Source organism: Centruroides sculpturatus, unplaced genomic scaffold (assembly GCF_000671375.1).
Source record: "Centruroides sculpturatus isolate CEXI.00-Female unplaced genomic scaffold, Cexi_2.0 scaffold1014, whole genome shotgun sequence".
In the NCBI taxonomy this organism is placed as follows: Eukaryota; Metazoa; Arthropoda; class Arachnida; order Scorpiones; family Buthidae; genus Centruroides; species Centruroides sculpturatus.
Genome location: NW_019385381.1, coordinates 1 through 70361, shown reverse-complemented (window position 1 = coordinate 70361; position 70361 = coordinate 1). Strand labels below are relative to the sequence as shown.

The window sequence follows — 70361 nt, the reverse complement described above, 5'->3', positions numbered from 1 at the left end:
GGTGTCGGTTTAAGGGGGGCTTGAGAGAGCTTTTTAAGAGATAATAAACACTATAGATATAATTAATGAAATAATAGTGTAGATATAACTACATTAATTTTTGTCTAGATAGCTGATAATCATTATCTTTATCTTTTCATTCGTTTATTTTATGAAATAGTTTGTTTTTCTGCTATAAATAATTGTATCTTTTAATAATGGATATTATCTAACACCCGTTTTATTCTTTACTAAAAAAAATATATTAAATTTTAAAGCTTTATATTGATTAAATATTTCTAAATATATTAAAAAGTTACATAACTAAAAATTTTTATATATATATATATAGTCTTTTTTATAACGTCTGGGAGTTATGCTGTATTTTATTGTACAGGTACATTAAAACGATGACTATAGAATAAATTACTATTATAATTTAAATATATTCTATACTAAATTTTATTTATTTATTACTATTCGCTTATTTAATTTTCGTATAAGATAGGCGAGTTTAGCTGTACGAACCCCTAAACCATTGGCACAGTTTAGGGTCTCGCACTACGTACGAGTCTTACTTTAGTCCTAATTATGAGATAGACATTTCAATATTACTAAGATCCATTTATACACAATAAATAAGCTTCGTATCAATACTAAACATAATTTATTTATATAAAAATATGCATAAAATTTGCCAATTTTGCGTGAGAGAAATTTAATCCATAGATTTAATTAGATATTTAAATCGAAAAAACTTTTATAAAATGTCAAAGTGTCAATGTTAAAAAATAGGAAGAAAGAATAGAAAAATTTATTAAAAATTTATTAAAAATTAAAATTAAAAATAAAAATTTTAAAAATATATATATTAAAAAATTCTAAATTTTATTACATATTAATCTATAAACTTTTATAGTATAAAAATGTCAACAGAAACAATAAAAAGTAACAATAAAAGTTTTAATTCTGTTAAAAGAATAAACTTAGCGTAATAATAATGATAATAACGACGATATAAAATTGAATTTATTATATAATAATATTTGCTTTCATCTTACTAATAAAGTTAAGTGGAAAAAAACAAAGTTATTTTATATCATTTTAGTGCATAAATTTTTTTTATTATATTGATTAATTAAATATAACAATTTTTTTTTTTACTAAAACAATATTTTATGCAATACCGAATTATAAATAAAATTGCCCATCCAATTTTATTGTTTAAAATAATATATTTATACGTTAGGAAGATTCAAAAAATTACCCTTAAAATCCATTTGAAAGGCTTTTTAACATCTATTCTTTATATTTTTAAATTGTTCTGGAGGACTCGGATTGGAATTTGGGCTTAGAATCCAGATTTAAACAATATAAACAGGATAAAGGTTTCGTTAATCAATCAATTAAATAACAATAGAAAAGATTATTTGTAAATCTTTTGCTTTTAATTACAATTGTATCAAATATCTTTTAATCTGTTCAGATATCAAATACATCACTTTATATCTCAGGATGGGATAAATATATAGAAAAGAAATTTGGTATGGTAGCTTATATATATAAGGGGGCATTGACACTATTAAATTTTTGTAATTAAATGTGAAGGGAGTAGAGAGATAAAGTAGCATCCGTGAGAGATTTTCATGGATAAAAGTTCTCTTAAATGGAGGAAAAAAAGTAGTAATTCTTAGCGAAGTAACAATTATAATTATATTTCAAAGTAACATTAAAAGTTGATGGAAACAATGTTAATGTTTTTACAATATTTACGAATCATTAGATTTTACGTCGGAAGCGATAAAGTAAATTACCGGTATTCGGATGAAGGGAGATCGATTAAATGATAACGACACCGCTTAGCAAATTTTAGGCAGTTGCACGTCGTTATTTCGATAACGTGTACTTAATAATTAAATTGCTTTACTAATTTACTACTTTCGAAATGGAAATAACTGAATGCGAAGTTAATTGTGTTTGGTGTTTTCGGTGGTGGATTGTTCTGTAGGAAGTGATAAAACAGATTCGTTTGCTAAAATACACTTTTATGGTCATTCGAAATAATTTTTTTTTTTGTAGATTTTGGTGAATCTTTTTTATAAGGTGCGATGAAACGGATTCAAATATCTAACACAAACGTATCTACGAATGCCTCTGTGGTCACAAACAAACAAAAATTCCCTTTTAAGAACGTTTATAAGTGTTTTACTAAATCTAGATAGTCTTTTGCATACAAAGTTATAAATATAATGAATAAGTGATTAAAAACATTTAAAATAGACTAATTCAATTAAATTGTATAGATAAAAATACCCCATATTTGTTTTTTCNGAGAGAATGGGGAGATGAAGGGGTGCAACGTGTCATATCTCGAGTAGCGAGCGTCTAATTTAACGAAGATTGTTTTAATAAAATCTCATAACAGATGGATACACAGAAAATTTTAATTTTGTATAAATATATCTTACAAATTTAGCGAACACGTAGCCCTAAACACAAAATAGTTCCTTGTCCAAATAATAAGATCCACTTCTCAAGCTTTCTGAAAAACTGACCTCTGAAAATTGAGTGTCAACATTGTTGGATTTTTTTTTCTTTTTAATTATTATGTTTATTGTTTTTAATAAATTAGAAACACCTTTTCGTGATGATGCCAACAAAGTGTTGGTGTACTCGAAAAATTTATATATAAACTTAATACAGATTTAAATTTCTAAGGAAATTGCATTTTATTATTTTCTACAAAATAAAAGAGAAATTCTAAGATAAATTAGTGGTTCTCAAATTCATTATATTTATTTTCTCTATTTAAACACATTTATTATCTCTTATAATCCGGCTGGATCGTAAAGAAGTAAAGTTTTATTAAACAGAAAATATGTAAAAGAATAATAAAAAAAAAAAATAACTTTTATCTTATAAATTTTAAGATTCTAATGAAAATTCATTATTAAATATTATGCATGATTGAATAACTATAAACTAACGTAACATATTAATCTTATAATTAGATTATAAGTATATAATATTAGGATAGAAACATTTTTAAATGAAATATTTTATTAAAGTATGAATTTTTTAAATGCTTTTTCCTACATAAATATAGAATAACCTAGTATACAAGTCGATCCCCCTATAACACTGTTGATAATTCCGTTTTATATGAATTCCATGTTGTACGAGTCACTTAGATTTTACAAATACGTGTGCCAGGCTGTGAACGGCTCACGTATTTGTAAAATCTAAGTGACTCGTACAACATGGAATTCATATAAAACGGAATTATCAACAGTGTTATAGGGGGATCGACTTGTATACTAGGTTATTCTATATTTATGTAGGAAAAAGCATTTAAAAAATTCATACTTTAATAAAATATTTCATTTAAAAATGTTTCTATCCTAATATTATATACTTATAATCTAATTATAAGATTAATATATTACGTTAGTTTATAGTTATTCAATCATGCATAATATTTAATAATGAATTTTCATTAGAATCTTAAAATTTATAAGATAAAAGTTATTTTTTTTTTTATTATTCTTTTACATATTTTCTGTTTAATAAAACTTTACTTCTTTACGATCCAGCCGGATTATAAGAGATAATAAATGTGTTTAAATAGAGAAAATAAATATAATGAATTTGAGAACCACTAATTTATCTTAGAATTTCTCTTTTATTTTGTAGAAAATAATAAAATGCAATTTCCTTAGAAATTTAAATCTGTATTAAGTTTATATATAAATTTTTCGAGTACACCAACACTTTGTTGGCATCATCACGAAAAGGTGTTTCTAATTTATTAAAAACAATAAACATAATAATTAAAAAGAAAAAAAAATCCAACAATGTTGACACTCAATTTTCAGAGGTCAGTTTTTCAGAAAGCTTGAGAAGTGGATCTTATTATTTGGACAAGGAACTATTTTGTGTTTAGGGCTACGTGTTCGCTAAATTTGTAAGATATATTTATACAAAATTAAAATTTTCTGTGTATCCATCTGTTATGAGATTTTATTAAAACAATCTTCGTTAAATTAGACGCTCGCTACTCGAGATATGACACGTTGCACCCCTTCATCTCCCCATTCTCTCGATCTTTAACCCCAAAAACTCAATAGCATCAATGGTCCTTATATATACCAGTAAGTTTTAATACAAAATTTCGTTTTTAATCTTTATCTTATCCTGTTATATTAAACGAAATAGATGCTATCTATACAAACAAACAAACAAACACACACAGATAAATACATACATGTCCACGGAATTTCCCTCTTTTTTTTACTTTTTTTGGGGGGTTTAGGGGATCTCGAACGTAAAGATTTGCAGAAACCCGGAAGGCCAAATTTGACACGATTCCAATACTTTCCCGTGTTATATGCATAACAAGCCGAGGAAGTAAAAGAAATTTTTTTTTTAGATGCACGTATATTAGAGTAACCTAAGGCTATTCGGAAAAATATAACAAAAATATTTATAATATTTAAATCGAAAGAATGAAAAAAAAAATAATAATTGGTAAAATATAGAAGGGGTTTTTGAATATTTACGTAAATTTTTTGTGATGAAATAATAACATGCAAACTAGAGACAATAACATACATATCAAACAAAACAAAGAAAAAGAAATTTGCTGTATTAAAACCTAGAAATTCCCAAAGCGTTACTTTTAAATTTGTGCTATCAAATTTCACGAGAGCGTGGGCAATTTTTAACAGTTGGTTGAAACTTTATAATAAATAAAAAAAAACATTTTACCGACATCAATAATTAAATTATATATATGTCCAATTATTTAAAAGGCGATACATAAGCAGTTTTATTTGAAATCTTTCTGATTCGCTACACTGTATAAATTTTACATTGAATTTGAAGCTTCAGTAAGTTTATTTATATAAAAATATCATTCTATATTAATTATTTATCATATTACTATAAATTTTCTATGACTCATTGTGCTTTACAACTTGCTATTTATCTTGTATACTACATAAACACTTGTTTTTATTTATAATTTATTCGTATCTTTTATTTATAACTTAAAATTTATATAATATATATATATATTGTTTTATACTTTTAACTCTNATTACATTTATTAAACAGTTCGTTGCGTGAATTCTTTTCTTATTACAAATTCAACGTATCGGTGTTTAATTACGTTTTTTTAATTACTCAATTGTTTTATTATAGTTACGTTTTTATAAATTGAAAACAAAGAAAACGGGTAATTGCGGTAGGATGAAAATTCCATTATATATATATATATATAAATGCTTATTTTTTTAAAAATATATCAGAAAGTTTGTAAAGAAACTAAGCTTATAGTTTGTACTGTACTGTAAACTTTTGCTAATCTGGCTATTCCTTGCACGGAGAAGTGCCTCATTAGCCAGATAACTAAGAGAGTATAGGCCTGAAACCTGCCTAAAGGCAATGAAAGATGTGACTTGTCATCCTTCGGTACTGATTCGTTTTGGAGACAGACATAATACAGTGCACTGAAATTCAATACGTACACAGAAATGAAACCTGAGTAAACAGGAAAAGAGGTTGTGTGACATGACTAACATTTTCTTGAAAACGGAAGTGTATAAGCATCACACTGGAAGATATACCGGATAATTGAGAGACAGGATGAGCGAGATTCTACCAATAACTGTAATCAAGGTCTTAAGAGAGGTCTGGGCTATTTAACTTATTTGATGCCACATTATATTTAAAAAAACATTTCAAATATTGTATTATACTTTTAAATAATTCTATTAAATATTACAAAATGTACAAAATGTCATTGTTCAGTGGAAGATAAATGAAAACAGTGTATAGTATTTTACATTAAGAAAATCCGAAAAGGAGAGATAAGAATTTAGGAAAATTAATAACAAAGATAACGAGAAAAATGTAGAAATATAAAATTAGGAGCTTACTTATATTTCAAGAACTCTCAATTAATAATCTAACTGTTAGATTATTAGTTTGATAAAATCAATTACAAGATCCAATTGAGTATTTGTACAAAGAAGGCGATGCTCTCATTCTTCTACTTCGTGATCGTAATTATTTTTCTTTTTTATAAATATAACCTTATCTAAATTGATAAATAAGTTACTTTATATAACGATCCTTAGAAATGTATTTTATACAAGTAGTGATTTATTCTTTTAATGTTTCCTGCATAACTCCAGCAAACTTTTTCAATAAATTGTTCACCATTTTAGAAGTAGCATGTAATTAAAGTAAAATAAACTTATTTACAATTAGAAATTATCTTTAAGGAACTTTTTCTGATTTACTATAAATAGAATATGTTTATTTCTGTTACTTATAAAACATTTAGTACCCATTTGAAAAGTTCTCACAAAAGCTAATAAGCATTTTCATATTGTTTGAAAGCTTTTCCAAGCTTTACTTTCAGGCATTCGTGACAATGCTAATGTACAGCACAGAGTATATTAGTTACCAATAGCAAGTAAATAATGACTAATGACAAACTGAAAGTGCATATCAGTCTGTAAGACAATTTTCTAAATAGACACTCAGAGATCATTAAGTATCAAATGGATAATACGTTACGTTATGGAATTGTAACTCTTTAATGACAGAGTTGTTAACGAAATTATTCATGTTTTCTTGTATAAAAAAATAGTAATGTTCTAATTAAAAATATACACTTGATTAAACAAGTTTAAAAGTAAATGCTATGTTGTTAAGTTTATCTTGTTTTTATTACATTCTGAATTTATACTTCTGCTTGCCAAAAAAAAAATTCTTAAGTCAAAAATTACACGAAAAATTAATTAAGTTATTCAAAAATATTAAGCTGGTCAAGCTGGTGCCATAGTTATCATTGACTGGTAGAGATTCATATGTAAAAGAAGTAATAGAATTTTGGTAGATATGTGTCGTTAAGTAACAATTCGCCACCCTCGATGTAACACCAGAAAGGTTTTGCTATCAAATTATTTTGAACTTAATGTAGTTTTTTTTAAATCACTGTTATTTGTTAGGAAGCATGTTTGTAGTCTTAAAGTATAAGTTAGTTTCCAGTGTACTGTACAGTACATTTCATGTATTAGATTTAATGAGAGAGAAGGGAGATTCCGGAAACTTCTGTGTTCTCAATATCTCTATAATAATATTAGACTATATATATATACGGATTATATTATATATTAGAAAATGCTCACACAATATCATTTCTTATTCAATATAACTTATGAAAACGTTTTAGTAGCTGTCTTGTTCCAGTTTTAGTTTATCAGAAACACTATATCACTATTGCCTATGCTGTTACGCAAGAGAGTGATTAATTTTGAAATAAACGTATGTATTTCAGATTTACGATAAAGCGTTAGAACGTAGCTAGATGCATACAAAGTAGTTTGACTGCTGCCTTTCGAGCTGTCAGAGGAGGCACGTCTGTTAACCAGCCGTTTAAAGTAGTTCACGATATTCAGATCAACACTGCCAGACAATCTCAAATAGCAGAAGAGTCACTAAAGAAAAGAAGTTTGGATCACCTGTCCTACTTATCAGATAATCGATGACCCAATTTTTTAAATAAGAACAACAAAAATAGGAGTTCTGCAGACATATCCATCCCAAAAGAGAAGAAGAATAGTTCTGAGTCAGCCATGAAAACTACAGAGAAAGTTTGACTTCCTTTCAAAAGCTTTCTACTTCATAAGTCTGAAAGACCTGAAATCTTATAAATTGTCATTTTAACTGAGATGAAATGATATTTTATTTGAGGCGAGCAATTATTTATTGTGACATTATACTCATTGTTAAATAAATAATTCATATTTCATTATTATACAATATGTTGATATAAAATTATATATTACGTACCGTGCATTCGAAGTGTGTAGGAGCGGATTTATTGGCAAGCGGCCATTCGGGGGGGGTCCTACTACTAAAATTACTTCATAAAGGTCATATAGGTTTGTTCTTTTTTTAAAAAATTCTAAGACATATTTACTGATTTGATTATTAAAAAAAATTAAAATAATGTAACTGATTATCTGTGAAGTAGAAGCTGAGAAGAAAACGTGTTTTATAGGTTATATTTCAGTTTACATCGACAAATAAGCTATGCAACGTATGCAAATTTTAATTCTTTACGGCTTTATAAGTTAGTTAAATTGGTGATCTATTCTTTCAGTGTGTACGATAACTTCAAACTAGCTAGAAGGGCTCGTTTACTGCCCCTAAATCTATAAATCCGCCCCTAAAAGTGAGTGTGCATGGGCATACAGTACATACATAGTAAGACTTGTTTATAAATATAATCTATCGCATATTAATTAATATAAGCATAACGTTAATTAAGTTATCCTTTTGTAAATAATGAAATATTAACAAGACGAAAACATGTTTAAACATTTATTAATTTTATAATAATAATTTCCTCTTTATTATTTATGAAAATAATTTTAATAATTATGTTTAAGTCGATTTTAGGATATACAAGAAGATATTTATACTTAAAAAAGTATTATTAACTAATCATAATAGATAACATGGTAACATTATTCGTAATATGTTTTGAAAAGGTTCATTCTCCATTTATTAATCAATTAACTTCAGTCTTATTATCAATAAGGTTCCACTCATTTACAAATAGAGTTTCATCCGATTACGCTGTCGTTTTATATTATTTAAATTGAATTAATGAAGAAAGACATACCCTTGAGGTTCTTTTAGTCACAGAGTTAATTAAAACATGCTTTATTACAAATCTTATACATCAAAATAGTTATAGATTATGTGTATACGCGAGTAACGTGAAAAAGAAAGATGAAAGTGTATGTTAAAAAATTAATATTCTTGTTTTGAGCCATTTAAAAAATTTAATAAAGGAAACGTTAAAGGATTTGAAGGTTAATAAAATAAATTTAAAATTCATTTAAAAAGTATATTATGAAAATAATAATAAAACTCGAACATTTGCGTGGGAAGTTGACTATGCGTGGGAACAATTTCAGTTTTTTTAATATTTTTTTTATATTAAAAGTTAGTTGAATTGGCCAAATTTAGAATATTGATTGTTTCTTTTCGATTGGATTGTCTTTACTCTGAATAGATTCTATCGAATTTCTCCTTTAACGTAATGTATTTTGTCTAACCCAATTTTAGATCTTGTGAAAGAGCATCAGTCTAAAGAATTTTGCCGACAAATTCTTTAGACTGATGAGTCTTTGTTTATTTGGAATGGTATGATAAGCCATTAAAGTATACTTTACTGGATTACATAAAATTCATACTACATAAGAGATTTACAGCATTAGGTTTGATTTAGTGTGAACGTAATATGTGTTATTTGCAATAATCGTGCTATTGGACTAAACTTTTTATCTAATAACCTGAGTAGCAAGCGCTACTTGCAACATTTGCAGAGGATTATTGATGAATGGCTTGATGACCTACCATTGTGTGAACTGCAGAAGTATGGTTTCAACATGATAGTACACAAATTTATTGAACAAGAGCCGTTAATAAGTGGCTTGACGAGCGATTTGGAGATCACTGAATAGGATTTCAAAAATCACTGGAATGACCTCCTCGTTTGCTCAATCTCATTCCTGTAGACTTTTTTGTGGGGTTATTTAAAGGAAATTGTGTACCAAACACTACTGCAGGATGATTCAGATTTGAAGGATCGAAATACTCAAGCATTAGTGATATTAATGTAGGTGCTGAATATCTTATAAGCAAATAATTATTCTAAATTGTTTTTCTTTTTTCAGAAATGCGCTGTGTTAAATGCCTCGTCAATATAAGAGGTTATTAGGACATCATCAATACAAGAATTATAATGTTAATGTTGTGGAAACAGTAAGAGATGCAATGAAAATTGGAACACTATCAGAGATAAAAACAATATTCTGAGATGCTTTTTCATCTATGATACGTAGCCCCTTGTACTGTACCTATCACTTTGCGTAATAAATTCATTAAAATACATTGAAGTTGTAGGAAGGAGAGTCGTTCCATCTATGACAAAACTGTGGTCGAATAGGAATTATGAATGGATTTTTCAACAATATCTTGTGCTATGCCATGAATCTAAAAAGGTTGTGACATCTTTTAAATATGATTTCATGAGGAAGAAGTGAAACAAAAATGTTACCAAATTGTTAAAGCCAAGGGAGTTCATGCAGTATTTCATATTATATTTACTATTAACTTTTGTAAACATATATTTCTATAAATCTTGTTGTTACTTGACATTTTCAGATCAATTTGCACGCTACTGTAGTAGAAGCGACATATAACCTGGTGTAATGTCTACATTCTGTGTATTGTCAAAATATACATTTTTATTATTGAGTAATCTCTAAAGGCAAAGAAACTGGTTAAGAAGTATAGAGTCTGATTTTTGAACGTAGTGGTTCCTAAAAATTTGTGTGAAAGTCGAACTACAGATTACATTTCGGCAAAAATTTCAAGTCATTTTCTTACAAATTCATCTTTAGCCGGAATCGTACGCTTAGAACAAATTTATCAAAAATTACCAATAATACCACTCGATGTTATACTGTACTTCTTATTCATAAAAATGCCTGTTTCTTGATTTAAAGAATTTGCCAAAGATTGTATAAAACAATTATAAAATATCGAATCCGAAGATGTAATATTATCATCCTTCAATTAATTCACTACGAAGATTAAACTAGTTGAAGAATTGTAGTCCAGCTTCACAATAAAATCGGCCAAAAGGAATGAGGAATAAAAAACGACATCCTGATCCAAAATACAATAAAAATTTATGAGAATTCAGATCAAATTCAAACCAGAATCTCTCATTCTGTTGTTAATAACTATCGTATTTTTAGAAGTAACTATCGATAAAGAGTCCTATTAAATATATTGAGAGTATAAAATAATATAATTAATTTTATAATCTTTTAATCAAGTTTAATTTTATATGATTTTGTTGAGAGATTGACAAATGAAAAAAAAAAAGAAAGCCTGTTAGAAATTTACTTATTCTAAAATGCTTGTATTTATCCTTTACAAGAGTTCTTCCATATGTTCTTTAATCGACTGACAACGATTGATCGAAGACGTTTCTAGATAGGATTTAGTTTAGAAAAATAATGGAATCAGAGATAGGAACAGATGGAACAGAAATATCTAAACATTGTATAACTAAAGAAATCTTGACAATAACGGGTTTAAAGGTATTAGATTACAGACTATTTTTTTCCGTTTGGTTTCGAAGCTTGTATCGAATGAATACGATAACGGATTGCCATCATCCGGATCAATGTCGTTTAATCAGCTTTAATAAAATATTTGTTCAGAGATTCTATTTTCTATAGTTCACGATCTTGAACTCTTTCTGTATCCTAAAGTAAAATACAATAAATAAATAAGTTATATAAAAGTATAAAATAAAATTATATATGTATAAATTTTTAAAAGCGTACGAAATGTTAACAAGAGCTCGGCTATTCTTCCATAACATCAGTCTTGAAAACTTGCTCATCTATAATAGCAATCACCCGGAGATATGACATGTTGCAGACAGCAGGATTGTGGAGAGTCAGTTACATTCGTATCGCTGTTTTTTTTTTTTTTTTATATTGCAGTTCCATTCATAGTTACATTCATAGACGTTGAGTATATTTATTTGTCTATTTTACTGAATTATAATGTCTTTCACGTCTTTTGCATTTGTTTTTAAGATTATAGATTAATTTCTTGATTATAATTCTATATTTTTATTATTTTTTTAAATCTTATTTTAATCATTTAATATATTCGAAGTATTGTATAAAGTTAGAATTTATTATATTTATTTAAAACAATCAAGAAAGACTTTATATACTGTATGTCTTTTCTAATAATTTTTTTTAATATTATTTGTTATTTTATATATAAAAATAATTTTTTTTTTGTTAATTATTTCTAAAAATTAATGGATAAAAATAGATGTAAAGTGAATTATTTCGAGATTTCTAGCATTTCTGAAATTTTTTTTCCCACTTCGCTTTCATTTCTTTCCTAGGTTCATGACTTATATTCAGTCGTTGATTGAGTGCTTCTCGTTGTATGACACCAACAGAAAATTCCGATAGAAATAGAAAATTCAAGAAACACTTAAATAGTTTGTTTTTTTTTTCACCTTTCTAGACTTTTAACCTAGAATTGTTTCTGGTGAATCGAGATTTCTTTCCTTGTATTAATTAAAAGTGAAAGAATTTTTATATAAATATATTTTATTCCGAAAGCAAAAACACAACGATATATTATCGATTACTTATATAATAATTTACATCCTCTTCTTACCCAGAATAGTGAATTTCTGCTACTGTTTTTTTCTATAGATATTGAAAAGAATTTCTTGTTTCTTGTTTCCACGTACCTGCATTTCTTTGCTTCAATTTTTTTTATCTTGTAAAGTTAGAAACCTGTGACAGGTTTCTTTTATAAAATTGCGAATTTATTGATATTTATGCAGTTTCTATGATACAGATTCGATTGACGATAGTGTTGTTTGATTACTTTAAATTAAAGACAACAGAACTTACATAATCTAGCGACAGTAGATTTTCCATTTCTTTCGTCTTTATTACATATTAAATAATTATAACTAGTGATGAAAATTAAATGTGATTTAGAATTTTAGAAGTTGGAAAGTGTTCTTTCCTTTATATTAATATAAACAAACAATATAAAGATGTCAATCTTAAGATGACGGTGTGATCGGCTATTAGAGACTACTTAACTTTGCTCGCGATATTCTGGTTATGTGGATATAGAACTAAATGGCGAATGAAGGGGAATTTAATTAATTTGTGAATATAACTTTAATTTTTCGCCTAACCGAGTGATTTTTACGCTGTTTTTAGTGACGAAAACGTTCAAATCGCGCGGCGAAATCGCTTATGTAACTACCCAGCTTTAGAGGAATCTTCGAATATACTTGAAATACCATTAACCCCGTGTATAATTACGTTTGTTCCCCTACGGTATTCAGAAATTCAGTGGATAAAATAAATACTTTGAAACTATACGAAGTAAATCCGAAAATAATGGATTTACCTAATTAACTGTAAATAAAAAGTAAGTGAAAATATTAATGGTAGCATAATAAAGATAATTAAGTTTTAAAATTTTCTAAGTATAAAATAATAGATTTAATCTCTTTTAAATAACATTATTTGAGTAATATAATATTTTGCGATTAACTCTAATTTCATTCTCATCGATTTCTGCATTATTTTTAGTTGGCCGAATATAATTATTCTTAGCAACAATAAATGAATAGTCTATCTAGAATAACGTGACAGTAATTCCTCTCAGCTAAGATTAATTCGGATTAGATAAAAAATAAAAAACTTTAGTAGCATTGCTCAGTTAACAGTAGTAAATGATAATACATTTGACCCTCTCCCTGTAACACTGTAGATAATTCCGTGTTATATGAATTCCATGTTGTACGAGTCACTTAGATTTTACAAATACGTGAGCCGTTCACAGTCCGGCACACGTACCGACCCCCCCTATAACACTGTTGATTATTCCGTTTTATACGAATTCCATGTTGTACGAGTCACTTAGATTTTACAAATACGTGTGCCGGGCTGTAAACAGCTCATGTATTTGTAAAATTGAAATGACTCGTACAACATGGAATTCATATAAAACGGAATAATCAACAGTGTTATAGGGGGATCGACTGTATTTGTAAAACCTAAGTGACTCGTACAATATGGAATTCATATAACACGGAATTATCTACAGTGTTATAGGGGAGGTCTACTGTAATATGGTTTTCATTTTAATGTTTCTTCTTATTATTATTTTTGTCCGGACATTTCAAAAATATATGTTCTTCTATAGTAAATTATATATTCAAAAAATGTTTTAGATACCTGACATACATCATAAGCGACAGGTGGACAGATACACATCATAAATAAATAGAATAGATGAAAAATTTATTGAATTTTTCAATAGAAAAATAAAAAAGCGTGTTATTCATTGAATAAAAATACCATACCTTGACACACTATTTTTGTCTGTTGATCAAATTCCCGGTTAAAGAAGAAGAAAAATAACATTTGATAAGTCAATAACAGTTTTTATGTGAATGATATGCGGAAAAAATTGATGCAACTCACATATAGGTCTATACGTACAGCCTATATATCTAGTTGATGTCTAAAGTTTACTTTTATTGTTGAACTTGAGCGTATCTAATTCCAAACAGGTATTATATTTATACGGGAAATATTCATCGATATAAATACGAATTTTGAATACATCTTATTTTAAAACTATAATTGTTCTCGGGAAGTTAATTATTAATTTAAGCTTTGTTTGTTTATATTTGAAAAAATATACAGTATTCATCGAATAGGTGAAGGAATAATTGAATACAGTCGATGCCCTATNTTTTTTTTTAAATCTTATTTTAATCATTTAATATATTCGAAGTATTGTATAAAGTTAGAATTTATTATATTTATTTAAAACAATCAAGAAAGACTTTATATACTGTATGTCTTTTCTAATAATTTTTTTTAATATTATTTGTTATTTTATATATAAAAATAATTTTTTTTTTGTTAATTATTTCTAAAAATTAATGGATAAAAATAGATGTAAAGTGAATTATTTCGAGATTTCTAGCATTTCTGAAATTTTTTTTCCCACTTCGCTTTCATTTCTTTCCTAGGTTCATGACTTATATTCAGTCGTTGATTGAGTGCTTCTCGTTGTATGACACCAACAGAAAATTCCGATAGAAATAGAAAATTCAAGAAACACTTAAATAGTTTGTTTTTTTTTTTTCACCTTTCTAGACTTTTAACCTAGAATTGTTTCTGGTGAATCGAGATTTCTTTCCTTGTATTAATTAAAAGTGAAAGAATTTTTATATAAATATATTTTATTCCGAAAGCAAAAACACAACGATATATTATCGATTACTTATATAATAATTTACATCCTCTTCTTACCCAGAATAGTGAATTTCTGCTACTGTTTTTTTCTATAGATATTGAAAAGAATTTCTTGTTTCTTGTTTCCACGTACCTGCATTTCTTTGCTTCAATTTTTTTTATCTTGTAAAGTTAGAAACCTGTGACAGGTTTCTTTTATAAAATTGCGAATTTATTGATATTTATGCAGTTTCTATGATACAGATTCGATTGACGATAGTGTTGTTTGATTACTTTAAATTAAAGACAACAGAACTTACATAATCTAGCGACAGTAGATTTTCCATTTCTTTCGTCTTTATTACATATTAAATAATTATAACTAGTGATGAAAATTAAATGTGATTTAGAATTTTAGAAGTTGGAAAGTGTTCTTTCCTTTATATTAATATAAACAAACAATATAAAGATGTCAATCTTAAGATGACGGTGTGATCGGCTATTAGAGACTACTTAACTTTGCTCGCGATATTCTGGTTATGTGGATATAGAACTAAATGGCGAATGAAGGGGAATTTAATTAATTTGTGAATATAACTTTAATTTTTCGCCTAATCGCGTGATTTTTACGCTGTTTTTAGTGACGAAAACGTTCAAATCGCGCGGCGAAATCGCTTATGTAACTACCCAGCTTTAGAGGAATCTTCGAATATACTTGAAATACCATTAACCCCGTGTATAATTACGTTTGTTCCCCTACGGTATTCAGAAATTCAGTGGATAAAATAAATACTTTGAAACTATACGAAGTAAATCCGAAAATAATGGATTTACCTAATTAACTGTAAATAAAAAGTAAGTGAAAATATTAATGGTAGCATAATAAAGATAATTAAGTTTTAAAATTTTCTAAGTATAAAATAATAGATTTAATCTCTTTTAAATAACATTATTTGAGTAATATAATATTTTGCGATTAACTCTAATTTCATTCTCATCGATTTCTGCATTATTTTTAGTTGGCCGAATATAATTATTCTTAGCAACAATAAATGAATAGTCTATCTAGAATAACGTGACAGTAATTCCTCTCAGCTAAGATTAATTCGGATTAGATAAAAAATAAAAAACTTTAGTAGCATTGCTCAGTTAACAGTAGTAAATGATAATACATTTGACCCTCTCCCTGTAACACTGTAGATAATTTCGTGTTATATGAATTCCATGTTGTACGAGTCACTTAGATTTTACAAATACGTGAGCCGTTCACAGCCCGGCACACGTACCGACCCCCCCTATAACACTGTTGATTATTCCGTTTTATACGAATTCCATGTTGTACGAGTCACTTAGATTTTACAAATACGTGTGCCGGGCTGTAAACAGCTCATGTATTTGTAAAATTGAAATGACTCGTACAACATGGAATTCATATAAAACGGAATAATCAACAGTGTTATAGGGGGATCGACTGTATTTGTAAAACCTAAGTGACTCGTACAATATGGAATTCATATAACACGGAATTATCTACAGTGTTATAGGGGAGGTCTACTGTAATATGGTTTTCATTTTAATGTTTCTTCTTATTATTATTTTTGTCCGGACATTTCAAAAATATATGTTCTTCTATAGTAAATTATATATTCAAAAAATGTTTTAGATACCTGACATACATCATAAGCGACAGGTGGACAGATACACATCATAAATAAATAGAATAGATGAAAAATTTATTGAATTTTTCAATAGAAAAATAAAAAAGCGTGTTATTCATTGAATAAAAATACCATACCTTGACACACTATTTTTGTCTGTTGATCAAATTCCCGGTTAAAGAAGAAGAAAAATAACATTTGATAAGTCAATAACAGTTTTTATGTGAATGATATGCGGAAAAAATTGATGCAACTCACATATAGGTCTATACGTACAGCCTATATATCTAGTTGATGTCTAAAGTTTACTTTTATTGTTGAACTTGAGCGTATCTAATTCCAAACAGGTATTATATTTATACGGGAAATATTCATCGATATAAATACGAATTTTGAATACATCTTATTTTAAAACTATAATTGTTCTCGGGAAGTTAATTATTAATTTAAGCTTTGTTTGTTTATATTTGAAAAAATATACAGTATTCATCGAATAGGTGAAGGAATAATTGAATACAGTCGATGCCCTATAACACTGTTGATTTTTCCGTTTTATATGAATTCCATGTTGTACGAGTCACTTAGATTTTACAAATACTGTGAACGGCTCACGTATTTGTAAAATCTAAGTGACTCGTACAACATGGAATTCATATAAAACGGAAAAATCAACAGTGTTATAGGGGGGGTCGACTGTATATAATAAACTGTTAACAGAGAAGAACACTCAAAATTCGATCATTTATATAAAAATAAACTTATAAAAGAGATATAAGTTAATGATGTTTCTTTTGATAAATAATTAAAAATAAAAATCTATTTTTATTTTGTTTTATTGATTTTATTCATGTAAGAGGATGGAAACTGTTCGAAAAAAGATGGGAATATTTAATTAATGAATATCTATGAATTAAATGAAAAGAACCTTAAGTGCTTTTTAAACAGAAAATACTTAAAAGCTCTTATTATTTAAGCTTTTAAGTATTAATTAATTAGCACATAAATAAAATTACCTGTTAGATTATTAGTAATGTTATTTCTATATAATTACATTTATTTAAAAAAGAATTATAGTAAATTTTGCTCTGGAATGGAAAAAATGAAGTCATCTAATATTCTAAACTCGAAGAATTTGATGGGGTGATTCAACTTTTCTCCTTTTCTTTAAGTGTGGAGAAATAATTTCTTCATAAGAATTCTTATGCTCTTTATTAGAAAATAGTTTTAAAGTAATCATTAAAACTTTAAACGAAGGAATTTTCATTAAATATTGATAGTATCTAATGATAGCAATGACGTCAATATATTTAAGAATAAATGAATGTTTAGAAAATTTTAATTTTATATATTTTAAATGATTATTAATATCATTTTAGTGAATTGTACTTCTTTATGAATAATACATGATTTCTTAACGATAGAGATACTATTGAATTAAATGATAATTGAGTAAATATTTACATTATATTCACATTTAACTGTATATTTCATCGATAAGAAATACAATTTATGATTCGGGGAACAATAGAGAGTGTTTCATATTATTCAGCTAATTATTTCTTTCATAATCATTCTAAAATGCTATTAAAATAACTCATTGGTTATACTTAATAATAATTAGAATATCAGCTTAAATTCTATTAAATACGTTAATGTTTTATTATAAATCTAAATATAAAATTTTATCTATATTAGTTTAAATCCATCTAAATGTTAATATTATACCAATATTTAAATTTAAGCTTAAAATAGCTCACAAATGAGCTAACTTAGTGAAATGAATTCACATTATTAGTTTAAAAGTTGAAATCGATTCACGTTGTAACTGCACATTTCCTCTTTCCAAGCATTTCGTTATTCAAAGTGCAGAATTTTAGTGTAATTGTACAATCTTGCTCGATACTAATCTTCATGTAAAAAGCTATAACCATTAAACTGAAAGTTTCTCAAGATGTTTACGTAGAATTATATATGCAATTTTTTTCATATTAGTACTTATTAGTTTTAAAAAACTGTTGATCATATAACCGAGATATTAAACTGAATCAGCCTGTCCTCAGATTTTCGTGGATGCTTCAGACCTCAGTTTCCTCATTTACGGAGATAAAAACCTTTTGTCTCGACAACACGTAAATCTGTCGACTCAAAACAGATCTGATATTGAAGTTAGAAAATGAGTACAGTAGTACATTTTGATTCCCGTTTTGAAATCAATACAAAATTTTTCTCTTTGGAGTCGAGTGCTTCCGTTTTCCTACAAGATTATTTCTGTTTTAATCTGTTTTAATCCTATTTATTTTACTCTATTTACTCTTGTCAACTTCACTTCTTTTAGCTTTTAAGTAGTACTTTATTTCAAGCTTCGCTTTGACATTTATTGTTCGTGTTAATATAAAATAAAATTATTTTGTTTCTCTTCTTTATCGCAGGCGGTAAAATAAAAATATTAAATTTTATCGTGATGTTTACGGAAATTTATACAGTTTACTTTTATACGTTATTTAGATGGTTAGGCTTTTTTGAAGAATTTTTTTTTAACTTTTTTTGTCTAGAAAGCCCTAAGAGGACCTTTTATCAGGAGCATCATGGGTTTGGCCAGCTGACCATGAGGACAATGACGCAGGTAATGAGGACCTAAAATGTTTTTTTTTTTTTTTAAATTCTTCCCGCCTTGAGGGTACTAAGAAGTCCTCTTTTTTTTTTAAACAAATTCATTGTAGGTTCGACAATGAATTTCCCCAAGACAATGGATGACAGTGCCCAGGCTCACAATGGGCAGCCGGGTGGTGAGAGACGGGGTTCGACATATCAGGACGGACCATCCTCCGAAAAATTCCAGGAATTTTTCGACCCGTTCGGATTCAATGCCGGAGAACTGACAATTCGAGTTGACCCACTTATGAAAATCTCTAAACTGATCTGGATGCTCATTCTCGAGTTATGCCAGCAGTATAACGAATGCAGTACGAATTCGTTCAATAACCGATCTTAATAAATGATACTGTATCTTGTGACACCTTTGGCTCCTTTGTATCGTTACTCGTATAACTCCAGACTAAACACCTAAGACTCGAACAGGAAACTCCAAAACACGAGACTAGTGAATTTATTACCTCGGCTATTTGACTAGTTTGACTCAATTTTTTTTTATTATTTAATCAAAATAATTATTATTTATTAATACAGTAATATTAAATTAAAATTTAATAAGACTGTCTGCTTGTTTGTCTGTCCTTCCTTAATCAAGAGAACGGATTTAATGTTTTTTATGTAAATTGTGATATCAGTAACTGAGATAATTGATGTCAAACCCATATGTTTTCTCTCTATATCCATAATAATTTTACTTAATAGTGCGCGACAAATAGTTTTCCTTCCAAATTATTCGTGTTACTTTGTAAAATATTACACTTTAAGAACTTCATCTATTTTATATAACGATCACAAAGTCGCTGTGATCGTTATATAAGGACGATTCCTAGTTAGAAGTTATCTGTAAGCTTTCCTCCGTTCTTCTCACAGATTTCTTTCCCGTGTTCTTCCGGACATCATTTACATTGGAGGACTGGGTGTAAAAATATTGTGTTGTCAGGATATAAAACTAATCCACTGACAACTATAAAGCTATTATTTAACTTTTATAAGAAATAAATAAAATTTCAAATAATATGTAAATTGTGAAATTACATATTGTTTAGTGAAATTAAAAGTTTTGCTAATAAAACGTATATTTTTAGTAATTACAGTGTATTGATTGTACTGTACATATTACTGGCAACACAAAGTAGATATTAAATGTATATACAGATTATTATTGAAACATTTTTTTTTAATTTTATATAAATGATGGAAATATTTAAATAGCTCGCTTGTACTGAATGTACACAATGTACAGTACACATTAACAGATAGGTCAAAAGAATATTTCACGCGGTCCACTAGTAGGAGCAATCGTTTGAATTCACTAGATGATTTCGCGAATCTGTCAATAACTGCTTCTTCATCTAATTCATCTATCAATTTCTTTTGAATGGATAACAACATTTATGATTCCAAATTCTTTTCAGACAGTGAATTTCTTAGCTTTGTCTTTATCATTTATCATATCTTTCTTTAGATTTGTAAATGTCCTCTCACATTGGACTCGAGTAACAGATAATGTGCAGATAACTTTATAAAGTTTTTAAAGATTATCATATGCCTCTTCATGAAATCTGTTGGATGGCAGAATTTTTAGTACACAAGATAAGCAAATACTATAAATTTTACACTTGTTACAACTGGAATCCATATTCTAATCATTATGAAGCTATTGCTTCATAATCATTAGAATCTCTGAACATTATCAAATGTTCTTGATTCATTGAACATTATCAATCATTAGAAAGCTCTGAACATTATCAAATGTTCTTGTCTGTTATTTCAACTTTGTTGCAGGACCGTCTTAACAGCATTTTACGCCCCTGGAAAATGCAATGCACTAGATCCTGCCTACACAACCGGCGGGTGATGGGAAAATTAGTGTTAAAGTTTGGTCTGTACATGAGACCACAAGCGTGCCCATGCGTTAACCACCAATGGATTAATAATGTAACGCACGATTATTGTATTTACTACCACTTGTGTTTGTATGGAAATTGTAGTACTGTATATGTAAAATTCTTCGGCACTTAAATGTATACCACAGCAGCTTCCGTATTGTAAATATTAATAATGTAACCAATTGTTATTATCTGAATCTGTAAATACTCATTTGTAACCTTGTTAGTATCAAACTTAGCCATGTATTTTCTCATGTAATCTGTAAAATCATTGTAACGAAAGCAATGCAGGCACCCATGGTGCCTCCCATGCCTTCTCTTCACACTATTCTCTCTCCCTTTCTTTTCACACTTCGATCTCATGCTTTTTCCTTCCTTCCTACTTCCCACAGAGCAAAGTCCGTAGCTACAAAAAACGGATAGCTCTCTAACCTCTTTATCTCAATGTCTCAATGTCTCAATGCCCATGCGTTAAGTTGGCATTGCTTTGTTGTTGCTGAATCTACTAAACTCCATGCAGTAAACATCTAAATCACTTGTCTGTAAATAACTAGATGAGGAAACTGTGATTTCAAATAAATACAAGTAAGTAAATGCTGTAAATATTCTTTCAAACTTTAGAAGACTTGAAGTGAAACATTTTTTTCTTGTTTGGTTTTTGCATTAAACTTGTCTGAATCTTTTACATTGATTAGCATGTGAATAGATTTACAAAAGTATTGACAACTGCATCAAAACTTCCAAATATAGTTGCTGCTGCATTAGATTTTCCTGACAATCCTATCTTGCCAATTAGCTTTAATCGTTTTATTTTTTTCTTGTCCTAAATGTTTTCTAACAACAACTATTTATACAGACATTCCCTTGTATGATGTTTTCACAAAAGTTCCTAAATTCTGGAACAAATTGAAATAAGAAACTTCAGGCACTGAATGTTTCATTGTTCAAAAATGTTTCATTGTTTCAATTATTACCAAATTCATGACATGATGTCAACATCATATATGAACATGTTGATAAACCACATCAGTAATTTTATTTTACAAACCATTATATACTGACCATAGTATCTTGCAGTTTTGTCTGTATTATCAGATAAACATTTTGACATCAATGTTAAGATGCTACAATGTTTCAGTTAATAGATCAAACAGTACCTGTCCTGTGCCATCATACTTCGCACAACAGATAACACTTTTAAGCACATACCGAATAATAATAATAATAATGCTATAATCCTTTATATTAAAATTAAAGAGCGTAGGGCGACAGTATATAAAAAAATTAATTAAAAAACACAAAACACAGCCAGTACGAGGTGAAGAGCTAACGAAGCACATTCAAATTGAAGCTAACACAATTAAAAACATTTGTTGTCTTTGCAATGTGTGCAATAGCTCGATACGTAGTTGACCCCGGCTGCACGTCACTGGGATTCCCAGTAAGCTTCATTATATAGTAAAGCGATAGTAAAGTCAGAACCTATATAACGTATGCATAGACCCAACAAAACTCGAAACAGAAATATTTTTTCAGACTTATTTATTATATTCTTAAATATAAAGTGTCCTCGAAAAATTACTTTATGAAACTAGTAATACAACGTAAATTCTAGTTTCAAATAGTAATTATATTGGAACTTTTATTATATTTTTAAGCTACTAAAGAAGGTCAACTTGCCATCGGGCAAGCTGACACCCTGGCTAGGCCACCACTAATAATTTATGCTGATGGTTGAAAGTCATCAAAGCATCCCCGAAAGCTATTTTAATGTCTACAACAATTGTAAAGTGAAGTTAAGACATTTTTTCAATGCCCCAAAGCGAATTGTCATACGTTGTTAGGTTTGAATTTCGAGGAAGCCATAACATATTAGATCCATGTTTAAGCTAGCGTTTGCTGAATTTATCGTGAAGATATTCTCTAACTAGAAAACTCAAGACGTAATCTTACACTTATTTACTTTATATAACAATTTGAAAAATTAATCCTAATCTCTAAGAAAAATTTAATCCAGCTCATACTATAATTTCATTCTGTTATACTTCTTTATCCTATCAACAATTTACGTTCTTTGAAGCTTAATTTTTTTTAATAATTGAGTTAAAATTGATCTAAATTTGATTTTCGATAGTATTATGACATAGAACAATCTACTAATTATAAAAAATATATAATGAATATTTTAGTCTTTGCTTTTTTTTGTATGTCTTTATGAAACAAAGGGAAAAAAATTTCATTTTACTTTTAGTATAAATGAAATTTCCTTCCTTAAAACAGAAAATGTAGTTTTATTCTACTGAGAAAAGAAAAATAAAATTTTCTTGATCTCAAAAGCGGAAAGACAATTCTCCCTTTAAATGAGAGAAACGAAAGATAAAATTCAATTGATACAATATGTGTAATTTTCTCGATCTTAAACAGATTAAATTATCAGTATCTATTTAACTCAATGTTAAGAGTAAGAAGGGTTGTTGTGTTCAGTTTAACAAGTTATGAGTTATCCACTCTGGATGCAGCTTACATCATTTATCTCATGTTCAATTCCTTTGAAGTCAATTTAAACGACTGTTCCCAAAAGATACGCTTTCTCTGCAATCTCGCCAAAGTTAATCCCGGAAAATATAAAAGAGGATTGTCTCTGTAATCGTTGATGCCTGATCAAACAAGATTAATCTTAACCTTGTCATGTTAGTTTGGATTACTTGATTCCGTCAACGCCTTCTAACCTCTGTTTAACTACTTATTAAAAAACATTTATTAATAACAATTATATATGCGTTGTAATTTGTCTGTTATTTCAACTTTGTTGCAGGACCGTCTTAACAGCATTTTACGCCCCTGGAAAATGCAATGCACTAGATCCTGCCTACACAACCGGCGGGTGATGGGAAAATTAGTGTTAAAGTTTGGTCTGTACATGAGACCACAAGCGTGTCNACCCCCCTATAACACTGTTGATAATTCCGTTTTATATGAATTTCATGTTGTACGAGTCAGTTAGATTTTACAAATACGTGTGCCAGGCTGTGAACGGCTCACGTATTTGTAAAATCTAAGTGACTCGTATAACATGGAATTCATATAAAACGGAATTATCAACAGTGTTATAGGGGGGGTCGACTGTACTTTTAAACGTCATTTAAAAATTATCTTTAAAGGAAAAAATTATTTAATACTGTAATATTCATTTTGTCTGTATTAAGAATTTCGAATTTTCCAATTATATTTTAATTAAAACGAACAATTAATTTAAAAAATAAAGTGTATAAATGTTTATTTCTATAAATTAATTTGTTAATAAAAAAATTCAAATCAACTTTAACCAAATTTCTTAGTCAGGCAACAGTTTATAAACTGTTTACCAACATCCTAAATAAATAAGATGGCAGCCATTTGAATTTTTCATACTGACATAAATCCAACAGTTTGAATGGATTTGAAAAATTTAGGTTATAAAAAATGTCATTTATCAAAATATTTTATACAATTTGAATTATTTTGTTTCATTTTAGAGAGGATAAAAAATTCTCTTATTAAATTTTAATACAATTCAAATAAGAGTTACATCACAATTTCTCTTCTTATTAAAGTTTAAAAACTATTTAATTTTATTAATTAAAAATGTTTAAAAATTAAATATATATATACAGTATAATATTAAAACTCAATTTACATAAACAAACGTTGAATAATTTAACATTATAAATAGTATTTTTAATTAAGTTCCATAGTCCCGATACTGTAATAATTAAATAAATAATTCTTAATTAAATATAATTAAGTGTATATATATATAATTAGGAACGAAATAATTAAATATTTAATCATATTTAAAATCGAAAACTTTATAGCATACATAGTTTTAAAGATAAATAATAAATATATTTAAAATTTAATCGATGACTTATTCGTATATTTTAAATGTAATTCAGATCATTAAATATTTGTATATATATAATTTAAAAAAAATTAAAATTAATTGTAGATTTAAGATATATTTATTTATTTTTTATTCTCGTAAAAGTAAATTTTAAAAGGACAAAAAAAGATAGGAAGATGCACTCTTTCTTTGATTAAAAAAAAATAATAAATTATCATATTATTCATTATATACTTTGATATTTATTTTACTTGTAAACTATATATATATGTATTTTATTTTATATTTAATTATTTCCTTTTATAATATTTTTATGTAACTTCTCCTTATTCACCTGTTAGAATGTACAGTCGACCCCCCCTATAACACTGTTGATAATTCCGTTTTATATGAATTCCATGTTGTACGAGCCACTTAGATTTTACAAATACGTGTGCCAGGATGTGAACGGCTCACGTATTTGTAAAATCTAAGTGACTCGTACAACACGGAATTCATATAAAACGGAATTATCAACAGTGTTATAGGGGGTTCGACTTGTACTCCTTTCATTTAATTTTTCATTTTTTTAAAGTTAAAACTTTCTTGACTCGCTCATTACAAAATAATCTTATATAATTTTATTGTCTGTCTTACATCCTCAAACTTATTCTAGCATCATTCTTTAAATTTATTCTAATCCTTTTATTTCCATTAAAGTCAGTTTTGCAGTTCTCCAGAGCATAAAGTAATCTACGAGATAAATCATTTGCTTTACTTTTTTAATTGAAAATTCATTTTATTTTCTAATCAAAAATTTTTATATATAAAATATTTAATTTATACAAAACAATATTTTAGAATAAATATTATTGTTTTTTTGATCATCAATTTTATTTTCTTCTCTTTTATTAACATTAATATTTCTGTAATGTTTTTACAGATTTAAAAAAAATAATATAAAAAAATTATTTATTATTAAAAGTTTGTGTGAGATTTTATAAAATACGAGCAATTATTTATTGTGACATCGTAACAATGCTCTCAATTTTATTAATGTCTTGCTCCTGTACATCATACTTTTCCTTTAACAACAGAGTAGTGACGATTATCTATTAACGCTTTCCGGGGAAAAAGTTTTGAAATAATGCGACTTCCGATTTTCATGGAAATTTATATATAGTTAATCGAGGTCTTCTGTTCCCTAAAATGTTCATATCTGGGGTCTCGTATTTCACATATCTAAAGCCGTTCTCGAGATTAAGGAAAGACAGACGGACAGACACTTGGAAATTTATTTTTTTTATATTGCAGCCCAATGTAACTATTGTAATTATTATGAAATAACTTTGTGATTTAATATTTGTATTTTCTTCATTTAAATATTTTAAGTAATTTGTATAACGATTAAACTTTTTTTATAAGTAGTTGTTAAATAAAATCCTCATATTTTATACATAAAAAAAAAAATAAATAACTTTCTTTCAACCCACATTAACTTCAATTAGTGTTTAAATGCTATAATTAATTATTTATAACTTTCAGATAATTGGCTTTATAGTTAATTTCATAGAAATTTGATTAATTAACGCTCATCATTTATCTTCCAATTTAATTGGCAAACTCTATCACGACATTCCATTGCATTCTTTTCCAACTAAACTAGAATATTTTAAGTATGTCTTATACAAAACCTTCTCTCTTTTTTTTAAAAATAATTAAAATATTTTAGAATCAATTTTCAGAGCAAGTTTCGAGAATAATTTATACATTAGTATTTTTCAAATTAACAGAGATAATCTATAATTATATTTTCAGAAACAAGATAAATAAGAAGTTGAAGAAGGAAGAAAAGAGAAAAGAAACAATGACAGTTTGTCAGTAAATGTCACTATTAAAAAATTGATTCTTCTCAAGTTTCAAGAATATTTTTGAAGTTGGATATAGGTTTGTCTGACGTATGAAAATTTAAAACGAAAGAAACGATCGGTTTGACATCAGTCCAACGGCTTTTCTTTCATCATTTCTCACGTGTATATCTTTACCGGATTTACAAGTTCATATATTTTTGTTTCCCATAGACAAATATTGTAATAACAGAGCTATCTTATCTTTTATATAACCTATTTCATCGTTTTCAATTTTTTTTTTTTTTTTCAAAATTCAATCCTTCTGTCAAGAATTGCATTTCATTTTTAGAAAAGAAACGGTGTATCAACTTGCAATGTCAACTTAAAAAATCAATAATTAATTCTCAAAGCTGGTATTTTTATAAATGTAATCGTATTTTGTATTTAAAAATTGTTCGTGTATAATTATTTATTACTTATGATACAATAACTATAATTATAACTATTTAACGTTAAAAATACAATTAAACAATAAGTAATTGTTTAAAAAATAAATCTTTCTTAACTTGACTAGAGCATTGTTTTTTCTTACCAATGCCGAGAAATTTAAGCTTGATGTATTAATTTATTTTAAATATTTTACATTTTTCAGGATGCGTGTAATTTGTAATGTGCACGTAATTGTAAGGTGTTCACAATGTGCAGATCCTGTACAATTTACAGAACAGCATAAGAAGTTGAACCGTTTTGCTCAGCAGAAAATTTCAAATATTAAAATTGCTTACTAAAAAGCTATCTTGTTCAAAGATTAGAGTGCAAACCTATGAATAACTGAAGTACTGCTCGCTTCTGGGTTCGAGAATATATCAATGAATATTCCTATATATATAAGAAATGCTATTTGTATCTATATATATTAATATATGAATATTCCTCAGTTAAGTAAACTTACAATTGCAGCATTACGAGTACCGTGCTTCTTAATGGCACAGAAATTGAGACAAGTTTTCCAAATTTTATGCAGATTCTTGTACAAAACGGGAGTCTGTGACAGAACAAAACTTATTTCCTTCTTGAAAGCTCTAACAAGGTATTATTGCTTATCCATCATGAATTAGATTAGTCTGATTGCAACTGCAAGAGCAATTTCGGACTATGAGATGTTGAAAACTTTAGGACAGCCCTGCTTACTGTTTCCAAGATCTCAGAGTGAATCTCTTGAGCTCCTTTCCCCTGGAGAAACAAGAACTTCACGATCACACAATGAAAAGTGTGTGGTCATGAAGTACGTCTTGTACTCTTTAACCTTTCAGCACTCCCTGTGTACTGTAATTGGCTTATGTATATTGCTAGGCGGATTACCAAAATGATTAAAGCATCAGTTTACTCTCTGGAAGCATCTAGTATGAAATCCGTATAGTGCCAAGCAATCATAGCAGGTTAATTTGCAAATCAGTTATTTTTAAATTAAAAGTTATAAAATGCACATCGTGGCCGGTCGAATGTCAATTCGCATGGGTCGTTCCACAGCGGACTACGTCCGAATCGGGACTAGTCATTTTACATTTTAAAAGTTTAAATAGTACACCGCGTTTGCCGCGAGCCAAATGTCTGTATTTGCATACCACGGTGGCTTATGTTCTGTATTAGAATAAGACTTTTTTTTAAATCGAACACAACAGAAAGATAGACAACGCTTGTTTATTAATTTATTTTCCTCGAGTGTAATATATCATTATTAAAACAAAAAAACGGCCACCGAGCAAACAGTCCGTCACTGGCCGGTTAACAGTAAGAAGAATGATCAATTGTTTTCTTTCTTCAATATTAACAATACAAATCTGTTTTTCTTAAAATGTTTGGTATCATCAAAATTTTCTGAGTTGTAATTTCGCGAACCGTTAACAATTCTTCATAGACCGATGCCGATCCGGAGATCAGTGGATAAGAAATACAAATTTAGTCTATAGCAAAGAGTAAATATTACATAGAACAGTCTCCTATCGATCAAGGTCAAAATCCACAATAGCCATTCACTGAGTTCACTTATCGTAGATAGATTTCTTAAAATGCAAAACAATATAAGTACACTTGTACTCACTTTATTAGCAGACTTATACAGCCGATTGCAGAGACAACGTTTAGACGTCGACGACGATTTAGAGATCGTCTAGACCGCGGTTCAGAAAAATTTCACTGAAGACACGGCGTTTCTCGTTTGCCATAGTTTAGACAGCGATTAAAACAAGTTATTTGACCTTCTTTCAAGACTCCCTCGCTAGCAGGTTTACATACCGTTTTACTTGAGTAGAAGTCGCCATATTCATTTGTTGGTCGCAAAGTTTATGTTATAATGGATATTGTTCATTTAATAAATATTGTAAACGGGACAAATCAAGAAACTTATTCATCTCGACAATTATGAAGAGAGAGAAGGTAATACGAAATCGGAATAATCCTTTAAAAATGTATTCCGAAGACGAATTTCTAATTCGGTATAAATTTTATAAATCTGAGATTTGTTCGTATTTTAAATCGTATTGGCGACGAAATTAAGCATCTAGATGGAAGAGGATTACCATTAACTAACGAACAGTTGACGGCATTGTGATTTTATNAAATACAAATTTAGTCTATAGCAAAGAGTAAATATTACATAGAACAGTCTCCTATCGATCAAGGTCAAAATCCACAATAGCCATTCACTGAGTTCACTTATCGTAGATAGATTTCTTAAAATGCAAAACAATATAAGTACACTTGTACTCACTTTATTAGTAGACTTATACAGCCGATTGCAGAGACAACGTTTAGACGTCGACGACGATTTAGAGATCGTCTAGACCGCGGTTCAGAAAAATTTCACTGAAGACACGGCGTTTCTCGTTTGCCATAGTTTAGACAGCGATTAAAACAAGTTATTTGACCTTCTTTCAAGACTCCCTCGCTAGCAGGTTTACATACCGTTTTACTTGAGTAAAAGTCGCCATATTCATTTGTTGGTCGCAAAGTTTATGTTATAATGGATATTGTTCATTTAATAAATATTGTAAACGGGACAAATCAAGAAACTTATTCATCTCGACAATTATGAAGAGAGAGAAGGTAATACGAAATCGGAATAATCCTTTAAAAATGTATTCCGAAGACGAATTTCTAATTCGGTATAAATTTTATAAATCTGAGATTTGTTCGTATTTTAAATCGTATTGGCGACGAAATTAAGCATCTAGATGGAAGAGGATTACCATTAACTAACGAACAGTTGACGGCATTGTGATTTTATGCCACCGGAAACTTTCAGATAGTAGCTGGTGATCTTATCGGAGTTCACGTCTCTACTGTATGCATGTATGCAGATATGTAGTGATAGAGACGTTTATAGTAAAAATAAGGTCTTGCTGAAAGCAGGCCGACAAAGAAACGATGAAGAAAATTCATTCAGTATCATCTCCCATGCGGATTTTTTCATCCTCAGAATACGATTGTTGTAACCTTTCTCCTCAACTGCAGAATAATTTTTTATAATTTCCGCGAGGACACTTTTTTCTTCGGAAAAATTCCGGCATTATTTGAACACGTTGTTCTTCGCAATTTTTCTGACGTCATAAACGAATGACCTGATTGATTAAACGACTCCTGAGAGAGGGAAGTAACAGCGAAGAAAGTAAAAGCCAACGTTTTGTCGAAGTTCGTTTAGACGGCGTTTAGGAATATTTGATCTGATGTCTGATCGTCGTCTTTGCAACGCATTTTAAACCGCGGTTTAGCCAGCCAATGCCTAGACGCCGTTCGCCTGTAAAACGTCGTTTAACGCAAACTCTGTCTCTGCAATCAGCTGATAATGAAGAAGTACAATGAAAACAAGCGCCCCCTGAAACTGAAAAAATAAATAAATAATTCAATAATTTGCTTATAATTGTATTACAATGCACTGTACACGCCCATAACCTGAGATATCTCGGGCTGCGCGTGCAAATGAGCAGTTCATATCCCGAGATATCTCGGGCATGAACTTTAAGGTGATGGTAAAAAGCATTGACTTATAACTTTTCCGAAAATGTATGGATCAGCATATATACATCGTTATCTATGATCTGTGCAAATTTCATGAATTATTTTTGCCGCGAAAATATTTTACGACGATTTATTAATTAGGTAATTAATCGCGCTATTGTTTTTTATGGGAGTTTTTTAATCAAATTAATTAAATCGTTCTAAACTTCTATTTCACCGATTTGACTTTGGTACATTTTTTAAAACGCTATTGGATGTTTTTTATGACATCAGCAGGATATTTTAGTTTTTTGTTCAGTAGAATTTTTTTTCCGTATTTTTTTTTCGGTCCCTTTGTAATTTAATAGCATAAAAATCGACAATATCTATACTAATATTATAAAGAGGTAATGTTTGTAAGTATGTATGTATGTATGTAAGTTTGTTTGCAGCAGGTAATCTCCGAAACTACTCATCCGACTTCAAAAAATTCTTTCACCAATATTTAGAATGGAACCTCGGGGTGGACATAGGCTGTATATTATTCCGTTAAACATTCATATAAATTAAAATATATAATCTAGGTTAAGGCTTTTATGTCCAACAGATGGCGCTACGAGTACGACGCCCTAAGTTTGCTTTTCTGTGAGGCATTATGCTTTTCTGTGAAAATGAACTAAAGCAGATCATCTTCTATCTATCTATATAAATAAAAATGTAATGTTCGTTTGTTCCTACCGATTCCTTTGAAATTTTGACACAACGCTGCATTCGAATACGCACGTGTTTTTATATAATATACGTGTCGAAATTCCCCCCACTGAAGGGAGATGGTTAGGATTAAGGCTTACCGTAAAGAACTCTGCTTCTATTTCTACTATTTTAGATGCGGTTTTTTGCGTTTTAATAGGGTACGTCAACAGAATGTACACTAAGAAGAAATTTCTCGAAAAATTCCCCCCCCCCACGGGGAAGTGTTATAAATTTATAATAGATACATTTTGAGCCACAACAACGCGTGGCGTTGTTGTGTTATGAACAGATTTGAATTTGCTAGTTGTATTTGAACAGATGTGGCAAGTTAGCGCCCCTCCTGCTTTAAACCAATATTCCCCTGAAGCATACATGAGAACTACCCGGGAAAGTGGAATCAAGGTCAACCAGTTTGTAAACAATGTACACTGCAGGTGTGAAATTTCACGCCTTGTTAACTTGTTTGGTTGACAATGGCCATGTGAGTAGACTTGTCTTTCGTTGTTTTTTTAATTTTGTAAGTTAGGGTGCATTTTTATTTTTTTGCGTTACTCCGATCGTACGGCATCTGTTTAAAAATTCCTGCTTAAAAATTCGTCGCCCTATATGCCGACCGGAGTGCGCACCATCGGACGGCAAAAACGGCCGCTCATAGTAGTGCTGTGCGATGTCTATAATTTTAACATCGATGTTTGCCTAAGCATCGATGCTAAATTTCGATGTCGGATTTCACATCGATGTTTGATCGATGCCCATTGGAACATCGATGTTCAATCAAGATAAACTCAATCAGTTTAAAAAAAAAACAAAACTTAATTTTATTTTCAACTTGTATAGTTCAATTACAGTTCCAATGCATACAGTTCTTCAATTGATAATGAATTTAAAACTAGAAGTTTGTGTACATTCTTTGGCTTTAAAGAACTCCGCTTTTTGTTGATAGTATTTCCAGCTTTGGAAAATAATCTTTCTGCTGGAACTGAAGTGGCAGGAATGCAAAGCCACTTCATGGCAAGTTCACATAAATTATAGTTAAAAAATTTCATGGATTTCCACACATCCAAAGCATTACTATTGTGAGGCACAATAGGGGCATCTAAAAAAGTTTTAAAATTTGAATTTAAAGTTCCATTTGTGTTAACATTTTCTATCTTAATATCAATTTTTCTGGATGACCAAAGGTGTAAATTTGTAAACATATTTGCAAGAACTTTGTTTCATCGCAATTTCACAATTTTTACGAAATTCCCGGACTGTCCGAGTGAAAACCGAACAGGTGGTAACACTAGGAACAAAGAATGAACTGGATGCATCGATGAATCAAAATTCACATATTGCTAACATCGATTCAGGATCGATGTTTCAAAAACATCGGAAGGTCGATGCATCGACGAACAAAAACATCGATGCATCGCACAGCACTAGCTCATAGTAGTAGTTTACATAGCAGTAGTTTACGTGGAAAACAACATGGCGTCCTCCATGGCTCGGATATTTCCGTTTCAGTGTCCATTATCCGGTTTTATGAATGAAAATTTAGAAGTTGAGAAAGCGTATGTTAGTGCACACGGTGATGTAAGTGTAATCTCGATTTTTTTCGAATGGCAGCTGTCAATCTAATTTTTTTCGTAGCTACTTTAAATGTTCTGTCAGCAAGACAATTTATTTGTCGGTTAAATTTTACAAACTCTTTCAACTTTTGTCTCTAAAAGCACATATTTTAAAATTGTAGACTCCTCCATCACGGTACTTTTTAACTTTTTTCTCCCTGTGGCCACTAAGACGAACTCTTTTAGTAAGCTTATTAAGGATTCGACTAGGCCCACCCAATGGGGCGGCCGGGTGGTAATGGACGGGGTCTGACATATCCGGATGGACATCACCTGAAAAATCCGTCCGGATTCGATTCCGGAAAATTTTCAGATAGACTGCAACCCTGATCGTTCGGCCATCCAGCCGTCCCATCACGATACTGTTGATAGGTACGGGCGCCGCCAATTTTTTTCTTTTTTCATCGTCGTTCCAAAATGCGTACAAAAGTAGAGCACGCCCGTAATGGCAGAGATGCGGAGCGACCGCTATTAACGAACGTATCCTTTGTATAAATGTAATGTAAAATATCTAAATATTAATCATTGTAATAGTTCGCTCGACCACCTGAACCAAAATTTTTTTAAAATAAATAAATAAAAATTTTGTGTGAATGACTTACTTACAACTTAATTAAGCATTTCTTTGCTGTAAACTGGAGTATTTTCATATACGTACAATTATTTCGTTAACTGTAAAAACTTTCAACGAAATTAATTCAGCTAATGTACAGTACGTTTCAATCGAGTGCGTGCATTCGAAACGCCCTCATTATACCCCTAAATTGCATTCTTTGCGAAATCCATGGCGGAGCAAGGTAAAGGATAAGTGCATCATGTAAGAAGCAAGGGTGCGTTTGGAAATTGTATCCGGTGTTACCGGTAACTGCCGGTTGTTACCAAGGCGTTTAGAAAATGTCACCTAACTAACGCGTTTAAAAATCACTGTTATGACGTCACCGGTTGTCCTGCGGTACTTACCAGAGCTGTGGAGTCGCGTAAAAATCTACCGACTCCAACTCCGACTCCGACTCCGACTTTTCCTTACCATCTGACTCCGACTCCGACTCCGACTCCGGCTGAAACATCAAAACTCCACGACTCTGACTCCGACTCCACAGCCCTGGTACTTACCAAAGTAACCACGGTGACAAAGCGGTTACAGCGGTTCTATTGAATTGCAATATGGCGGACATATTGTATCGTGTGACGAATGTGGCCATGATTTTAAAAATTTACAGAAAATAAAACATTTTTTTCCGCAACACAAAGCGATCAAGATCAGAAATCCATGTCGTCCCAAATTTCAGATGAGGCAAAACAGCATGGGAAAAAAGAAACTATTGATTTCACAGTATAAACTAAACGAAGATAAACTTTTCTTCGATACTTATTAAAACAATTCTACAAGTTCATTTTCGACTTCCGCCATGTTGAACATCACAAAATAACCAGAGTGTTTAAAAATCGCCCGGAATAACCGGCAATGACCGCGACGTCAGTCAACACTACCGCGGTGTTACCGGTTAGAATTTTCAGACGTACAGTACTGTACCCCATGTTCCCTATTCTATCTCTTCTTACATAGTGAATCATTTTCAGAAAATATTATTAGCATTTAATATTAATATATATATGTATATTTTGGTAAATAATTATCAAAGTTTTAATTTTGATAAATGAAGCAATATTTTAAAAATAAATCTAAAACAAATTAACAATGNCTCGTGGCTACTCTAGAATAGATCCGGAAAGATTTATCAAAAACATCCGAAAGTATTCGTGTATCTATGACAAGAGGTATCCCGATTATACGAGGGCTATTTTTTAAATAAGGTTCGTTTTTTAATAAGAAGAAAAATACTGTAAATATCATTGAAATATATTTTTTCTTATATTCTACATAATTTCCATTTTTATTCAAACATTTGTCATACTGCTCAAAAATTTTTAAAATTTCTACTTATTTTAAAAGTTGTTACGTCATCAAGAACATCCTGTTTCGAGGAGGTAAAAGTTCGTTGTGTTTGATTCTGAGATTAATTACTTAAATTTAAGCCTAAAGTTGTAGTTTGGCAATTTTATTTGTAAAACACCAAAATAAAATTATACATACAGATTTATACTAGAAATATACGTAAGTGTTTAAAATTTAATTAAAACAGTAATATTATTTAAAATGTACGGGTCAATTAATATAAAGTTCGCGTAAGTCTTTGAATTAATGTTGGAAAACATCTTCAAAGAATTCTTTGGGTTCGATACTTTTCGTTTATAATTAATACGTAATTCGTTCGATAAGAAATAATTTTGCAAGTCCAATGTATCATTCGAACTGTTTAGAAATGAAATAATTTTTAACGTTGATTTATAATTGTTTGTTTGTTTGCAATGCTTCCATTCTGTTTCTAGCTTTTGTTTTCGGAGATTTGATTGTTTTAAAGATTCTGAATTAAATGGCTTTTTAAAAGTGATGTACGTTCTTATCTGTGAAGTTAGATATCCGTCACTTTTCAAAAGGCAAAAATTGTGATTGTATATCGAATATTACGTTTATATATTCGAATATAATTATATTCCATCGTCAAAACAATGATAAAATTGCAGTTCCGAATGAAGGGTTCGACTTCCAAGTTTTTAGACTTTCCTAGACCGGTGGTTCTCGTGTCGCGGACCCCTATAACTCCCAAGCCGTGAGGGACCGTCGGTTGAAAAATGTGGCCCCGGACTATCGTTTATGGTTATGCGGCTCTGATGAGGTCTCGACTACTTTATTCGGAGGTGCATTTGAGCCAAAAGGATTTGGTTAGGTTGTGTCGTTTAGAAATACTATCTTTTCCAAATCGTAATGTTATTCTATGCGTAATTTGATGAAATGATTTAAACTATGTTATTTGATTTACTGTACTATTTGAACTTCTAAGTTGTTGATTATCAATCTGAAATATTTTTAATATAATTTTATATCTGTCTTTTTCAAATTCATTGAAATCTTTTGCTTTACCGTATCTCATAAATTTATTTAAAAGTTGCTGTCAGCTTTAGCTAAGTTCACTAACAGTGGCTATCTTTCTTTACCTTCACAACAACAGTATGAAGATGATTATTGCACACTGGTCTTCCTTTACGAATGGTCACAATGAACATGTTTATAATTTTTTTTTACAGTAGATCTTTATACGTAATGGTGCCATGCCTCTGGGCACCACTTTGGTCAGCAGATGTCACCACCACCACCACATCCAATTCATCCTGTCTTGTGTCAGGATGTGATTTGTTGTCACACACCTATTTTTATGTTGCTTTACAAAATGGGAGATTGGTAATTTTTTTTTTACTGCATTGTAGTATATACCAAGTTTATAAGAAGAAATTCTGTAAGTAGATAGAGCTGTAACAAGCAGTCTAGAAGAGCTGCATGTGGTTCCTGAGCCATAGTTTAGCCATATGGACATGTTTACAAAAGTTACTAAATATGAAAAGAAATTGACAAATTTTCTGAATAGCATTATAATGATATAACTACAAGCAATATGATTTGAATATTGAGATAATACAATTTTAAATGAACTAATATAAAGATTGATTTCTTTGAAAATCCTGATTGGTATTTTTGAGTTAGCAGAACACTAGTCAATTGATGTGATCTAATTAGCATGTATTGAGTTGATTTCCCAAATTGGTAAGTACAGAAATGTTTAGTGAGTTTCAAAGTGGTTATAGGAACTCTCTTCACTTGCTCCCTTTCCCCATTATGTGGGGACCTGGTGGAGGTGCATCCATCAGGGCTGCTGCCCTAGGACCTGCTAAACTATATAACATCCATCCAGCAAATAACCTTTTCTATTTCCAGCTCGTGTGATGAAAGTTTGCAAAATAAAAGTTCGAATTTGCTAAAAATAGTAGTCGACTAACCAGTGTCCTGCTAATTGAAAAGTACCTCCTGATTTTATTTGTGAACATGAGACTGTGTATCCAATCTCAATTAAGGTTTGTCTTAATTATTGATTATGGATGAACCTAACCAGTAATTGTATCAGTTAGCATTGGTGAGAGATTACATCCTAACCTGTGCTATTAATGAAAAATATGAGGGTTTAGTTATATTTGTATTTGAAGCTCTCACTGCATCAAATTCTTACTTTATTGCAATGCGAACTGACTGACAGGAAATATGAAGAAAGTTGGGGATATTAAGCATTTCTAAATACGGTACAGTAATACCCTGAACTTATGCGATGGGTGAGATCAAGCGATAACCACATAAGTCGGTATAATTTTGCATATAAATACATACAAATTACAGGTAACCCCCGTATAACACGGCACTTCTATAGCACAGATTCACTCTGACACGGTTCGAGAATTGGTACCATCCCCTGTATAACACGGTACTTTTATAGTACGGATTTACTCTGACACGGTTTGAGAATTGGGTAAAACCCTCGTACAACAGGAAATGTAATAAATTTTTACATGCTTAAGTAATAATAGTTCACAAAAATTATTATTTTCATGAACTATTAGTACTTAAGTATGTAAATTTTCTCTTCTCGCCTTCTGTCGATACACGTGGTCTTTCTCGAAACTTGTTTCAATGTTGCCAGATCGCGACGGTTTTGCTTCTGATGTTGCCGAATGTTATTCCCTTATTCCACACTTGCTTTATTCTTCATAAGTGCTTAGCACCATATAAGGAAATTTATAAAGACCTTTTAACTAGAAGCAAGCAATCTAAAATTACATACATTTTGCAAAAGGTAAAGCATGGATCTGAAGATAATGCAGAAAAATGCTCAGAGGATAAGGATAACTTGCCAAAAAGAAAATGCTCTCGGTTAGTTAATAGTGTTTTTAGTGATGACGAAGAAAACATTGTTTAATTTATATTAATATGTATCACTTAAAAAATTTTAATGAAGATATTTATCTTAATTATGAAAATATACTAGCATGTTTTTTAATTTTTGGAACCTAACCCTCCTTTTCGTATTAGTTCTTTGTTTCATATAACACGGATTCGCATAACACGGCAATTTTTTGGAACGTAACTACCGTGTTATACGGGGTTACCTGTATTTTTAATTGGGGCTGGAGACTAAAGAAAACAATAATTTAGAAAAAAATGTTTAATAAAATCTTAGATAATACTTATGTATAACAAATTATATTATTAAAATCGTAAACCAAAGTTATTTTGATGTAGAAGGCTTCATAAAATCTAACAAATTCGTCTGACAGCTGAAAGATTTTTTTTTCTCCCACAAAATTTCCTCGTAGCATGCTAATAAGTTTTTTATTTCTTGTTTTCTAGAAGAAATGCACTCTTTATTGGAGTCTATATTTTCTAAAATTTGTAACCCCTTTTCAATTGAACTGAGGCCGTCTGTCAAGTTTCCAACCATCATTCGATCTTCTGATTGAACTGAGTCTAAAGAATCAAGTTCTTCAATATCTTGCTCTTGCTCACACATTTCTAGAAGCTCATCAATTGTCAGCTCCTGATTGTGGGAATCCAGCAGTTCTTGAACATCATCACTAGGGTTTCTCAAACGGGATCCCGGTTGTTTTTTTAACCCGGGAAATCCCGCAAATTTCTTAAAAATTCACTTTTTTTCTTATTTTGTGTTAAGGTTGAGGAATTTTGCAAATAGAAAGCATAATTAACTCATTCACTGTCAGAATACATTTGTATTTATTCATTTTAAACCTACCTATTAGTTTTTTTTAAATTTTTGCTCGTTATAGCATGTCACAAATGGTCAATAATCAATATATAGCTTATTTGTGGCAGGACTATAAAAATTCTTTACTTGTCGGAACCTGTAATATCTGGAATAATTGTGCTTACGCTGTCTTGAGTTTTAACCATGCCCAGTAGCTTCAATAAATGCCTGACGCCAGATTGTGCAAATTGGGCAAGGATACAAACGAGTACAAAGTCTGCAAGTATGAAGTTTTTCTTCATAAACCTGATTATTAAAGCCAAATGAACTGCCGAATTATCGAGCTCTAAGCTTGATGCCGCTATTAAAGCAGCCAAGGTAGACAAATCAAGAATACTAGAAAGCGAAAGAAGTACTACAATCTCGAAAACGAACTCGAAATCTTCCAGGCTACAGCTGAAAAAACACATAATATCTGTCTTCTCTTAAATGCATTAAACACTATTCCAATCACACCAATTGAATCGGAAAGGGCATTCTCGGTGGCAAGACTTTTCATTACTAAAATAAGAATTAGAGTGAGTTATCGGAGTATTGACCATCTTTGCTTTTTAAAATCTTATAAAAGTTTGCAATATTTTGTATTATATTTTATTTAAAAAATGAAAATAACCTTCTAAATTAGAAGTTCATTTTTTTTAATTTTTAACTCAATTCAAAACATTTTTGTTGTTGTTGTTGTATGCAGTTTCCAGCAAACTTTAATTAATTTTTTTCTATTTGTGAAAATTTCTACGTTATTTAAAGGTAATTTTTATTATAGGCCTATAGACCTTACACAGCATTATTAATATGATTTTGGAGGTTACAGAACTTTAAAATTACTTTAAAAAATGGAAAATAATTATATCATTTGATTTCAAGATATTTTGTATACCTTAAAAATAATTAATTCTATCCCGGGATTTCCCGGGATCCCGGGAAACAGTTCACTTTTATCCCGGGATCCCGGGACAAGCAAAAGACCGGGAAATGAGAAACCCTAATCATCACTATCCACTTCTAAATTTATTTGCCTGGCAAGATCGACAACTTCTTCAATTACATTACCAATTTCATCAGGTTCTGGCACTGATTCCGCCTGAGTTTCAGTGGTGGAAAGAAAAGGACAATGTTTTCCAGATGCCATTTAAAGTTTTTTGTGAAACTTTATTCCAAGATTGTCCAATGATTCTCACTGCATCTATAACATTAAATTGTTTCCAAAAGTCTTTAACAGAGAGTTCGTTGTTTTGTCTCATAGCTTCATGCATATGTGCAAACAATTGTCTCGTGTAATAAGCTTTGAATGTTTTGATGACTCCCTGATCCATTGGTTGAAGCAAGCTGGTTGTATTTGGTGGCAAAAATACAACTTTCACACGTAGGTCAAAATTAGTTAAAATTGCAGGGGATGACCTGGTGTGTTGTCGTTTATTAGAATCACTTTAAATGGAATTTATTTAAATTGGCAATAACGTTCGACTTCAGGTATGAAGTGATGACCAAACCAGTTCTCAAAAAGGAAAGCTGTCACCCAAGCTTTACGATTCGACTTCCAAATCACAGGCAAACCAGCTTTAGATTTGTTTTTCAATGCTCTTGGATTTTCCAAGTGATAAGCTAATGAGGTTTTAACTTACAATCACCAGCTGCATTCGCACCAATCATCACTGTCAATTGTTCTTTGGCGGCCTTAAAACCTGGAAAGGTTTTCTTTTTACGTGCAATAAAAGTTCTTTTAGGCATCTTCCAGAACAGATAAGTCTCATCTATGTTGAATATGGTTTGGCTGGTATAGTCACCTTCATCTATTATAGCTTTGAATTTCTCTGGATAGTAAGATGCAGCCTATTTATCATTACTTGCTGCCTCTCCACTTTCTGCAATGCTATGCCAATTACAGTGACTTTTGAATTGGCTGAACCAACTGTTACTAGCTTTAAACTCTTCATCTTTAGCCACCTCTCCAACATCCTCTTTTAATCTCTTAAAAATCAGCTTAGCTTGAGAGCACACTGTGTTCTGATCAACAGGACAATTTTTCACATTTACTTGATTATCACACCATAATTTTAACATTGTTTCCATCTCAGCGATAATACCGTGACATTTATGAATTATGCTTGAATTTAAAATTGAGTATTTTTTCTTTATCTTTTATAATTGTTCTGACCGTTGATTCCAGTAGATCAAACTTCTTTGCCAATTCACAAATTTTCATTTTTGTATTGAAGTCTTTAACCTATTCGATGTTGAAATTTTTATTTGTTTCCTGTGACGCCATGTTGAATTTTAGTTGATGTTAAGCCTAAAAAAATTGTTTTTTTTTTAATAATAATCGTGTTTACTGTATCGTAAAAAATTATTTTTTTATGTTTTACAAACAAAATAAATATTGAATAATGTAGAAACAAAAAAAATTATATTTTAAAAGTTTGTTTTAATATAAAAATTGTGACGCATAGTGACATCTAGTATCAAAAACATTCCGATGTAAACACAAAAATATTTGGGATTGCTCACGCAGGTCAATGAGGTCAACACGAATATTTTTGGGAACAACGTAGGACGGGTTAGTAATGCTAACTTTACAAAGATAAAGTTACAATGCTACATTTCAAAGATAAAGTTTTTCTTTTCTTGTTTGATGCAGAAGAATCGGTTCTATTTCATTTGGATGACATAGTGGGTCTCTCAAGTTTCCGTAGATATAACAAACACAGAAATAAATAACACAAAATAAATTGTAGCTATGCATTGATTCTGTGTGATATGTCCAACATGTAAGCTGAACAATAGTGTGGGGGAGTGAGTAATCAAGAGTTGCGTGGCACTCAAACAAAAGATGAATCAACACAATTTGAAAATTGCGTAACTCCAGGTTCACGTAAGTCGGGGTAGCGTAAGTTGAGGTATTACTATAAACAGTTCTTATTTTTATTTACTGCTATATGTCATAGTTAAATTTTGGATAAAATGTATTACTGTGTTGTTTTCTCACAGAAAGCTCAGTTCAAATTGCCGCAATAGGTTCATTTCAAACCCTTGGGGCCTTTAGTCTCAAGGCTATTTACAACCACGGGTTAGGCCGCGACTCCACTAGTGTAAAAACAGGCATAAAACCCCTCGCCGTAAAAGCTTTTAATCACTTGACCATGATATTTTATGCCTGAGCAGGTCGTAAAACCAGCGCAAAAGCAAGTTGAGCAGTGTTCAACTTTTGACATGACTATGGCTGTAAAACAGTACCATCCACCAATCAGAAGTCAGTGAAATCTAGTTCATTGTGACATGTGCAAAAATGGCTGAAAACAAGTTTTTGTGTATGTTCTCTCGTGGCTACTCTAGAATAGATCCGGAAAGATTTATCAAAAACATCCGAAAGTATATGACAAGAGGTATCCCGATTATACGAGGGCTATTTTTTAAATAAGGTTCGTTTTTTAATAAGAAGAAAAATACTGTAAATATCATTGAAATATCAATATATTTTTTCCCATATTCTACATACTTTTATCTACTTTTTACATAATTTCCATTTTTGTTTAAACATTTGTCATTCCTCTCAAAAATTTTTTAAATTCTGACTTCAAAGAAATCTGCTGCCGGAAGACATTAGGCCACACCACTTGACTTGTATAGCACGGTGGAGTTTTCTCAAGGTCACAATAAGCATCAGAATCGATTGTTGTGCCTCTTGGCATAAAATCCACTAACAAAGACTCTTTCCTGTCGCAAAAGACAGTTACTATGATCTTTTGTGCTGAAATCGGATAACAGATCGTATCTTAGTCGGCGGATGACTCAGTTTTCTTAAACATTATAAACTTCTACAGTTCAGCATACAGACAGCCGATACGGCTGCAAAAGGCATCTAAACACGTGCAAAGCGTGCTGAAAGCAGATGCTCATGCACACTGCTGCATTCGCACGTCATTCTCACTCTCATTCACAAATGGACCTTATTTAAAAAATATCCCTTGTAATAATGGATGCCTAAAACACGCAATATGGATGGCCAAAGTAAAATCCTTCAATTTAGAGTAGTAAATATAATAAAAAAGCTAAGCTTATAAGTGCTGTATATTTTTATTTAATTATGGCCAAACAAAAGAGAGTTAGTGCATTCACCTCTGTGCTTTCAGCAATGTAAAGTCGAGAATCCTGAGCAAACAGGAGATATTAAGGAGCTGGCTGTTGTTAATTGGGAATTAGCAGAGAGACAGACTATACACATTGTAGTGATGAAAGTAGTTTTGTTTAATCAAGGAATTGATAAACAAATAAGTCTCTACATAACTGTGGGACAAACGTCCACACGTGTCAACAAATTGCAGTCAGAATGAAGAACAAAGGGTCATAAAGCTTTCTATGGTCCTTAGGAAAGTTCCTCTAGTGGCCAAAATGGTTTGTGTTGAGAGTACCAACACCCCCCTCAATTTGATATTATGGGTCTGATACTCATGTTGGTGATGCACAACCAATGCTTGTTCGAAAACAATGGTTTTGTTAGGGTGTTGGCCGGCATCTTGCTAGTGGGTAGATATTTGATGTCTATGTCTTTGCATTCGAGAGCCTTCCAGATGAAATGATGTATCTCAATATGTTTTGTATGAGAGTGAAAGGTTGGGTTTCTGGGCACTGTGGTTGTCATCATAGATTGTTACGAGATGATCTGGGCTTGAGTGAACATTGCAGAATAGGTGTTTAAGGTGGATTGCTTCCTTTGCTGCTTCAATTAGTTTGATGTATTCGGCTTCAGTTGAGCTGAGTGCAAATGTATGTTGTTTTCGTTATTCCCAGCTCACAACTGTACCTGCGAGCATGAACGTGTAGCCTGTGTAACTGCGTTAATCATTTGGACATGCTCCATAGTTGGCATCTACGTAGCTTTCGAGTAGTTTACCTGTTTTTTTTAATGTGATTCCATAGTCGGCAGTGCCTTTGATGTAATGGAGCATTCGTTTTGCTGCTTGCCAGTGGGTATGGTTGTAGCAAGTGTTGAATTGGCTCAACATGCTGACAGTGTAGGCAATGTCAGGGCGAGTACCGATGGTGAGATACATAAGTGTTCCAATAAGGTTTTGGTGTGGGATTTTTCTTTGCTCACTTCCAGAAAGGCTTTCTTCTTCACTCAGTTTTAGCAGTTTGGAATTTCCATCGAGAGGAGTAGCAATGGGTTTGCATTCTTCCATGCTGAAACATTTCAAGATGTCTAGAATGTATTTCTTCTGGGACACGATTACTTTCTTCCCCTCCTTTTTGGTTTGGGAGAATTTGATGCCCAGAGCCCAGTGAATTTGTCCCATGTTGCGTAATTTAAAAATTGTGCTGAGTTCAAATTTTATCATATTAAGCTTTGCTTTGTTGTTGCAAGCTACTATCAAATTGTCAACATAAATAGCTATTATAGTGATGTACTCATCATTTTTTTGTCATATAAAGGCAAGGGTCAACGGCGATGGGTTGGAATCCCAGTTTATGTAACTGCAAATCCAGTTTTTTATGCCACTGATGACCTGCTTACTTTAGGCTGTAGATGGCTCTATTTATTTTTGCACTTTAGGTTTTCCATCTTTAAGTTGCTGTGACCATTTAATAGCTCATTGTTGTACTGCTTGGAGTTCAGAGTAGTTGTTTATAATGTTCTCGAGTGTTTCATTTAGTTGGCTTGGAATTTTTGTGAGGATGTTTTCTTGGATATCACCATTTAAGAATGCTGTAGTAATGTCAAGTTGGTGGACTTTGAGGTCGAGTTCAGTTGTCAGTGCCATGACTGTTCGAATGGAACTGAGTCGAGCTACAGGAGCGACTGTTTCTTTGTAATCTATACTGCCTTTTGAGTATAGCCTTTGGCAACTAATTGTGCTTTGCGTCGCTCCAGCATTCTGTCAGGATTGAACTTGTTTCGTAGAACAAGTCTGCAGCTGATTGGTTTTCTGGCCCGTAATCTGTTGTTAATTGGGAATTAGCAGAGAGACACACAGACTATATGCATTGTTGTGGTCAAAGTAGTTTCGTTTAATCAAGGAATTGATATACAAATAAGTCTCTAGATAACTGTGGGTTGAACGTCCGCATGTGTCGACAGATCATGGTCAGAACAAAGATAAAGGGTCATATAACTTTCTATGGTCCTTAGGAAGATCCCTCTAGTGGCCAAAATGGTTTGTGCTGAGAGTACCAACACTGGCAAGATCTAAAGAGGGAGGAAGTGTCAGCACCACAGTCAAAAAGCAGCAGTCCCACAAGAAGCAGAATGCCAGCAAAAAGGAAAAGGCTGCAAAGTTGGGATTGCAAACAGTAGTTGAAAGGGCTGGGGAGATCATCGATCTAGCCTCCAACTCATGCCCAGAAAAGGCTGACAACATTGCCTCAGCAACCGAGGAGGAAGTAGTGGTCAGCCACACTGTGACCATAAGAAGTGAGCATGCATTGTGCAGATGGATGCACATGGGAAGAGGGTGTAGCTTCAGATGCTGCCTCCTCCTGGTGTGATCCCCAGTGATGATCTCTCAGCCGAAGAACGTTCAATCACAGCTGGGGACGAGGTAACGAGGGCTTCAGGAGCAACCAGAGAAGTTGCTCCTCAAGATGGCAAAGTTGAGATGTCCTGTACAGACCCAGCATGACTGATTGCTTTGGAGAATGTAGAGAGACCCTTCCTCTACAGAAAGGCAAAAAGAGACTGCTGTGATGCAATATGATTGCTCAGAACTGAACAAGGAGATAGAGGACATCTCAGAGGCACTGCTGGCTTTCTAGGCAAGACCAATAATAACTGTCAAAAGACAGTAGGTCTTTTGACAGTTATTATTGGTCTTGCCTAGAAAAGGTCCATCCAGCACCTTTTCAACAAGGTGACCTCACTAGTCCTGAGACAAGAGTGCGAACTTAGCACTCTAAAGACAGAAGTCAGAGCCCTTTGAGAGAGGAAGATGGCCCATGTCCCATCGACTGATCCACAAAGACCCAATAGAACAGTAGACAAAAGACTCATGATGGTGAAAAAAGAACCTATGTAAATGTTGCAAGTGGGCCCCCTAAGCCAAAGTGGGAGCCTTCCCTACCCATGATGGAGCATGCTCTCCTCGTGTACCCCAAGGATGGGAAGGAGAGTTGCAATGCTGTCCACGACCGCATAAAGAAGTTCTGGAAAAGTGTGTGTATAAACAGTGTTTCTTAACAGGGGGACCGCAGCCCCCTGGGGGTCCATAAGAAATTTGCCTGGGACTGCCAAATTATGCAAAATTTCCTTCAGAATATAATAAAAAGACAAGTAAAACAGCAAAACCGTATTTGGAACAAGACTGTCTCGGAGACTCGCTACTAAGCGGAATCACTTTGATGCTCAAGGCGAGTCTCATTCTCCAATCTTCTTTGGTATCGCTGCTTTGGGTGCGATCATTCAAACTTCGCCGACCACATGCATTTTCAATGAAATTAACCTATCCAATTTTGAAATTTCTATCTGTTGCGTGTCAGCTTGGGTTGAATTTTTGTTGGTGCGTAACAAAAATTTCCCATTTTTGAAAAAATAATCGTGGCTATTGTATCGTCCGAAATTATTTTTTTATTTTGCATAAACAATATACAGTTTAACCCGATTATAACGTCGTCGGATCTAACGACAACCCTAATATAACGTCAAATTTTTATCAGTTCCACGATTTTACTATACTAGATAATGTTAAAAAAAACCCACTTGTAACTACCCCGTTTTAATGTCATATTTGAAGCACTCCCAAATTTACAAAATTAGATTAGAAATTTTATTTAACATAGAAGAAACTATGTGTTCGGGCCTAAGGTCAGAGTTCACTTCTTAGAATGACTGTGGGTGGTATTCTCCCCCACCTGACTTCGGTGGGGTGATGTGGCTGTTTTGCCTGTTTGTAGAAGAGGGCCACCAATTTGTATTTTATTTTGACTTGATTCTCTGACTACCTATGAGTCTGGATTTTTTTATGCGCAAATGATTTGGGCATCTAATACTCTGTGCCAAATATCAACTCTCGACATGTACTCCTTCATACCTCTATGTTGGTAACATAAAACGGCAGTACGATTTTATAAACAAGACATAGTCTTGTCAAAAATTGATGTATAACCGAATATCGTATTGAAAAGTGAAATAAGAAATAAATAAAAAAAACACCAAATACGAAAACTTTATTTCTTATTTCTTCCTACATACAACTTTGTTAGTACAGAAGAAATAAATGCAAATATGCTACTTATACTGCAGTATTTACTTATTTTAGTCCAAAGTAATTGTAAGAAATATTAATTCTTGGAATTTTAAAAATAAAACAATAATAAAAAAAAAACAATTTATTATAGATAATTTAACAGATATAAATTATTATTAAAAGAAATGGGAGTCACAAAAAAATTATGAAATATTTGTGGGCTGCGAGTATAAAAAGGTTAAGAACTACTGTGTATAAACATGCTGTCCTTGGACATATTCATAACAGAAATATCATGTTTTTATAACTATAGAACATGATATTTCTGTTATGAATATGTTTTAAAATTAATAAATTCTCTTTATTGTCCTCAATGTCTTTCATATTGTATTGTCTCATTAGTTTAAGTAGTTCAGTTCCATGAGAATGAATTTTACTAAACTTTGGTAAAGATTTATGAATAGAATAATTACATTTTGTTAGAATCTTCTGTTAGCATATTTGAATTTTCCGTTTGAAACTGTCTTATACTATAAAGTTTTGTGTTGTAATTGCTCCTAGTCAAAGAACCATTAAGACAACTGTTTAATCATGGCACAAACACAGGTGGCTTGAGGTACTATACTTACATGTTTTGGCTTATGTCTCATGAACCATGCAGTCTATGGGCTAATATTTTACATGGCTTAGTTTAAGGTCCTTATGTACCTTTGTGCAAAATTCTGTTGAAATCTGAGAGAATCGATTGAGACCTTGATCACTTGATGTGGAATGGCCCTGTATTTTTCTTGCATAATGTTGCTGCTGTTCTCAATTAAGCTTACATTTGCTCTTATTGCTTGATTGCAGTTTTTAGAAAAGTTAATTTTTTACATCTTGAAATAAAATTGTTTAACCATAGATTAGACAAGGAGGTCCTACATGAAGGACTGATGGATACTTCTGGTAGACTGTTGGAAAATATGCTTGTAACTCTTGACTATGACATACCAATGAGTCCCTTGTTAGTCGTGATTGTTCCTTACATTCTTCTAATATAGCAACACTCAAAAAAGGATACACGTACTGTGTATGTTTTCAAAATGGTGGGTGTGCTTCTGTCTGTCTGTTCTGACCTTTTTTGATAGAAATGCAAATCATCACTGGTCAAAAGTAATTTTTGCTAAACATGGGATTTTACTAGGAATTTGGGAACAAAACTATTGAGGTTCCAAGTATTAAAGTATTTTCAAAAAATGTTCTGTTTAGATAATCAAATTTTTGACTTATCCAGATGCATGAAATTATAATTAATGTGTTCAGTATGTTCTATATTAATAAAGCACCATGTTTAACACTTCATAAAAGCATGCAGCACTCAAAATGAACAAAACTAGCCTATAACAATAAATAACAAAACTGCCAGGCTTTGGGGCGTATTGGCAAGGTCTTCATTCATTCAAATTATCATTAATGTAAAATATCTTATTTAAATACGATATGCATATTTACATTTCAATGCTTTATTTCTGGAGAAAATAATGGAAAAAATCAGTCTAAACTAGTGATATAATTTATGTAGATTCTTTTGTTAGGAATGAAACATCATCTAAATACAGGTAACCCCCGTATAACGTGGCACTTCTATAGCACGGATTCACTCTAACACAGTTCGAGAATTGGTACCATCCCCCGTATAACACGGATCCACTCTGACACGGTTCGAGAAATGGGTAAAACCCTTGTACAACAGGAAATGTAATAAATTTTTACATACTTAAGTAATAATAGTTCACGAAAATTATTATTTTCGTGAACTATTAGTACTTAAGTATGTAAATTTTCTCTTCTCGCCTTCTGTCGATACACGTGGTCCTTCTCGAAACTTGTTTCAATGTTGCCAGATCGCGACGCTTCTGCTTCTGATGTTGCCGAATGTTTTTCCCTTATTCCATACTTGCTTTATTCTTCATAAGTGCTTAGCACCATATAAGGAAATTTATAAAGACCTTTTAACTAGAAGCAAGCAATCTAAAATTACATACATTTTGCAAAAGGTAAAGCATGGATCTGAAGATAATGCAGAAAAATGCTCAGAGGATAAGGATAACTTGCCAAAAAGAAAACGCTCTCGGTTAATTAATAGTGTTTTTAGTGATGACGAAGAAAACATTGTTTAATTTATATTAATATGTATCACTTAAAAAATTTTTAATGAAGATATTTATCTTAATTATGAAAATATACTAGCATGTTTTTTAATTTTTGGAACCTAACCCTCCTTTTCGTATTAGTTCTTTGTTTCATATAACAAGGATTCGCATAACACGGCAATTTTTTGGAATGTAACTACCGTGTTATACAGGGGTTACCTGTATATAAAATTACTTGTCCTGACTGACTGAGTCATTGATTGATTCATCATCGCCCAGAGCAAACCACTGAACCTAAAGAGGTGAAATTTGGTACACAGTTAGGGTACGTCATGAAAACGCACACTAAGAAGGGATTTTTCGAAATTTCCCCACGGGGGAATTTCAAAAAATTTTCATCTGGTTTAGCCTTAATGCTTCCTAAATTTGCCTCCGGTTAAGCCTTAATGCTCTCCCCCTGCGGGGGGAGAGCATTAAGGCTTAACCGGAAGAACGGCTTCTACTGTACTATTTTAGATGCGATTTTCTGTTCTTATCTGCATTTTAGTAGGGTACGCCATGGCAATGCACACTAAGAAGGGATTTTTCGAAATTCCCCCGCGGAGGGAGAGGGAGAGCATTAAGGCTTAACCGGAAGAACGGCTTCTACTGTACTATTTTACATGAGATTTTTTGTTATGTTTAGTCTTCGTTAAGTACTTAGGTGTATTAAATTGATAACATTGTTATAAATGTTTTTATATATTTTGATTTTTTAACCAAATGTTCAAACCTTTTTAAATTCGAATTTGTTATTGCGTATCGGTTTGATTATAGAACGATTGTAAACGTTCCAGAAAATTGATCAAATTGAAAATAGTTCATTTGATTCTCGGCAATTTTCATCATTCTCAGCAGTAGGTGTTATAACAATTACTATGGTTGTTGAAATACTGAATAAAAATTGGGTTTGCTTACAAAATCCGCACGGGCAAAGCCGCTGGTAACAGCTAGTGTGATATACAATAAAAAAGTTCTTAAAGTTAATACACTTATAGTATGAGTATATGGTAGAATATTGTCCCATGGTTGTAAAAGATTTTTGCTTGAAAAGTTACTCATTGCTAGATTTTTTAAGGTGCTATTGATTTCTTTTTTCTAAATTAAGTATTAACAAGAAGTAATTGTTATGATAAATTAGAATTATTCTGATAAAAAATAATTAGTAAAGGTTGCAAGATATCTGATAGATTTTTGAATAAATTAAATCATTTGATAATTTAAATACAGTAGAACCTCGATTATCCGGACTAATTGGGGATGAAGGTAGTCCGGATAAGGAAAAATCCGGATAATCAAAACAAATACTTTAATTTGTCTTTTAATGATAATACAACACGTTTTCTTTTCAATGACATATCGGTAATATTAAAAGTAAATGCTGTATTTAAATCGTGATCAAATTTTCAAGAAACAAACGTTCGTATTGCATTAGGACTACTACTGACCAACGCTAACAGACTACCTATTGTTTAAAAGGCCCTCTGGTGGCGCAAGAAGACGGATTTTATAAAATAAAAAGCAGTTGAAACTGCATTTTTATGAATAAAAATTTGACAAACTATTTATCGTTTTATGACAAGTAAAATTTTTTCGTTGCGTGAGCGGCTTTTAAGTAATGCATAAACCTTCGAGGCGCGAGGCCCTTCGGACCGCAAGGCATAGACGGTGGCCCACGTCGTCCATGCCTTACGCCGCCCTTGGTCATAGAAATGATGTAATTTGAATATAAATTATTTATAAATACGTATGTCAAGTTATATTTTTATTACTACGTAAAATATATTTAAGAGTTTACGACCACTGTGCTGGGTGAGACGTTGTTGAAACAAAAAAAGTTATGCATTCCATCACGTACATAAACAGTGTCGTAATTCGCCAAGTGCAAATCAGCAAATTCGTAAAATTTTTGTTTATTTTGAACAATCCGGATAATCGAAAATCCGGATAATGGAGGTCCGGATAATGGAGGTTCTACTGTATTATCAGTCTTAACAATTATACAATAATTTAGATTATTTGTTGTTTGCAAAGAATTTTCTCAATTTAGAATAACTTAAATTAAATTACGAGGATTGAAAATAAAGAATTAAAGTTCAATTCCATTATGTTTTGGGATTGATTCAAATTATTTTCATTTGTTGTCATTATTTCTGTTTATTTACAATAATGATAATTCACTTTTAATTAATTAAAAATTTAAAATATATATTAATTTTAAATGTGATTTTAGAAAATGTCTGGAATTGCAATTGCTCGATTAGCTGAAGAAAGAAAAGCTTGGCGAAAAGATCATCCTTTTGTAAGTAGACAAATTGTAATTTGACACTATTATTTCAGATTAGATTTAGTTATTTTCATTTATCAGGGATTTGTGGCAAGACCAACAAAGAATAATGATGGAACACTCAATCTTATGAATTGGGAATGTGCAATTCCTGGGAAGAAAGCTGTATGTGTAATTATTAAAAATAAATCTTTATGGAAATTTCAATTAATGCTTAACATATTTTTTGAAAATTTTTAACTAGACTCCTTGGGAAGGTGGACTATATAGACTAAGAATGATTTTCAAGGAAGACTATCCTTCAACGCCTCCAAAATGTATGATTTAATTCAAAAATTAAGTACATTTGAGCATATAATTGATATTGCTTTTTATCAAAAAGTAGAATAATTAAATTTTGCTAGACATGTAAAAGTCCAGTCTTCAGATTTAATTTTCTAAAAAAATATATTTTTCAGAAAAGAAATTATACTGGTAATTGTGTGTAATTTTAACTTAAAGCAAAAACAGAAACTACTATGCTAAATATTTATTATAGTTTATCTCACTTAAAAATATAATTTGAAATGTCTTATTTTTCTTCTTTATATTATAAAGTAAGATATGAAAAGCTAATATTTATTACTTATGTAATAAAGTCAATTCACTTCTTAGGTATATTTGACTTAATAGCAGAATTCCTGAGTAATTTATGAACAGTTAAAATTGGTACCAATTAAATCACTGATCAGAATTAACAACAAAAAAAATTGATTTTCTGTAGTTATTAATTCAATCCGTAGTCCCCTGAAATATATGTATATATATATTTATTTTTTTTTCTCTAAATTTACAATGTATTTCTAGATTAATCAATGTTATAACCAATCAATAATAGTGAGACTTAATTATACAAATATATGTTATAAAAAAAAACACTGGTTCAAAAACAGATATATTTATCATGCAGTGCTTTAAAAAAGTGATGTGTTTATCTACAGGAGGAACTACTGTATTTATATTTTATAATATACAGTGGGATCACATTGCAACAAATTTAAGGTGATCTCAAAAATGTTTGTTAAACTGAAAGATTGTTGTAATGGAAAAAAAACAAGTTATCATCAAGTAAGTTAAATGCTAAATTACAAGGACCACATATGAAATAACACTTATTAATGAACTACTTATTGAAGAGTTATACATTAAAAAAAATACACAATCAAATTACAACTTTACAAAAATAGGCTTAAATGTTAGTAGTATAGAAGTCTAATTTTTTTCGGTCCATGTTATTTATGTTGAGATGTTAGGTGCTACAGAAAATTCTATCTTGTCTAACACAGACAATAACATCTCTTGCTCTGTAAACATACTTTTTTTTTAATCTGTCAAGACTTTTCCTTGCTTCCTTCAACTTAACTGGCTCTTTCCAAACAATGTTTTTATTTATTTGTTGTTCTGTACCTTGAACAGAATCAACAGTCTTCTGAATTGCTGATTCTGGTTTTAGTGATAGTCATCATCACAGTCTATATAATCATTAAAACAAAATTTGCAAAATGCTTATCTATATTATGTAATTATATAAATTTTTGTAGCAGTTTTTAAGTAATCTTCATTGTTTTACGAACTATCCATGCTAAGTTGATATATAATCATCATAAATTATTTATTAATGTTATATTCATTAAAATTGATTTGTTTGAAAATATATACACACATTTATATAGCTAGTTTTTATAGTAGTAATTTTGGAATTTTATCTTGAATACTTTTAGTTTGATTTTCAGAAAAGGTTAAAAATACTTTAATTCTGACTTTTATAAAGTTGTGTGTTATTTTTATTATTTGTTACAAAAACATATATGTAAAATTTTTAATCCTTGAATACAAAAAATTAGAATTTTTATGACAGCTGAAAAAAATATATAATTATCTGAAGTAGAAAATTTTGATGCTAGTAATAAAACTATTAAAATGTGTTTTAAAAAATGTAGATTTTTAAGATTTTTTATACAGTTGTCAAGAAATAACTTTGAATTCAGTGTAAATACTCTTCTTTGTATGAACAGATCTTGTCCATAAATTTTAACATAATTAAATAAATTTAGGTAAATTTGAGCCACCATTGTTTCATCCAAATGTCTATCCTTCTGGAACTGTTTGTTTATCATTATTGGATGAAGAGAAAGATTGGAGACCAGCCATTACAATTAAACAGGTAGGATTTTCAGAAAATTTGAGATTATTTTATATATAATAAGTGATTGAAAAATTCTCCTCCTCTCTAGATACTGCTTGGAATACAAGATCTTTTGAATGAACCAAATATTAAAGATCCTGCCCAGGCAGAAGCATATACTATATATTGGTAAATATATTTATATATAAATATATATCATTATTATTCTTTGAAGTTAAACTGGTAATTTTTTTTTATATGTAGTCAGAATCGATTGGAATATGAGAAAAGAGTGAGAGCTCAAGCCAAAGCTATGGCACCACAGGAATAATTTCTTTAGTTAAGTACTGGACCTTCCCCATAAGCATTAGTGTGTTGAACTGTATCAGAACAATTATATTTAATAAAAGCTTTAAAACAGCATTGGTGATGAAAGACAAGACAAACATTTTGCAGCAATGGATGAGAGAATTGAGTTTATGCAATTTAAGATAAGAAACTTTCAGAACTTACAAAAAACTGCTTCCCTTCAGATTTGGTTTTGAGATATTCCTGCACATTTCTAAACCATCATATCTCATTTGTCTGATAGAATGTTTGCAGTCTGTAGTAAATCATGTTGCTGACATCCACTACTGTTCATCGGTGTTATTTTTTACAGTGCTTTTATGATTTGTCATCAAAACTGGTGTCTTTTAAACTATATATTCATTTCTAAATTCTCAATTGTAAATAAAGGTGTCTTGGTCAAGTTATTCATTTGTGTTGTAAACAGTTTTTGGAAGATTAAAATGACATTAGTATATCATTCTTGTTCTACATTTTTTATATCAAGATTGTTTCCTAAATGAATGTGTCTAGATTACTCTGCTTAAATTAGGAAAATATCAGTTTGATAATTCATATATATTTAATGAAGTTTAAAATATGTAAATCTGAATATAATATTTACTATGTAAATTTTATTACTTTTCTTTTGTAAAAGGAGAAATTATTAGTGCTGAACACTAGAAATTTCCTATCTGGGTATATAATTCAAGTAACTTGGTGTATACAAGATAATTCAAACTGCTTCATGCAGACCTACAGGGTTAATGAATATGATGTTGAGATCCCAGAGTTTGCAGAAGAAAACTTAATACATCATGAAATAAAAAACTTTTGCAATATTTACTTTTTAATCTTTAGTGTGTTTTTAATTAAAGACATTGTTTTAACATTTTAATTTAAATATTTTATAAAATTGAAAAATTTAATAGCTAGATGACTAGTATTTTTCAACCTTTGTCTAATAGTGGCACACTGTATAACTTTTTTGTTTTAGTAGCACAACTATTTCAGTTGATTCTTCTTTATGGACATGGTATTACTACTAAAAACATGGTAACTCAAGTATTATGGTACTGCTTAGCACTATATTACAATACTGGGGACTACTGGTGGCTAATGGGATAAAACTGAATATTGGTATTTGGTTGAGTTTTCCTCACCAAGCTAGCTAGCTAAATGGAGTTTTCAATTTTCTTCACACACCTAATGCTTAAATAGGGCCACTTTACCATAGAAAATCCTCTGCCTTTTTGGGGTCAAACTTAATGCTAATGTGACGGTCCAAAACCTTTTTGTTTTAGAACAGTATCACCTTTCTAATAAACTTAGTGATCAGGTAAAAAGGGGGACTTCTGCGGTCGATGACCGAGACGATCTCCTTGTTTGTATATATCGTTAGTATAGTAGTAAAAAATCGTTAGTATATCAATAAAAGAAATCTCCTCCATTTGTTTAAAGGTAATTCTATAGACGTTAATATCAACAATACAGGAATAAGAGATGTTTCTTACCCCCTCTTTGGTTGCATGTGACATGTAATCACAGCAATAAATCGCCTCGTAAGTAGTCAAACGTGACGTTTGATATAAACAATATCTAGATAGTTGACCAGGTTAAAGAAATTATTGTCAGATGAATGTTAATTTATGGATGAGAGCTGTCGAACGTATAGAAATTTATATTATAAAATTGTATCTTCTAGACACTGATATCAATAAATTAAACAAACTTCTCTGTCAGTGGTCCGTACTAGCTAGATCTAGACATCAACACACGAACAGGTGTGCATATAAATCATTAATGATGTCATAGTTCTCACCCCTCAAAAATAGTATAAAGAGGGCTTAGACGCAGTCCACAAGGTGGATATCGACTGCCACATCTACTGACCAATACTGCCATAACTGCCGTGACGATCCAGGAACGTTTTTACCGACGACCCATATTACGGATTGGGAACTTAGAGGTATTTATTTTCTTTATCTATTTGTATACTCTCTGTGAAATCTCTCTTCTAGAGATCTCTTTATCGTCTCTTAACTTAGAGAATAGAGATTAGATGTTTCATATTGAAGACAAATCATTGTAGCAACATAGAATAGAATTTTTGTAGATCTTCACCTTAGCCTTTGATATGTACAATTTTATAATTGTTTATTAAATGTGTTATTCTTGTTTAACCTGTGTATATATTTGGGAACCTGTCAACTTGCCCATTAACCTCCCCACTCATTTTATATTGCCCTCCTATAAAGCCATCCTCTGACAGCGCCGCTGGTAAGTGGGGACAACTAACCCCCTCGGTTCTCACACTAATAAACGAGTAAAATTGTCATTAACAATTTCTTATAAAACTCATCACCACCTCAAATTTAAGCCTTTTGCCATTGATATAAAAACTTGGCAAAATCCTGTAACAGATGGCACCCCACACAACTTTGTGATTAAATGTTATTTTTGAACTAAAATATCTGAATGCCAGGGGCTGGATTTAATAAAAATTTGCTTTGGTGTAAATCTAAAACATTTTTTTGAATGATGCACTTGTCAGTTGAGAATATGAAGTTTTAAAGGCTGCCAAAATTGTGCATGCAAAAATCTGGATATTCATGAAGTTAATTGAAAGAAAAACGAATCATTAGGAAATTTGACGATTTCGCCCTCGATTCTACCAAAGGTTAGTGCCATTATTTGAAGAATAATTCCACCAAATAATTTTATAAAACAGGTACCAGATATTCAGCACTATGATTATATGAAAACAAATTTTTCAATTGATTATGCATTCAACAGTCATCTTGATTTTCAGAATTTAAATTTTCATGCTGACTCATGACATTATCTTCATATATTTCTCTTTTTCATATATATTTATTTATATAAATAACCTTTGTGAAATTTTTACCTTTGTTAAGAAGTTTTATTCTTCAAAACCATTGTAACTGTTACTTCTGTGGTTGGATTAAAGGATAAAGATAACAAAAATATATTATTTTAGAGTCTAATAATCTAAACTTCAAACATTTAAAATTTAAATTATAGCTGCCTTTCTTATTTGTTCTGTATCTTTTTGCAAGGTAAAAACAAATTATATAGAATTGAAATAAAACAAACTTTGCTTCTTTTTAATAGCTAATATTTGTAATTTAACACTATTAACAACTGAATTGGTCCAGATAGTGGAAATTCTCAGCCTGCTATTCTCAGAGACCTTTTCTCATTTTACCTAGTTAGAAAATTTATGCAAATGTGTATGGGCATGTTTCTTTGTGTCAAGCTACTAAGGAAACCAATGATGTAATTGTTTCATATGAAACTATCATTAGTTTGCTTCGGGCAGGGCTTCTTAAACTGTGGGTCATGAGATTTTAATGCAAAATATTGAAAATAATTTGAGAATTTGAAAATGGCATGCTTTTTGTCATAGGTTTCGTGAGTTGTGCTTTGTGTCACTTCTGGTGCAGTGAGACAATGATTCAGCAACAGATTGTAGTGTGAACTACTGTAGTGTTGTCACTTTTCAGTGTATTCAGTTGTCTGTTCTATTGTAACACAAGAGTGAACTGTGGTATTACACAATTATTTTTTGCAAATTTGTATATAACTTAAATGGGGTCATGAATAAAAAAAGTTTAAGAAGCCCTGGCTTAGGACATGTTTCATTGTAAGCAGCTATGAAGCCAGTGTGGTGGAGTCAGTTAACAAAAAACCCAACTCCGACCTTACTTTTTTACTTTCCCGGCTGTTGTCTATACATAAGATTCAAATACTTTCCCTTGTTCATTACAAATTATTCACATTTACACTTATAATCCCTCCCCTCAAAGTTATACTTTTAATTACCCTATTACAACAAAGCTTAAGGTTTTTTTTTTTTATATAAAATCTCAACAGATGGTGCCCCACACAATTTTCTTTAATTTGCTTAATATAAAAGTTGGGAAAGTTATGCAAATTGCTGGTTTTAACTTACTTGTCTTACAGGTACTAAGGCAGCCCAACATATTGGAAACCAAAATCATGGTTTCAACATAGACATTTGCATTAATTATAACTAGCTAAAAATGTGGCCAAGGTCTTACAGAATAGCAGGCTGATGATTTTCACTATCTGAACCAATTCAGTTGTTAATAGTGTTAAATTACAAATACAGTAATACCCCGAACTTACGCGATAGGTGGGACCGAGCAATAACTGCGTAAGTCGGGGTATAATTTCACAATTTGTGTAAAATCCAAATCGGATGTATGTAAGCTAATAAGTGTTCTCGTTAATCTTATCTCGTCTTTTGATTCGTTTACGGTTACAAGAAATCACTACATAGAGTCTCTCAAGTCTCCGTAGATATAACAAACACAGAAATAAATAACACAAAATAAATTGTAGCTATGTGTTGATTCCGCGTGACACGTCTGAACATGTAAGCTGAATAGCGTGGGAGGAGTGAGTAATCAAGAGTTTCATGGCACTCAAACAAAAAACGAATCGACGAGATTTGAAAATTGCGTAACTCCGGGTTCGCGTAAGTCGAGGTATTACTGTATTAGCTATTAAAAAGAAGCAAAGTTTGTTTTATTTCATTTCTATATAATTTTCGCAAAAACCTTGCAAAAGTTACAAGACAGAAAAAATGAACCTTGCACAAAACAATGTTCTAAAAAATGCATAAATTAAAATTTTGGGATTTTGAATTCTACAGCTTGTGAGACTTGAAAATATGTTTAGTGGTAAGATTTTAAATTCAGTTCAACTTGTATTTGTGAATCACTTTTTAAACAATAGGATGATCAGGTCAGGTCAATGTCTAATTGTTGATATAAACTTAGAAACAGAACTGGTGTGTCAACTTTTGAAATTTACCCAGTTTCATAACCTTGTTAAAAACATCACTTTTAAAACATATTTCTTTCCTCTACCTGCACTTAAACAACATAAAACAAAAACCATTTTTTTCCTGAGGAAGGTAAGGTCAATGTAGACCAAAAATGTTAAAAGTTTAACCCCTTGGGCTGCATGGGGGAATTTGTATAGCAAACCAACCAGTTCAATTTTTCCTTCAGCCAAATGGTTTAAGCTGAATTAGAATTAAACTCAAAATTAAATCCAGATGCTGTTTTCAAATCATGCATGCAGTGAAAAATGCACTTGCTGCATAAATGCCTTATGTACTGTCATCTCTTGCTTGCATTACACACACCTTCAGTGTTTGATTTCACATATACATGGCATCCAAGAGTGTGGAAGCAACAAAGCCTGAGTTGCATCTGACAGTTTTTTTTTTTTTAAATCAATATTACAACCATGTTTAAGATGCCAAAACTGGTAAATGCAATTTCATTTTTAATTTAAAGTATTTACATACTATTTATTGTTTTATTATTTAGGACTTCATTGTTATTTTGCTAAAGTTTATTGAAATGGGTAATTTTCTCAAAATTCAAAACCATTTATTTCCCAGCAAATAATTTATTCATTAAACAAACATATCAGGTCAGTCCATAATATGCATATTTTTATCTACCAAAAAAAAAATTTTTTTTATTAAATTTTATTTCAATCTATAATGCATTCACCATTATTTTGCACAATTTCTTGCCATCTTGATGGTAGCTTTTTAATCCTGTCTTTGTGAAATGATTTCGGTTTCAAATCAAAATATTCAGAAATTGTTCCCATTCTCAAAAGTTTCCCTTTTAAAAAATTCTGAAAACCACAAAAAAGATGATAATCACTGGGAGCAATATCTGGCAAATATGGTGGATGAGGTAAAATTTCCCAGTTGAAGCTTTTGAGTTTCTGTAGTTATTTTTTCAGCATGGGGTCTGGAATTGTCATGTTGCAAGAGAACCTGGGGCCGTATTCTGGTCACTGTCTCTCGTCTCTCGCAAGGCGGTCGCTGATTGGCTAATCCAAATGATTAGCCAATCAGTGACCGGCTTACGAGAGACCAGAGACAGTGACCAGAATACGACCCCTGCTTTCTGTTCACTAATGACAGTCGATTTTTTTTTTTCAATTTTTCATTTAAATGCTCTAATTGGTCACAATACATTTGAGTTGTCTTTTTCTCGTCACATTATTATAGAGAATCCATTTTTCGTCTCCAGTAACCAGCCAATCAAGAAAAAGTTCTAAACCAATACGGGATAAAAGGGACATGCAAATGTTTACACGTTGTTGTTGGTTAGTCATTGACAGTTCATGTGGTATCCATTTTCCTAGCTTTGAAACTTTTCTGATTTGTTGTAGGTGTCTATGAACAGTTCCATGGGATGAATTTAAGTGTTCCGTAATTTCATCAACTGTTAAAGATGGTTCTGCTTCAACTAGTGCAGAGAGAGCATCATCATCGAAGTCAATGGGTCTTCCAGTACGAGCCTTATCCTCCACACTAAAATCATTGTTTCTAAATCTTTCAAACCACTTCTGCACATTCCTTACACTAATTACAGTTTGATTATGAACAGTATTTAATTTTTTGGCTGCATTTGTAGCATTCTCACCACTTAAAAGTAAAAAGTATAAAACATCTCTTATAATGGTCTGTTACTTCCATTTTAACAAAAATAAACAATTGAAATTTTCCCAATTCTGAACAGTATTATATGAATGAGATCCAATTTAACACTTCAGTGTAAAAAGTATCACATTAGACTGACATTTTTAACAGCAAAACAAGATTCTTCTCAAGGTCATAAAAATATACATGAACTTATGGACTGACCTGATACAATTCAGAATTCAAACAGCCTCCTGAAACAAAATAAATTTAAAGTACAAGGCAGTCCTGTATTTTTGGAAGTGTTTTGGAAAAATGACATTAGTAATTGTCATTTTTGTACACAATAATTTGTGAAAAAATTCTCTCTGAATAAACAGCATTTTAATCAAATTATTTTTATTGTATGACAAATTTAACTTCTAATAGCCAACAAAATAAAAAATGGCCATCACACATTCAGCTATATTTTAATTTCATGATTCTTTGTCATAATACATGACTGTCATTATTTGTATCATTTTTAATAAACAAAGCTACAAAAATCATGTCGTAACTCAAAAACTAGTCAACTTATCAAATCCAGTTTTTAATGAATGCTAGAGTTTTCAATTATTGGAAGTATCAGTATGTCTGATTGGATGTGACGACTTCAAAGGAGACCAGATCAATCTGAATAATTGGTTCTAGTATAACTTTAAATAATCAACTTTGGCAAATCTGAAATACAGAAGGTGTATACACATGTTTTGAACAATTTACCAATTAATTCAAAATAAAAGATGCTGTGAAACCATACCATAACTTACCTTTGGTGAATGCAATGGAATTTGTTGTAGAATGGTTTAATCTGAAAGAAAAAAAAAAGTTTTAGACTCAAATCACAAAGATTTGTTGTTTATTTTAATATTTAACTGAATTTCAGAGTTTCTCTACTAATCATAAATTATCATTAGAGGTGTCAGAGAAATAATCATCATTTTCATAAAATCATTTTAGAAAAGAAAAAGAAAAAAGAGATCTGAAGAAATCAATGAATCAGCAAGAACGAGAACATTGCGTGACTGTCATATCATGATAGGATCGAGACAAAACTGGAAAGAGGCAATCCAAGAACAAAACAATCAATGCCAATTGTTTTGTTCTTGTGCCCTTTTCTGTTAAGCGTGTGCAATTCTGGTTTTATTATTTTCCCATAAATTCCATTAAGTGCAATCCTTGCATCAGGGAGTACGGACATTACAGTAAGATCAAAATGACAACGGACATTGTCATTTTGACCTTACTGTATATGAACCCACATTTTTTTTATTACATTTTTGAGTATGAAATCAATTCTATAAGTCACATAGATGTGCTAGAGGTCTTGAGACATCATATGTGAGAGCCAGTCACACAATATCACTTGTGCTATGATCTTGTATCTCAAAAACAGTCATGGGCCCCATTTTTTTAAATTACATTTATGGATTCCTTGTCACAATTAATGGAAAATAGCAAAGTTTAATCAAAATCGATCAAACAGATTTTGACAATGAACACAATTTTATAAGCCAAATAAGAGAGATTTCACCAAAGCTCTGCCTCAATTATGAAAAATTCATCTTCAACAAGAATATAATAGAATATCCACTTAATGAAATACAATTAATGTTAATCCATATGCAATATACAATACAATAATTTTGTTACTCATTTAACAAAATTGTATAATACTTAACTAAATTATGCCTGAAGTTATTTTCAAGCAACATCAAGTTATATAATCCAGATAATTATCAAGTTGCATTCCAGATAAGATTTTAAGATTTCTTATGCATTTATTACATGTTTTTAGTAATATTTAAGTAGTTATCAATTATTGGGTCCTTTTAAAATCATTCTTTTATAATCTAGTTTTTCTATTCCATATATTTTTTGAATAATATGATCTTCAAAAACTGGTATTCTTTCTTTGTACTAATGTATACAGTCAGTCATTATTTCTCTTGAATAAGCCAACTGGAGTGAGCATTAGTTCTAAATTATGCTGCTGCAGCAAACAGCGCCAATGGTCAGAAGTTTGATTTGTGGTTGAAGAATCCCACTTTATCTCCAGGTCCCATACAAGCTCTACATTGTTGTTAAAACTAATGATTTTAATAAATAATTATTTTACCAATGTAATAATTTGTAATTATGCTCAAAAAATATCACAAATCAAACTACCAGTTATTGGTAGTTTGTCACAGTGGCATAATTTAGAACTAATGCTCACTCGGGGTCCAGTCAGCTTGTGCAAGAGAAATAGTGTGACTATATGCAAGAGTACAAAGAAAGAACACCAATTTTTGAAGATTGTATTGTTCAAAAAATGTATGGAATAGTAAAAATATAGATTACAAAAGAAAGGAACAATTTTAAAAAGACCCAATAATTGATAGACCACCTAAATATTATAACATGTATTTTTATTTTACAAACTACGACATTACCATTTAGTACTTTATTATTATTACATATATTTTAAAAATTTATCAACTATAAAAATTTATAACTGAATCTATAACGGAATAATGATTTGAAATCTTATTTGTTTTGCCAGACTGAAGATCTGTAATTGATACATCTTTTGTATTGTAGTGTAATGAAATTACAATAATAACAAACAAAAATTGGTATGTAGTGTTTACTATTTTCTAGTTATTCAAATGTCATTTTTACACTTTAATCAAGAATTCAAACAATTTACCTTGTATTCAGTCCATAATACAAGCATTCGGTCTTCAAAACTTGAACCCTAAAGTAACAATTTTAACTTTAATACTTTGTTAACAACACTGATAAACAAATTTCAAAATCAGAAGTAATAAAATCCAGATTATTCAGAAAATTATCTATAAACTGTCTACAAAAGCAATCAGTGACTGAAGCAAATCATCATTAGGGATGCCATAATTCTTATGAATATTTATGAAATATTAACTAATTTCATTTGATATCAAATAAATTTTGAAATTAAAATGTTAACTTACTATAATAACATACTCTTCTTTACTGGCCAAATTCCTAAACAAAAGAAATTTTTAATTAATTTTAAGTTGAAAATTACTTAATTCTTAGTTAAAAAAATTTTTTTTGTTAAATTACAAATAGCAATACTAAAACAAATCAATTGAAAAAATCTAGGGAGTTCCATAACTTTCCCATCTGTCAAACTTATTTAAAAAGTAACTTGTATTTTTAATGACAGTATAATAAATAAAACTTGTGTGGTAAGTTATAAAATATTTTTATAACATTCGTTTTTTATTGTTATCGAATGGCAAAAAGCTTAATTTTGTAGGTAGAGAAGTTTTATAAAAAGAATTTTGGAAATTCTAACAATATCTTCATTAAGCTTAACCTTGAGCCATGACAACCTTCTCTTTCCACCCGTGATCTTTAACAAAAATTTAGAAACTATCATGCTAAGTTTCATTCCTTACGTAAATCTATTCTGAGATGTTAAACAAAATAAACACCAACACACTGAATTTTTTCTGGTTATTTTACTTTTTGGGTTCAGGTCTCAAGTTTAAAATTTATTTTAATGTAAAGAAAAAAGCATACTACATGCATCATAGGGAAATATCTTTTAAAACTGATAAAAAATTTCCTGTTGTCCGTCCACCTTTCCTTAATCTCAAGAAAGAAGTGTTAGATGAAATCTGAGATCAGATACAGAATTCTTAGGAGCAGGAGGCCCTGATTAACTATATAAAAACTTCTGATGCAAACTGAAGCCTTGTTGTTTCAATTAAAATATTTTTCCCTGAAAGGTGTTAGATGACTGGCATGAATCTATTATTAAAGTATGACGTATGGGGACACAATTACTAGAATATAAGGTTGGAGAACTCTCTGTCTAGAGACAAGCTCTGCCACATGGGCGGTGCTATCAGTAACTTGAGCCAATTTTCATCGAGTATGTGGCATAACACAAAATACAGCATTAAACTATACATGCAGTACATACTGTATCATGCATATATAATTTATACTGATACAAGGTCTGTTCAAAAAGTATCGGACTTTTATTTTTCCCGCGTAAACCAATGATGCGCGGGAGACCTCTTTCAGTGAAGTTGTGGAGTCTTGCAAGTATCTTAAAAGAACCATTTATTTTAACATTAACATGTTCACTGCCATATGATGCGCCAGCAGTTGTCATGGCAGTCGTTGTACAGAGCCACCTGACTGCCCGTTGTCAATTAAACAATGTAATTTTACTCAAGGTTAAATTATCCTGGCTTCGTAAGACGTTTTCTACATGCTAGTGGTGGCCTCTCGTGGACGTGTATGCACTTGGTTTTGAACGCTGGCAGTCGGATGGCCCGGCGGTGGTAGCTCCAACTGCCGACGCATTGTAATGACCTCATGAAGCCGTTCAAGGTCAGTGGTTGTAGTTTTTTTAAATAAACTATTTTATATCTGATAGTGTTTTTTAAATAGCGAAAAGGTAAAAAAAAGGATAAAAAAACGAAAACTAGTTTAATTATTTGTTTTTATTACATATAAAGTAAATAATATTACAGAACAAAAATCGTATATAAGTGGAAATAATATATATTTAGAAAAAAAGAATTTATAACGAGTATAAAAATCAATATAAAAGTTTTACATACATACAAGGGTAGTCCCAGAAGTGCCTAACCTAACAAAGACAAAAAAAATTTGGTAAAACATCTTTATTTTTCAACATAGTCTCCTTTTAGCTTGATACACTTTTTCCAACAATGTACAATAGCTTCGATCCCCTGTTTATAGTGAGAACTGTCGAGCTTCTCAAAACAGCCATCAACCGCAGACTCCATCTCTTCATTGTTGGCAAAACTTTATCACCAAGCCATTTTTTTAAGTTTGGAAAGAGAAAATAATCCGAGGGGGCTAAATCTGGTGAATAGGGTGCGTGAGGAAGCAATTTGAACCTTAATTCATTGATTTTGGCCATCGCAATAATGGATGTGTGAACTGGTGCGTTGTCTTGAAACAACACTTTCTTTTTTGCCAAATGTGGCCGTTTTTTCTTGATTTGAGCGCTGCAATAAGTTTGCATAATACTTGCCATTGATTGTTTTTCCTGGGCGCATCCCAAAAAACTGACGCCATGACCTTGCCAGCAGATGGAACTGTTTTCACCTTCTTTGGAGCTGATTCTCTCCTTTAAGTCCATTGCTTCGACTGTTCTTTCATCTCAGGTGTGAAGTGATGGACCCATGTTTCATCCATGGTTATAAATCAATGCAAAAACTTGGCTTTGTTGCTGTGAAACATTGCCAAAGACTCGATTGAAACATCCTCACAACTCTGTTTGTCCAATTGTGAGCAAACATGGCACCCATCTTGCGCATAGCTTTCTCATGTCCAAATTTTCAGTTAAAATGTGATGTACAGCACTTTTTGAAATGCCTAACATGTCTGCTAGCTCTCACACTTTGAGTTGACTGTCATCCAATACCATTTTGTGGATTTTTTCCACCATTTCTGGCATGGTCACCTCACTTGGTCAACCACTGCGATGTTCATCTTGTCAGCTCGTACGGCCTCGTTTAAACTCTGCCACCCAATATTTTATTGTTGTAAATGAGGGAGCAGACTCCCCCAGAGTAGAATCTAGCTCAGCTTTAATATTGGTTGGACTGAAATCTTTCAAATGAAAGTATTGTATCACATAATGATGACAAATTTATTCCATGTTTACAAATTCACTGAGATTGTTCATTATTTATGGCTGCCAAAAAAATACTATACAACGTAACGTCTTCAAACTTAAGCTTTATAAGGTTGATACTTTCGAACACAGTCGTTTTTTTTTCAAACAAGTACCGCCATCTGTCAGGTCAGGTACTGTACTTCTGGGACGACCCTCGTATATAATATTCATTTATGAATTTTTACAAAACAATTTGAACACATTGCAGGTTTTCCTGGACACTGCACACAATATGTAGCGACTCGTGGTGTTACGCTCGCTAAATCAGCTTTACGACTTCCAAATTGCTCTGTATTTTTAGCGTAGCAGGATGCACAACGCTTCCTTATTTTTCTGTTTCTTATGTCAACATCTCTAACTGTTTCCAATGTGTGTTCTTTAGGGTTTTGAGCTGCAGGTTCTTGATGACTTTCATCACCATTGAGTAAGCTTTTCACTAAAGACTCTTTGAAGATGGTAAGATACTTTTTTTTTATCAGGTATTTTATTATAAATAATATGTGCATTGACAACAGTAGTTCCAAATATAAGCTCCATTGCAACTTTGTGATACCATTTTACCAACTTTCGTACTGCAGTGGAGTAACTAGAGTATTGATCAGATAAATCAATACCCACTTTCCCAATATTGTAGTCTTGAACTACTTTAGATTTAAAAATTTCTTCTTGTTTGTAGTTTCTTTTACCTGTAGAAGTAATTTCTGTTGTATGTTTTGTAGACAACATGAGCACATCCCGTTTATCTTTCCACTTAGCTACAACTATTCCCTTTTCATTATGCATACCAATAATTTCAGTTTTAGCTAATGTTTTGTTTACTACTTCCTTGGGAACATGTTTCCTATTTTTTTTCAGGGTTCCTATAAGATGGGTGTCTTTCTAATAAATGTTCTGCCAGCTCAATCGATGTGTAGTAATTATCTGTTGTGAATGTACTGTACGTCCTTGGCCTAAACATTTTTTGCCTAACTTTAGAACAATATCAGTTGATAAGGAAATTTTTTCCTGTGGTCTTTCACTTCTACCTTTATAAATTTGTATGCCATTAGTGTATCCAGTTGTATCAGCAATTTTGTACAGTTTAACACCGTATTTGTGACGTTTTCCAGGAATATACTGATGGAAACGTAATCATCCTCTAAATGGGACCATTGTTTCATCTACTCATAAATATTCACCAGGTACATTATATCATTGATAAAGCTCTTCAAGTATGTCTTTTAGAGGATTTATCTTATGTAGTCGGTCTCCATTATCTTCTTCATTGTTTGAGAAATGCCATATCGGTAGCAATAGTTCAAATCTGTTACGTGCCATGGTTTGTGGTGCAATTTCGTTTTTACATATACGTTGTTTACTCCAATAATCACTTAACTTTGGGTATCTAACCCCATCCATAATAATAGTCCAAGAAATTTTTTAAATTTCCACAATGTTTGTCTCTCCATAATTTCAACCTGCTACTTGCAGTTAAAGTTTTTTTTTTTTTTTTTTGCTAAAGTTTGTGCAGCATATATATTTGTTTGCTGTGCTAAATGTCCAAGATATTTTTCAGTTATAAATAGTTCAAAAAATTTTACCGGCTCATCCGTAGATGACAAATTTACATTTCTCAGTTTTTGAGTAAATGTGTGGGGAAATACTTTATGGTTTATATGTACGTTTTGTGAAATTAGCTTCCATATACCACCTACCTTGCACACTTCCTCCTCATCGTAGCTCAATGATTCATCTGTAAAATCTTCAATATCACTGAATTCTTCAGAATAAGAATTTTCATCAGATTCATTTTCTCTCTTCCAATGGTACATTAGACACACCACTTGTGCTCGCCATTTTCAGAGCAAATAATTGACAACTGTAAAATTTAACCCTACAACAAATTGTAAAGTAAGAAGCAAGAAATAATGCTAGCGAGAGCGAATTTCTGGTTCTCGCACATATCTGACAGGTTTTGATATTTATCGGGTCTTGCCTCTTCTCCCTCGCGTCTGCATAGTCGCATCCTAACAGGTGTCCTTTAGGCATTAGTTCCCCCTTTTCTCGATTGTTTACCCCCCCGACTCATGTATACTAGCACCCTGACAAAGCTCCCTCTCACTCGGTCGACATTCCCTCCATCACTCATCACAGCGTCGCATTTGTTTTAGAAGTGTTTTCCTTTCTGTCGAGTCTACCGCACTAAAATATGCTCTTGATCCGATTTACCCTCCGAAATTTTATAATTCATCGAAATTTCGACTGGATTTTAGGAACCCCACAGTATAAAATGAATTTCACTTAACATTTCTCAATGAAACAGAACAATAAAAGAACACGTTACCTTTCTTACATCTTTTTCCCACGATTCATAAAAATCGATTCAACCTCCGAGTGCGATACTTTTTAAAATATATTTGCTTCGTTTCCTTCCTCCTACAGATGAAAAATTAAGTAAATGTAGACCGATGGAAACGGATTGCTCTTTCCCGGTAACAATCATGTCGAACGTCTCGCTTCCTCGCCTCATGGGTACAAAGTGCACGATCTTTCCCCGCTACCAGATTATTTACTCCCAATCAAATAACCGGCAACAGAGTAAATAGCCCAAAAGTAGTCAAATGGAAAATGCGATAAAAACAACAACAATCAATAAGCGCAGTCAAATTATTTTTAAAGCGTAAAAAAATCGAAAAAATTATTAATATAAAAAATATAACTTATGGAAAGTTTCATAAAAATATCCATATGTACTACAGTATATATAATATTTATTTCTATTCTTATGTAAAATTACTAGATCGCGCGACTTTGTCGTATCGCGATACAATTGAAGAGGATCCACTGGGGCTTTACAGTCTGCTATGGGTGCGTTCGTTAATGGCGGTAGCTCTACTACAAGATTGCGCTGCTGTTTGTAGGCATTTGGGAACGACGGTGAAAGAAATAAAGATGGCGGCGTCCTTACTATCGATAGTATCGTGATGGATTGATCTGTTATTTTAAAATTCACCAACAAATTTTAGCGAAGGATTAGTAAATTCCGAGATATTAAGAACAGGATTAGTGAATCCGATAATCTCGACACCAGCGTTACTAAAAAATTTTCTTACACGTTACTCGATTGGATATTTCGGAAAGACGTAATACGCGCTTACATACAAACATGGCAGACAACAAAAAAACGAAGTCGACAACCCGATTTTTCTCATCGAGAAACGGAGTATTTAATGGAATTAATCGAAAAATACAAAGATATAATCGAATCAAAGGAAACGAATGCCATATCCTTAAAGAAAAAAATGAAACGTGGCAAATTCTAACCGAAGAATTTAATAAGTTTCCGGAGGTTAGTAAACGGGACACAAAAAACTTGAAAGTTTTGTGGAAAAATTTAAAACAAAAAGCAAGAAAAGATGTGGTATCAAATAAGCGAGCACGGATGAGTACTGGAGGAGGAATATGTGCCGATATCGAGTGTCCAATGCCACCAATTACAGTAGAACCTCGATTATCCGCCCTAATTGGGGACTGGGGTTGGTCGGATAACCGAAAAGTATGAAAAAATCCATTATTAGTGTAGTATATTATTATATCCCATGTAATTAGTATATTAGTATATCGCTATTAACCTATTTTGCGTTGAATTTTCATCGATGTTAAGCCTAACAAAAATTTTTTAAAATAATAATCGTCGCTATTGTATCGTTAAAAATTAGAAAATTAAGCTTCGTTTAAATACTGGCTCCCTTTCATGGTCGAATGAGTGTTGCCAGCTAAAACACGTAAAAATAATATTAAAGTAGCCAAGACATAGCCAAATATTGTAGCGCCACATCACTAGCGGACATTTGAAATTTGCCGACTAGGACGGTCGGTTAACCGAGGGGTCGGTTGATCGGGGGGCGGATAATCGAGGTTCTACTGTACTCAACAAATTTTCTCTTTAATCCCCGAGCAATTTACGCCTCTCTCAAATCCTGTTGACAGCGATGCTGATTTTAATGTCCCTGTCGAAGGTAAATTTGTTTATCTAATTATACTCGATCAAAACTAAACAGTAACAAAGCAGTTAATAATAATAAATGACAATTTATTAAATAAAGTTATAAGCATTGGTATTTATTTTCAGATAATGTTGTGGCCGAATTTCCTGCATT

The 70361-nt window shown here is 31.2% G+C and overlaps 1 protein-coding gene and 2 long non-coding RNA genes across 5 annotated transcripts; 2 read left to right on the top strand and 1 right to left on the bottom strand.

Annotated features, from left to right (window-relative positions):
- The first annotated feature begins 7833 nt into the window (after nucleotides 1-7833).
- LOC111638369 lies at nucleotides 7834-19169 on the top strand. 2 transcript variants are annotated; one of them, XR_002758854.1, is made up of 3 exons: nucleotides 7834-7934; nucleotides 8156-8259; nucleotides 19099-19169. It is a non-coding gene; the product is annotated as an uncharacterized LOC111638369 (long non-coding RNA). The 2 variants fall into 2 exon arrangements; XR_002758855.1 differs by lacking the exon at nucleotides 19099-19169 and adding an exon at nucleotides 9741-10915.
- A 15921-nt stretch (nucleotides 19170-35090) lies between these two features.
- Nucleotides 35091-54467, top strand: LOC111638353 (SUMO-conjugating enzyme UBC9-B). 2 transcript variants are annotated; one of them, XM_023384051.1, is made up of 7 exons: nucleotides 35091-35147; nucleotides 51442-51510; nucleotides 51577-51660; nucleotides 51740-51812; nucleotides 53589-53698; nucleotides 53769-53848; nucleotides 53924-54467. In XM_023384051.1, the coding sequence occupies exons 2-7, from the start codon at nucleotides 51445-51447 to the stop codon at nucleotides 53988-53990; spliced, it is 480 nt and encodes a 159-aa protein (XP_023239819.1). In that variant the 5' UTR covers nucleotides 35091-35147; nucleotides 51442-51444; the 3' UTR covers nucleotides 53991-54467. The 2 variants fall into 2 exon arrangements, with proteins under 2 accessions (XP_023239819.1, XP_023239817.1); XM_023384049.1 differs by having other exon boundaries at nucleotides 35137-35274.
- Nucleotides 54468-60620: 6153 nt separating this feature from the next.
- Nucleotides 60621-68766, bottom strand: LOC111638363. The gene is made up of 5 exons (XR_002758852.1): nucleotides 68546-68766; nucleotides 63503-63536; nucleotides 63220-63267; nucleotides 61298-61338; nucleotides 60621-61208 (listed from the first exon to the last, which is right to left on the bottom strand). It is a non-coding gene; the product is annotated as an uncharacterized LOC111638363 (long non-coding RNA).
- Between the last annotated feature and the right edge of the window lie 1595 nt (nucleotides 68767-70361).

Bases quoted from the DNA above. Each gene is read 5' to 3' on its own strand.
- LOC111638353 (XM_023384051.1), top strand. From the start codon at position 51,445: ATGTCTGGAATTGCAATTGCTCGATTAGCTGAAGAAAGAAAAGCTTGG. The intron at 51,661-51,739 runs GTATGTGTAATT...ATTTTTAACTAG, and splicing joins CAATTCCTGGGAAGAAAGCT to ACTCCTTGGGAAGGTGGACT. The intron at 53,699-53,768 runs GTAGGATTTTCA...CCTCCTCTCTAG, and splicing joins CAGCCATTACAATTAAACAG to ATACTGCTTGGAATACAAGA.